This window comes from Pelobates fuscus, chromosome 4 (assembly GCF_036172605.1).
Source record: "Pelobates fuscus isolate aPelFus1 chromosome 4, aPelFus1.pri, whole genome shotgun sequence".
NCBI lineage: Eukaryota > Metazoa > Chordata > Amphibia > Anura > Pelobatidae > Pelobates > Pelobates fuscus.
Genome location: NC_086320.1, coordinates 171,643,323 through 171,715,411, shown reverse-complemented (window position 1 = coordinate 171,715,411; position 72,089 = coordinate 171,643,323).

Genomic DNA, 72,089 nt, shown 5'->3' with positions numbered 1-72,089 from the left:
GGGAGTGGCGGCCGATCACTGAGGCCTTGAGAGGAGCAGGCCTGAAGTATGCCTGGGGCTTCCCTTTTAAGCTGCTGGTGTTCCGGGGAGACCGGGCACACGTTTTGTCACCGGGTGGCGACCCTCAACGTTTCCTGCGGAACCTTGGAGTGCAACCGCCCCCAGAGCTCCCTGATGTATCCCTGTACTTTGATGATCTCCCTCAGCTGCCGAACGACTGGAGTGCTGCTGGAGCCAAGGGCCATCGCTGACGACCGGAGGGTATTGTATGTTTCTCACACCGTACACGGTGGACCCCAGCCTTTTGGGACCGGCCCCGGAGGGATGTCTTTTTTGCATCCCACTTGGGGTGGTTGGGCCTGGGGGGGGTCTACATGGGCCGGGGTGGTTGTCACCTCCCAGTTGGGTCGGGGAGCGGGATATGGGGCTGGGGTCCTTGCAGAGCGTTTAAAGCTTTGGATGGGTCCGGATCCGAAGTGCTTCCCTTACACCCCTCCTGTTTTTATTTATTTCTATTAATCTGCTGGACTCCTTCTCACGACTACTTATTACCCCCAGTTGACTGTTCGTTCTTAGTTTTGGATTGCCACTTCTGTCACGGAACGGAGGGTTTTTGGCCACCCGGGAGCCCCTCACTTGGTTTGGGTGGGATCGGGGCAGGGTGTTTCCCAAGGCTCGGTTTTCTTCAGCGGACTTAGTGTGCTGGAACGTAGGCACAAGTCTACCTTGCAACCTGCTACAGCCCTGACTGTCCCTATATAATGCACCACCGGACTGGTGCAGTCCCAGCTATGTGTATTGTGAACGTCATGTCAATGTGTTGCTAAGTCGCCTATGTGATGTGTTCACTGTATCTCCCCCTTTGCACTCGCCTCCCCCCCTCTTTCCTCCCCCCCTCTTACCTTCCCCCCCTTCACTCCCCCCCTCTCCTCCTCTCCTCCCCCCCCTCTCCTCCTTTCCTCCCCCCCCTCTACCTCCCATGGGATTCTATGTATATATGCTTCAGAACAGTGTTCATGTACACTTCTCCTCCAACATAGCCATACATACCTCTGGAAACATAGATGACAGGAAAATAGAAGTGGTTAAAAAAAAAAAATAATTAAAAAAAAAATGTATATATATATATATAATACCTTGAAAATCCCACAAAAAAAACAAAAAAGGGGGAGAAAAAAAAAAGGGGGAGAAAAAAAAAAAAAGAAAAGGGGAAAAATAATAAAAAATAGAAGACAAAAGTTAAAAAGGGACAAACCATGGGGTCTTCAAATCTACAAGTTTATCTCCGCTATTGCAAACCGCTCAAAGTCTTTATGTTAATAGTTTATCAGCATAAGAAAACGAAAAAAAAAAAAAAAAGTAAAACACAACATAAAATAAAAAAAAATAAAAAATAAAAAACATAAAGGGGTACTGATATGAGTAGGATGAGGAAATCTGTAGATAGACATCAAGAGGACTAGAACTAAATTTTGTATATGGCTTCTATCATTGCCTAGCGTTGTATATTGTTCTGGGTTTCGCGTAATTATAGAGTCTGGGGGACGTCATAAAATCCCTCCGACTTACAGTTTTTGTAAATTACTGATGCATATCTGTTTACTGCTTTCTGGATATCGGGCTAGACTCGGCCTATATTAATAACGTTGACATGAACTATAGTGGTGCCTTTGGCGTGTGGGGGTGGGGGGGGGGTGGGCGCCTTGCCCCCGTTTTTGTTTTTCAATCCTCCACTCTGCTGGGTTTCTCCTTTGGGGGTCGTGGCCGCCCATGGGATGATCTCGGCGCTGAGTGCCCTGTTTCCCCCCCCCCCCCCCCCGCATGGCAGTGGTACTTCATTCATTTGTAGACTGCGGTGTACGGTTGATTTCTCTGATTTACCAATGTTCTTGCGCTACATTCTCTGTCCCCATTGTCTGGCCTATATGTATATCTCTGTTTTGTGTTTATTTCAACTGGGTATACTGTTTTCAATTTTAAGTATTACTTGCGGTGTGATTCCTGTACATGTTGTTACGCTATGGATACTACAGGATTGGGGATGGTTTTAGGCTCCATCTCCGGGCTCGCAGTCGAGGGCTGACCCGACCTGACATAGCTAAGGTCCTGGACGGGTGGCGGGCTGACTCAGCTTCCTAGGCCCCACTTACGGGGGGTAGAACGGTGACGAGTCAAGGGACCCCAGTGGTGGATCTGCCGATTTTCCTAGACCTCTACCCGGATGGGGTCCTATCTAGGTCTATACAGATTCTAGGGGGCGCGAGGGAGCGGGAGCTCAGGGATTCTTGCTCCCTTATCGCATTGATCGTGGTGGGAGATGAGGGAACACGCTACCCACAGCACACTGGCTACTGGTGAGACCAGTGCTTCTCTGCATCCGACTGGATTTGGATGCCTTGGTTCTTCTTTTTCTTTCCTTCTTTTCTTCTTCTCTTTCTTTGTTCTCTCTTCAAGAGGTGCGGAGCTGGGGGGCGGGGGGGGCGGGGGGATCTCGGCGGGGTCGCATGATTCGGAATGTCCAGGTGCCCGGAAGCGGGGATGGCCTGACACATGATGACACTTAAAATCACTACATTGAACGTTAAGGGCCTCAACGCTCCTAGGAAGCGTTGACTCTTATTCAGGGAACTAAAGAGGCTACACACAGATATAGCATTTATACAGGAAACACACCTACCTAAACAGGCCAAGTTTGGTCTGAAGGACCATGTCTTCAAAGGATCCTATGAAGCTAGATCGTTTCGCAAACGCAACGGCGTGGCCATTCTTGTCAGAAACAGCTGCCCTTTTAGGAAAGTGGTCCAAGAGGCAGACCCGGAGGGTCGGTATATCATAGTCTCGGGCGTCTTGCACTCGCATACAATTCATCTCATTAATTTATATGCCCCGAACCAACCAGATCCGGCCTACTGGAAGACTATCCAAGAGAAGATAGCGGCATTGCCCTACGGTATGATTTATGTTGGAGGGGATTTCAATGCGACTCCGTGCCCGGCCGTGGACAGGAGCATGTGGGACGGAACCCCGAGATCCCACGGCAGAGGGGGCCAAGACCGACTGCTCAACCGTTTTTTGACGTACACTAGTTTGGTTGATTCCGGGAGACACGGAATACACGTACTACTCGGCGCCGCATGGCACGTATTCTAGGATCGATCTCTTCTTAACTAATGTAGTGGGAATGCCCAGGATACTCGACTCGAGAATCGGTAATATCTCATGGTTGGACCACGCAGATTTGACCATTACCTTGGGCAACCTCTGCGTGGCCTCTCCATGGAACTGGAGGTTAAACGCGTCCTTATTACAAGACCCCGCTTTGAGGGAGCAGATCCGGCAGGAAATTCTGGAATATTTTGAAGCAAACGATACCCCGGACGTTCATGTGAGCACGATCTGGGCAGCACATAAGGCTGTGATCAGGGGATCTCTCATCAAGTTGGCTACCAGACGAAAGAAACAGAAACATTCTAGATTGGAAACATTGCTGGGACGGCTGAGGACCCTTGAACTAAAACACCAAACGGCCCCTGACACAGAGACCTACGGGCGATTGGAGGTGGTTAGGAGGGATATTCGGACTTTACTGCTAGATGATGCAGCACGCTCCATGGTGTGGTGGAGGTGGACTTTTTACGAAAAATCCAATAAAATGGATTCACTCCTGGCCAGGACTCTGCGTCCCAGACAGGATCGTACACATATAACAGCAATAAGACACCCAGATGGCACGACCAAAATAAGGCCCGACGAGATTGCTCGGGTTTTTGAGAACTTTTATAAGCAATTATACAACCATACTCCAGATAAACAGACATATGATGAAACTGAAGAAAGGACCATACTCGAATATCTCAATAAGCTCGGGATGACTAAACTCAAGAGGGAAGCAGTGAGTACTCTTGCTGCTGATATCTCCGAGGAGGAAGTATATAAAGCCATTTCCGACTTGAAAGGCAACAAGGCACCGGGACCTGATGGTTTCGATGGCTCCTATTATAAAATTTTTAAGGAAGAACTAGCGCCTCCACTGACTAGGCTCTTTGCCGCTCTCAGGCAGGGGGATCAGCTGGATCCGACCATGGCCCTCGCTCCTATCGTTTTGATACCCAAACCAGACAAGGACCCCCTTGCACCTGAACATTACAGGCCTATCTCACTGATCAACCATGATCTTAAGATCTTAGCGAAAATACAAGCAGAAAGACTGAATCCGTTGCTGACCTCTCTGGTCCACGCCGACCAAGTGGGTTTCATTCAGGACAGACAGCTATTTGAAAATACTCGGAGGAACATCGACCTGATCTGGAAGCAAGCTACCTCAAAAATGCCGACGCTAGTGGTCGCTATCGACGCAGAAAAAGCTTTCGATAGGGTGCGGTGGCAATTATTGTTCATGGTGCTGAAACATCTGGGGTTCCCGGACGAATACATAACAACCACGAAGGCTATGTACCACGACGTACGGGCACAAGTACAGATTACAGGAGCCCCTATGACGCCATTTCGGCTATATAACGGAACCAGACAGGGTTGCCCACTCTCCCCCCTTCTATTCGTGCTGGCACTGGAACCTCTACTCCAAGCTATAAGGCAACATCCGAACATACGGGGTGTGCGGGTGGGAAGTAGTGAATTCACTGTATCGGCGTACGCCGACGATGTCCTCCTTACCATCACCAACCCCTTGGATTCCATGGCTGCTCTGCAAGATGTCATAAGAGAGTATGGCGCGACATCGGGTTATAAGGCTAACATGGAAAAGACCAGTGCAATGCCGATTCACATGCCAGATACCGACGTACACCGCATCCGAGAGACCTACGGACTTCGAGTGGAAAGGGATGCCTTGAAGTACTTGGGCATTCAACTTACGGCTGACCCACTACGCCTATACTCCGCTAATTATGACCCCATGCTTCGAACATTGACTGGAGATTTAGAGAAGTGGACGGACAAGCCAATTTCCTGGATCGGACGGATTAACTCGGTTAAAATGAACGTCCTCCCACGTATTCTGTTTTTTTTCCAAGCTTTACCTATTCGAGTTACAAAAACCCAATTGATACCGTTACAAAGATCAATCGGTGAGTTCATATGGCAGAATAGGAGACATAGGATATCTAGACAGGTCCTATACAGACGTAAGGATAGAGGGGGATTGGGCCTACCAAACCTCTATTTCTACTATTTAGCTGCCCAGTTGACACAGGTAGCGATGTGGCACTCTTCGCCGGAAGAGAGGCGGTGGGTGGAGATAGAATCCAAGATGACGGGGTGGGACGTCCCCCATTTTACCATGTGGGTCCCGAAGGAACACAGGCCTCCGATACGGGCACTTTGCCTGTCCATTCAAAATTCACTCCTCATTTGGGACGAGAACGATCGCAAATACGGACTGGCATCATCCCCCTCCCCCTTAACCCCGATACTCCGGAATAGGGAATTTCCACCGGGAATGGCTCCTAGAGAATTTCGGAATCTGGAAAGAATAGGTTTGCAGCGGATTCATCAACTTTACCATAATGGGCAGATAGTCCAATTTGCAGACCTTCAGCGAGAATCCCACTTAACACCAACGGACTTTTTTCGCTATCTTCAGATTCGGGACTTTGCTAGAAAGCCCCACATAAAGGGAGCTGCGCAAGCAGGGTTGACTTTCTATGAGAAAATATGCCGAGCAGGAACCGTCCCCAAGGGTATGATAACACACTTGTACGCTCACCTTAGCACGGAGAACAAAGAATGGGGCCGATTGGCCTACGCTGCCCAGTGGGAGGCGGATCTGGGAGAAGTTTTGGAAGGAGTAGACTGGCAGGAAATATGGGAAGCTAACAAAAGTTCATCCGTTTGCGTCACCCTCCAAGAACAAACACGGAAGACCATGTTCCGCTGGTATACCACTCCTGTCAAACTCTATAAGATGCGCAAACTGGATACGGATGATTGCTGGAGGGGATGTGGTACCAGGGGTACGTATCTCCACATGTGGTGGGAATGCCCGAAACTACGTAGCTTCTGGAAGGCAGTTGAAGGCCTATTGACGCAGACCTTTAACAAGCCCCTATTATTAGACCCATGGGTATACTTACTGAACAGATCCCTTGATGGTTGGACCAAAAGGGAGCAGACTCTTGTCCACAAAATAACCCTTGGGGCTAGACGTACTATTGCCACAGCTTGGCTCTCTCCTGAAGGTCCGGAGATTTCGGGAGTGATATCTAGGATCCGAGACTGCCAATTGATGGATGATCTGACAGCACAAGTGAAGGGGACGACGGAGAAATTCATAAAACTTTGGGAGCCCTGGGATAATAGTTTAGCAGGATCTACGTAGACAGACCATATACATCAGTATGATGGGGTTTGGGGGGCCCTTGGGCTTTTTCCGTCCCGCGCTGGCCCAGGCTGGTCGTCCCGCTCTTGCCGCGTCCCGGTTCCGGCGCCTCACCCCTTTTTTCTCTTCTCTCTACCTGGACTTTTTCCTCTTCTTCTTCTTCTTCGACCACCCTTATTTCTCGGTCCTCGAGCGATGGGGGTTGGTCTCTCTTCTTAACATAGGTCTTATTCTCTCTTATTCCTTATTTTGCCTGCCTTACCAACATCTCCTCAGGTGCGATCGATGTGATAAGGGAGGGTGGAGACCTGGTATTATCCGGTTACCCTTTCCTACTAAGTCCCTTAGGGGACGACCTAGAATTGCCTGAGACTTATAAACAACCTTCATTGAGAGCCAGTTGACTTAGATGACCTGAACGGGGAAGCCAGGGGTGGTTTTGCATTTGCTATCAGTTCGCTTCTCGAAGCACCACCGTTAGCTACTACTCACCTGACACGTAGCTGTATGTACTTGTGCCTCCTGTCGGATCGACAACCGGGGACTTAAACCAAAACATATTAGAATGATACCGAATCCCCGATGGGAGGCGGGTGGAATGGAATTTAGGGATAGGCGTGTCTTGTAGACAGATGTCGATTAAGAATGCTTCTTGTTAAGAATGCTCTTTTACGCTCAGGCTTCTGCGCGGGCCACACGGTCGTATTGTTCCTGTTTTGACAATTACGGGCAAGAGTAGGGAATTTAAATACTGATGCCATATAAAAAACACAAAATCCTCGATGGGGGGCAAGTTGTATAGCATTTACAAGGTGGCTTGTAATATGGGCCTATTTTCATTATTACGTTTACAAAACTGTTCTTTTGTACTTTGGCTTCTGCGCAAGCCTTCAAATTGCCTAATTCTTGCCTTACCTATCGTGTGCAAAAATAAAGAATTAAAAAAAAAAGAAATACACCTAGATGGACACTCGATAGGTGTCCTGGGGCATAACCCCTATTTGGAGATAGAGAGAGAAAATTACTCAGACCGTCTGGATGAGATACCCCGGTGTCTGAAGTAAGTACTGGATTGAGATTGAGATCTTCCAAAATAATTAAATGATATGAATGTAAAAAGTCATATAGCAAACATAACCGAATTGGTGGTCAAATGCCCGAATTGGGTAGAAAATCTAGCCCTAATGGCACACCTCAAATTATCCAAGTCAATGGAGTGCACCTAGGTTAGTCACAATAGTAGCTACAGCAAATAGACTTTAATCATGGTAGCAGGGGCGTATTAGCCGCGAGGCAAACAAGGCATTTGCCTTGGGCAGCATTTTTCAGGGGGCGGCAAAAAAAGCCGCCCCCAAATGCCCAGGGCAAGTGCCTTGTTAGCCTTGCGGCTAACAGACATGCTGGGCTGCTGGGCAGTGCGGGTGGGTGGGCGGGCGGCAAGCGAGCACTTCCTCTGAGCGGTCTGCTCCGCTCCCTCGCGCGCTGCAGAGTGAGGCTGGGAGCCGGAATATGATGTTATATTCCGGCTCCGCCTCCCAGCATCACTCTGCGGCGAGCGAGGGAGCTGAGCAGACCGCTCAGAGGAAGTGCTCCCTCGCCGCCCGCCCACCCACCTGCACTGCCCAGCAGCCACTGGACCACCAGGGAGACAGATACCCCCCCAGCATTCCCAAAGGTAAGGAGGCTGGGGGGGTTAAATTTAAAAAAAAATTGTATTAAATATGTGAGTGAGTGAGTGTGTTTGTATGTCTGTGTATGTCTGTTAGTGTGTCTGTGTGTGTCTGTTAGTGTGTGTGTGTTAGTGTGTGTGTGTGTGTATGTCTGTTAGTGTGTCTGTTAGTGTGTGTGTGTGTGTGTGTGTGTGTCAGTGTGTGTGTATGTCTGTTAGTGTGTGTGTATGTCTGTTAGTGTGTGTGTATGTCTGTTAGTGTGTGTGTATGTCTGTATGTGTGTGTCTGTTAGTGTGTGTGTGTATGTCTGTAAGTAAGTGTGTGTGTGTCTGTTAGTGTGTGGGTCTGTTAGTGTGTGTGTGTATGTCAGTGTGTGTGTGTGTTAGTGTGTGTGTGTATGTTAGTGTGTTTGTCTGTTAGACTGTGTGTGTCTGTTAGACTGTGTGTGTCTGTTAGACTGTGTGTGTGTCTGTTAGTGTGAGTGTGTGTGTGTGTGTGTGTATATGCTAGTGAGTGTGTGTGTCTGTTAGTCAGTGTGTCTGTTAGTGTGTGTGTTAGTGTGTGTGTTTCTGTTACCTAGTGTATGCGTATTTGTCAGTGAATGTGTGTGTATTTAGAAGACGGGACGGGGGAAGGGTTGGGTGGGGGTGGCGCGGGCGGGGGGGGGGAGGGTTGGGTGAGGGTGGCGTGGGCGGGAGGGGGGCGCCTGAGTTTTGTCCTGCCTAGGGCAGCACAAAACCAGGATACACCACTGCATGGTAGGTCAATTCTGATAGCTACAGACTATAGATAGACTTAGCTAAAGTAGCTAAGTAAAGTGTTGACTAGGATCACTGGTCCTTAGGTAGGGAGTACTCTTGATTAAGACTGCTCTAGAGGCTACAAGTGACACTTGTAAAAATATATCAAGATGAAGCCAAAATAGATTAAAGTAGTCTAACAGATAATACACAAGACAGACCTGCAATCATCTCCATATCAGAGGATTAGATAACTGCAATGAGATCTAAGGGTAATACTTAAGACTCACAGTATATCTGCTATATATGTATATATATATATATATACATATATATATATATATATATATATATATATATATATATATATATATATATATATATGGATATACTGTGAGTCTTAAGTATTACCCTTAGATCTCATTACAGTTATCTAATCCTCTGATATGGAGATGATTGCAGGTCTGTCTTGTGTATTATCTGTTAGACTACTTTAATCTATTTTGGCTTCATCTTGATATATTTGTACAAGTGTCACTTGTGGCCTCTAGAGCAGTCTTAATCAAGAGTACTCCCTACCTAAGGACCAGTGATCCTAGTCAACACTTTACTTAGCTACTTTAGATAAGTCTATCTATAGTCTGTAGCTATTAGAATTGACCTACCATGATTAAAGTCTATTTGCTGTAGCTACTATTGTGACTAACCTAGGTGCACTCCATTGACTTGGATACTTTGAGGTGTGCCATTAGGGCTAGATTTTCTACCCAATTCGGGCATTTGACCACCAATTCGGTTATGCTTGCTATATGACTTTTTACATTCATATCATTTAATTATTTTGGAAGATCTCAATCTCAATCCAGTACTTACTTCAGACACCGGGGTATCCCATCCAGACGGTCTGAGTAATTTTCTCTCTCTGTGCCCACAGAAATACAGAGAATACATGCATAGAAATAGACTTTATGCATTTGTACATTCAGCTACATTTTCAAATTCACAGATCAGAAGGGTGAAATGGTAATTGCACATAGGTAGAGTAATTGGGAACAAACCCAGTTTAAGATGTATAGAAAAGCAAAGCTAAATTTAACCCAACTCTAGCCCTTTGCTAGTGCTGTATTTAATATTGACAAGGTCCAATTATTTAAAAAACAAAGCAAAAACACTGTAAAAAAACACATTTTTAAAAAACCTTAAATACAACTTTATACCATGATTGGTTGGCTTCCAGGCATTGAACATTTATAATAAGATTTTTCCCTCCTTAAGCTCTTAGTATGAGCAGAGTCCTCAAGCTTGTCTGGATGGATGTTGATATTTTTTTTTCCTTTTATGATGCAGTTTTTATTGTTTTAACTGATTTTGTTGTGAAGCTGAAATTCTTTGTTTTTTCAAGTTGTGTTTATCTCTGATGGGATTTTTTGTGTGGCTATATTTGGTAGCTCTTCCCCATGTAAATGACACACATGCACCCGGACATCAACCTGATCTTAAAGAAAATGTGATTCATCATACGAAGCAACCTTCCTCTATTGATGTATGGTCCAGCTCTAATGCTCACGTCCCCATTGAAGGAATCTTCGGTGGTGAACAGGGGTCATCATGGGCTCTCTGAGTGGTCTTTGGCTACGCAGCCCCATATGCACCAAACTACAATACAAAACGTTCTATTATGGCCAGCATTACGTTTTCAGCAATTTGAGTTACATTACCTCTTCTATGTGAGTGGACCAGACAGGCTAGCCTTCACTCCTGATGTGTATCAATGAGCTGTGTACACCCATGAACCTATCACTGGTTCACTAGTTGTCCTTCTTTGTGCCCTTTTTGGTAGGCATTTACCCCATTGCATACCAGGAACAACCAAGAAGACTTGACATGTTGTAGGTGCTCTAACCCAATCATCTAGCCATCATTATTTGGCTAGTCATTCAAGTCACTCAAATCTTTTTCCTTGCCCATTTCTATGCTTCCAACACATGAAATTGGCAGTTCAGTTGCTGCCTAGTTATATCGCACCTCTCACCTTCATCGGTCAGTGGTTTTACTGTTGTGTCTGATCAGTGTACAGTTGCAAGAAAAAGTATGTGATCCCTTTGGAATGATATGGATTTCTGCACAAATTGGTCATAAAATGTGATCTGATCATCGTCTAAGTCACAACAATAGACAATCACAGTCGACTTAAACTAATAACACACAAAGAATGAAATGTTGCCATGTTTGTATTGAACACACCATGTAAACATTCACAGTGCAGGTGGAAAAAGTATGTGAACCCCTAGACTAATGACATCTCCAAGAGCTAATTGGAGTGAGATGTCAGCAAACTGGAGTCCAATCAATGAGATGAGATTGGAGGTGTTGGTTACAGCTGCCCTATAAAAAACACACACCAGTTCTGGGTTTGCTTTTCACAAGAAACATTGCCTGATGTGAATGATGCCTCGCACAAAAGAGCTCTCAGAAGACCTACAATTAAGAATTGTTGACTTGCATAAAGCTGGAAAGGGTTATAAAAGTATCTCAAAAAGCCTTGCTGTTCATCAGTCCATGGTAAGACAAATTGTCTATAAATGGAGAAAGTTCAGCACTGCTGCTACTCTCCCTAGGAGTGGCCGTCCTGTAAGGATGACTGCAAGAGCACAGCGCAGGCTGCTCAATGAGGTGAAGAAGAATCCTAGAGTGTCAGCTAAAGACTTACAAAAGTCACTGGCAAATGCCAAATGCTAACATCCCTGTTAGCAAATCTACAATACGTAAAACACTAAACAAGAATGGATTTCATGGGAGGATACCACAGAGGAAGCCACTGCTGTCCAAACAAAACATTGCTGCACGTTTACAGTTTGCACAAGAGCACCTGGATGTTCCACAGCAGTACTGGCAAAATATTCTGTGGACAGATGAAACCAAAGTTGGGTTGTTTGGAAGAAACACACAGCACTATGTGTGGCGAAAAAGAGGCACAGCACACCATCATCAAAACCTCATCCCAACTGTGAAGTATGATGGTGGGGGCATCATGGTTTGGGGCTGCTTTGCTGCGTCAGGGCCTGGACGGATTGCTATCATCGAAGGAAAAATGAATTCCCAAGTTTATCAAGACATTTTGCAGGAGAACTTAAGGCCATCTGTCTACCAGCTGTAGCTCAACAGAAGATGGGTGTTGCAACAGGACAATGACCCAAAGCATAGAAGTAAATCAACAACAGAATGGCTTAAACAGAAGAAAATACGCCTTCTGAAGTGGCCCAGTCAGAGTCCTGACCTCAACCCGATTGAGATGCTGTGGCATGACCTCAAGAAAACGATTCACACCAGACATCCCAAGAATATTGCTAAACTGAAACAGTTCTGTAAAGAGGAATGGTCAAGAATTACTCCTGACCGTTGTGCACGTATGATCTGCAACTACAGGAAACGTTTGGTTGAAGTTATTGCTGCCAAAGGAGGTTCAACCAGTTATTAAATCCAAGGGTTCACATACTTTTTCCACCTGCACTGTGAATCTTTACATGGTGTGTTCAATAAAAATATGGCAACATTTCATTCTTTGTGTGTTATTAGTTTAAGCAGACTGTGATTGTATATTGTTGTGACTTAGATGATGATCAGATCACATTTTATGACCAATTTGTGCAGAAATCCATATCATTCCAAAGGGTTCACATACTTTTTCCTGCAACTGTATATTGATACATAAAGAAGGTCATAGGATCAGCGCTGTGTGATCTAGAGGGAAATGAGCAGAAAGAGAGCTGCAACCTATCGGTATGAGGTTCCCTCCAATGTCCTCAGGAAAGAAATAGCAAAAAAAACAGTAATAGGTCGCGCTGTACAGAAAATATTACAATAGATAGATAAAAATATATAAAAATATATGTAATTGTCTTACATGTGATAAGGAGAACAAACAGAGAGTAAAAATAAAAATAAAAATATATAATAGTCCCAATATGTAGTGAGATTCTTGTGAGTTCCAATAGGCTAATGGCGACTTGATGGTGTAATCAATGAGAGGCTGGATCTTCTATGGCTTAAGGATTCTTGACTCAATGGCGGCCATGTGAATAAAAAACAGAAAGACTCCAATAGTGCAAACTGTGTTTGAGTAGATGGAATAACGTGTATATTAATGAGGTGTTACAGTCACCTATTCAAGAGCATGTACTTGCTCAAGTGTGATTAGCATTCAGTGGCGTTGGCCCCCCACTGTCGGGATATAGGTGTAGACAATTCCTCAATATGAAAGAGAAAATAGAAACCAAATATAGTGCTCACTGTATTCTTAAAAATGAGTCTAAAAAGTAGAAGGCGTACTCACATTTAAATGAGCAGGAAAATACTGCTCAATATGATGGCATAGGTGGTATAGTCCCCACCTAGGATTCTTTGGATGGTTGTCTGCTTCAAAGTGACGAATGACCAGGTTAAAAGAATATAAAATAATAAAATAGAATAAAAGGTATATGGCATATATATATTGATACATGCATTCATACATGTATTCATTCAAATGCTTTTCCATGCATACACTTGCACAATCATAAGCACACAATCAAGATCAAAAATGCAGAACCCACTGACAGGCCATAGAAATGGTATTTCCTAGCATGGTAATGCTGACCCACCTCCTTGTGGAACCCAATGACCACATGTCCGGCCAGGGGTTTAGGACAGGGAATATAAATATATAAGAAGTGAGAAATGATGGAGAAATTAAAGGGACACTATAGTCACCCAGACCACTTCAGCTCAATGAAGTGGTCTGGGTGCCAGGTCCCTCAGGTTTTAACCCTGCAGATGCAAACATAGCAGTTTCAGAGAAACTGCTATGTTTACATTTGGGGTTAAGCCAGCCTCTAGTGGCTGTCTTCCGGACAGCCATTAGAGGCGCATCTGTGACGCTGGAGGCATATTATGCCTCCATCGCGCAGAGCGTCCTTAGGAAAGCATTGAGAAATGCTTTCCTATGGACTGTTTGAATGCGCGAGTGGCACTTGCCGCGCATGCGCATTCGGCTCCGCTGATGTCGGCAGAGGGAGCTGACGTCGGCGGGGGAGGAGAGGTCATCAGTGTCGAGGGAGCCCGGCACTGGAATAAGGTAAGTGGCTAAAGGGGTTTTAACCCCTTCAGTGCCATGGGAGGAGGACCCTGAGGTTGGGGGCACCCTCAGGGCACTATAGTGTCAGGAAAACCACTTTGTTTTCTTGACACTATAGTGATCCTTTAACCCCTTAAGGACCAAACTTCTGGAATAAAAGGGAATCATGACATGTCACAAATGTCATGTGTCCTTAAGGGGTTAAATGCATGTAAAGAGAGTAAGAGAAAGGGGATGACATCTGTATTCTCTATTCTATCTGAAACACCAGATGGTGAATGTTTAATTGTGGCCATATGGGATTGAGAATCTGTTTTTTACTTTTGCCATGCACCATTTAACATGTATTGAATGGAATTTTAAGGTCTTTTCTTTTTCTATTTGAATAAAAATTTAGTTTGAAAGGCCAAACTTTTAGTTTTGTGAAATCTATTTCATAGGGGTAATTCCCTTTGTGTTTTTGTACACATTTTGTTTTGCCAAATTCTTCATGTGTATATTGAAAACGACAAATATGATTTTCATAGATAGACTTTAAAGCTTAAATGTATTTAAATACAAACTAAATGTATTTAAAAAATATAAATAACATCTTAAATGTTTGCAGTTATTAAATTGTCTATTCCTACTCAATGTATTAACCTATTTTGAATGCCAGATACCCTCTGGGACTTGCTGTGAAGTGGTGTTGCTTTTTACTGTAGGATACAGGGTAAGCATCTGAATTATGTGTGCCGTTTATGTCTGCCAGTGCATTGTATTTTAGTATATTCCCAGTGGTCTCATTAAAGAAACCCTTGCCAGCCAAATGGTTTCTTGCATATTAACATTCTAGTCACACATTTTTCATTGGCTACGTAAAGTTAGCAAGAATAACTGCCCCACTAGAGAGAACAATCATGCACTTGATTGCCTGAGGATGCAATCACTGCTGTATTTACAGCGAGGCTAACAAGGCATTTGCTTTGGGCGGCACTTTAAGGGGGGCGGAAAAAAACGCTGCCCCCTTAAGTGTCCTGGCACATTCCTTGTAAGCCTTTTTCATGAGGGACCCAAAAGCTAGCCGGCTGGCCACCTCAAAGTCCCACAAAGGCACGTGGCTGCCAATATTGCGGGAGGACGGCGAGGGAGAGCCGTCCCCTGAGTTCTTCCTGCTCAGCTCCCTTGCGTGCTCAGAGGTCTAGCTGGAGCCAGAATATGACGTCATTTTGGCTCCCAGCATCACTCAGCCATGCACGAGGGATCTAAGCAGGAAAATTACAGCTCCCTTGCTGCCTGCAGTCACCGGCCGCGCATCCACTCTGCTGCACATGAGCCCATCAGTTTCCAGACAGCCAAGGAGACAGCAGCAGACAGCCCAGAAGAGAGCCCAGGAGGCAGCAGCAGCCAGACAGGCAGCCCCACTGGACCCAGGGAAAGAATACACTCCAGCTCTGCCAAAGGTAGGGAGGATGGGTGGATTTAAATTAATACAATAAAAATAAATCATTTGGGAGTGTGTGAGGCAATGTTTGTGAGTGTGAATCTGTCAGTATCAGGGTGTGTGTCAGTGAATGTGTGTGTTTGTGTGTGTGTGCCAGTTTGTGTCTGTCAGTGAAATGTGTGTGTGTCTGCCAGTGTATGTCTGTTAGCAAGTGTGTGTGTCTGTCAGTGAATGTGTGTGTGTCTGTAGGTGATGGATGTGTGTCTGTAAGTGTATGTCTGCGTTTCTGTCAGTAAATATGTGTGTCTGTCAGTGTATGTCTGTGAGTGTGTCTGTTAGTGTGGTGTCTGTCAGTGAATGTGTGTGTGTGTCTGTCAGGCTGTCTGTCAGTGAGTGTGTGTCTGTACGTGTGTGTCTGTCAGTCAAAGTGTGTGTTGGTCCTAAATAGGAAGAGGTGCGGCTTTGACAGAAAGGAGTGGGGCAAATTTAGATTATGGGGGTGCCCGAGTTTCATAATGCCTAGGGCATCACAAATGCAAAATACACCACTGGATGCAATAAATATGTATGTGATTTGATCGTTGTCCAAAATTCTTCTTTTGAATGATATTGCTCTTTATCTGGGTTACAAACAGATCTGTACAATGTGTGGACCTGCTGAAATATGGCAAAACAATTATAAGTCAACAGGAATTAAGGCTTTCCTTCAGTAAATATAGTGAAATGGTAGAGAGAAAAGCATTGTAATTGTTTTTTCCTTTAAGAGAATAATATATTGCTGTAAAAAAATGGTAACAAGGGTTATAGGGAAATATAAGTCTCGGGAATATAGCATTGGGGGAAATGGCTCTATTGCTGTATGAATATGGCTTTAAAGAAGGATGTTTTGCAGATAAGGGATCCCAATTACTATGTTTTGATAATGTTACTACCTTACTAATGTGCTAGTGCATTGTTATCCTACTGTGCTCCTGCTTGTGTCCCACAGCTGCTGGCTTCTTTTTTTAAAGGAACACTCAAGTACCATAACCACTGCCCTGGCACTGCCTCTCTCCCTCCTCCCCATCCCCCGATTTAAGGAGTTAAAACATTTAGCAATGTTTTATCTTCTAAACTGGGTCTACTAGGCCCCGCTCCACGAATATTCTATACCAGATGCTTTCTTCATTGAGCTGAGTCCAACTGTACAGGATTTAGCTCATTAAGTTGACCCTGCACTACTCAAGGCTTGGACAAGGAGACCTACCGGAAGGTAAGAAGTTCAAACTTTACTAAGCAGGTAACTCCAGGCACCATAAACACTACAACACACATATACCAGCAGATAAGCTAGCGCCCAAAAATTGAGGTGGTATGTAGGTTTACACCTATAAAATAATATACAACTTTTGGGCCTAGGCTAGGCGTGCAGACACATACATTAGGTTAGGCAGCGGAAGTCAAGAAATCATCCTGTTCTATACAAAATTATAAATGTATTACTTAATACTGTATCCTGTTATATGATAATTGTATATGTGTATCTATGCTCTATGGCTATTTAAGCACTATATACCAACATTCTTCATGATATACCATTGATAGGTTTGCTCTCTCCAATATTCTGCCTGTAATTGTTTTGAAAGAGTACTGATATTTGTTCTAAAGAGAGTAGCAACAGGGGGTTCTTGTCCTTAATCTGACAAATCTGTGCGTCGCCCACTTTAAATCTCAGTGTATCTATGCCCTGGAGAATATGTTTAGACTATTTATTAGAGTCTGGCATGGATACAAGGATGCTGAAAAGAAGAAAGCGTTATAGTTAAAAAAAATATATATATATATGGATTAGATTTCATATTGCAACATAATACTGAATCCATATACTTATATGCAATACGACAGTATACAGACAATATAACATTGAATAAATGTATGTATGTAAAGAGAGAGAGAGAAAGAGAGATATTACATTCTAAACCACATAGGAAGCCCAACCTCGTGTAATTCTTTTCTATATTACTCATCAAGCCATCCACAATTCTTATGCAACAATATACCTAGGGGTTAATTGTTGCATGTTAAGAGAAAGAGTACAGAAGTAAATTATGTTCAAAGTTACACTGAAGAGCTTAAAGGAAAATTTTAATCTACAGAATATCCAACACGATATCAAATATAAGAAAAAGAATAGAAAAAGCCCTCAGATAAGTCTCCCCTATTCACAATTTTGGATGGCGGGAGGGTAGGGGAAGAAATATATATAGGGTAGGGGAAGAAATATATTTCTTTATATATATATAAATATTGCCATTAGTTCTGATTGTAACTGAAAATAAATTTGACTAATTTTTTTGTCCCTCTAATAAATATCTGGTTCATTACTTCTCCCTCGCCATTTATATTTCCGTCCCTATAACTCACTCAATACCATGTTTCTGCCACTTCTATCCATTTGCGGCTATGCATGTGTTTTTTCCTCCTCAGACATATCTATCTATGCCCCCCGAGGCATTCCCATGCATCATAGATAATCAGAAGGTATTGTCCTCATTTCATGAGATACTGTCACATTGCACTCATTGAGTAATGCCAGACATATCTCTCACCACTATAACTACAGGTCTATGACAACAACATTTTGCAATTTAATATACTTTAATATACTTTATGCAGCATGAAATTTGTAGAACTACAACAGCAACCAGACATACAAAACCAATCATTAAAGTGGTGTTAATAAAAAAAATATACAGATAAATATTAACTGTATAGTGCCAGACACAGGCTATTCAAAAACTCCTGCCCTTTATACAATGTATTTGTCAATGGATCATGACACTAGCACTCTTTCTAAATTCTTAAAGGACCACTCTAGGCACCCAGACCACTTCAGCTTAATGAAGTGGTCTGGGTGCCAGGTCCTTCTAGGGTTAACCCATTTTTTCATAAACATAGCAGTTTCAGAGAAACTGCTATGTTTATGAATGGGTTAAGCCTTCCCCCTATGTCCTCTAGTGGCTGTCTCATTGACAGCCGCTAGAGGCGCTTGCGTGATTCTCACTGTGAAAATCACAGTGAGAGCACGCCAGCGTCCATAGGAAAGCATTGTGAATGCTTTCCTATGTGACCGGCTGAATGCGCGCGCAGCTCTTGCCGAGCGTGCGCATTCAGCCGACGGGGAGGAGAAGAGGAGGATCGGAGGAGGAGAGCAGGAGGAGATCTCTCCGCCCAGCGCTGGAAAAAGGTAAGTTTTTACCCCTTTCCCCTTTCCAGAGCCGGGCGGGAGGGGGTCCCTGAGGGTGGGGGCACCCTCAGGGCACTCTAGTGCCAGGAAAACGAGTATGCTTTCCTGGCACTAGAGTGGTCCTTTAATTTGTACATGTATTGGTGCATGGATTTTGATTTCTCTGAAACAGGCAGCAGACAGCGAGTCCAGAACATTCATGCAATGATGTGTGTGGTGTATGGACTGTTATTGGCAGCATTGTTTAATTCTATTCCAAGCTCATGTTCATCCACAAACCTTGAATGTATTTAAACTGGTTCATCAAGTTTTAATTCTGACGAGTCATTGAGCCACATAAACTCTTTAGCTTCAGTTGGCTCCCAGCCACTGGTCTGTGTTACTGATAACCTGCAAATGTGTAACATCAACAAACACATAAGAAACACAGTGTTTCTTAAAAGAAAACAAAAACATGCTATAAAAATCAAATTAAAACGAAGGGAATATAATCTTGCAGCAATGCTTATTAGATATGATGTTCACTTAGTGGATTTTTTTTTTTTTACTCTACTGTGGCGGGGCCTCTGCCTGTTAGTGATTTGCTGTATGTCATTCCCCGTAATTTTCCCCTATATTGTGTGTATTCGTGTGGTTTACCTACTCCCCGTTTGAGAGTCCACACACGAACGAGTTCTGTTCGCCTCCCGAACGGGGACCACCTCAATACCCCCATTTAGAATGTTTGTTTGGAATGCTGTCACCTCGTTAGAATGTTCACATCTAAGTCAACAAGGTGTGAAAACCACAAACTGCAAGGAAAGCCTCGGCATGTGCCGACCCTGGGTGGCGGCCCGTTCGTTAAACGAACGCCATTCAGGGGGAGAATTTGTGGATTCCTTCCCACCTCGTTTGGCCCCCAAACGAGGACCTCCCCAGCGCCCTTGGAGTGTTCACACCAATTAATTATAATGTTGGCAACTTGCAACAGAATAGTGAAACTGCAAGGGAAGTAATTAATGAGCACTTCCCTGGGTGGCCGCCGTACAGACGAACGCCGGCCAGGGGGTAGTGTACTGAGAGGAGACACTTCCCTTGCCTGGTTTCACCCAGGGACCCTGCGAACAGAGACGGTTGCTGTTCTGGGGGTCCCTGAGATTGCTGGGAACACTCTTTGGGAACAATGGCAGTTTAGCGGGCTTCCTGTTCCTGGGAGCCCCGAAGGCGGGAGTCTTTCCCGGCCTGGGACTCCCAGGTACAGAGGGTCATGGGACAAAGACCCCGTGACAAGGGAAGTGGGAAACCCTGTTCTTGGGTGGCAGGAACTGGGAGGGGGAGGACCCTGGGAGGGAACACCGAGTGGTGGGAACAAGGGACATAGGGACTGTGGTTCCGGTTCCGTATACAACCCCTGGGAAGGGGAGGACCCTGGGAGGGGACATATTCTGTATGAGTGATCTACCCCTTTCATGGGGAAAGTATAAAGCCAAGTTTGGCCAATAAAGTGGTTGTTGTACCCCTGGAACTGTGTGTTGTCCGGTTACTGGGGAAAATAAGTCTCTTACTTAATTAATAGCAGGGGTAACCTGCCGGGTTACCCAGGGCCCGCTACAACTGGTGGCAAGCGGCAGGATCTTACATCCCAGTCAACCAGACCCAGCCTTATTCACATTTGCTGAATATTAATTGTTCTCTTTCTTTCTGACATTTTTAATGCATATGATATTCTCTGCCTGACATAACCTTGTACCAATTTCTGAACATTATTGAAGCAATAGCATACATCCTTATGTTATTTACAGAAGTTGCTAAAGCATATTATAAGAAATATACTGAAAACGTTTTTTTTCCTCATTATAAATTCCACATGGCATATGTAACCTTATAACATCTAATTATAAAGATTAGAATTTAAAGGATCACTATAGTGTCAGGAAAACAAAGCGGTTTGCCTGACACTATAGTGCCCTGAGGGTGCCCCCACCCTCTGGGTCCCCCTCCCGTGGCGCTGAAGGAATTAAAACCCCTTCAGCAGCTTACCTTTATCCAGCCCCGGCTCCCTCGGTGCTGGTGACCTCTCCTCCCTGTCCGAAGTCAGCTCCCTCTGCCGAGGTCAGCGGAGCTGAATGCGCATGCGCGGCAAGTGCTGCGCGCATTCAAAGTGTCCATAGGAAAGCATTTCTTAATGCTTTCCTATGGACGCTCTGTGCGATGGAGGTATAATATGCCTCCAGCGTCGCAGATGTGCCTCTAGTGGCTGTCCGGAAGACAGCCACTAGAGGCTGACTTAACCCCAAATGTAAACAACTGCTATGCATACATCTGAAGGGTTAAAACCTGAGGGACCTGGCACCCAGACCACTTCATTGAGCTGAAGTAGTCTGGGTGACTATAGTGTCCCTTTAAATATCCCAGATTCCAAAGTGCATGAACTTTGATGCAGCAAGAGCTATTGGTAAAAGCCTGGCTATGTACATTGCCACAATGATTTGCATATGTTTGTATAGTTTGTGAAATTCATCTAGAATGCTCTGGGATTTGTATTTTGTATTTTTCCTAAAGATTTATATGTTTTCTCCTGTATGACACTCATATATTCTTGTTAGCCCCCAGCTCTGCCCAGCACTCACCTTATACTCCCACGCAGACTATCTCTCCTATCCCTCCTATCCAAGCCTCGATCGGACTTCACAGTACGAGGTATTCCTCTGGGGCATGGCACCTAGCTAGAGGCTGCATCTCACGATCCGGCCCAGCTGTTTACTCTAACTATCTGGTATCTGATCTTTGGTTTGACCTTCATTTATGAACTGAGTGACCTGACCATTCACTGGTCAGAGCTTGCCTTTGCCTAATCAGACCTCGCCTTAGATTAAGTATTTTTAATCCCTCACAATAATTTTAATGTAGAGTTGATAAATGGAATTCCTAGTTATAAAAAACAAGAATATGGCCAGTTCTTTTTGGAACATTGTCTAAGTGTTTTCTTTTTCTGAAGACCTGCTCTTTGGAATCAGCTGTGTTGACATAGGACCTGTGGGCAAAAGAGCTACATATTATAACCAAAAAGTGTTTTAAAGTTTACAGAAGGAGCAGGCAGATTGATTGATTTCTTTTTTTTTTTTTTAATTCTTTATTTTTGGTGTGCATAAAAGGTTTACAACGTTGCTTGTATGACCACATCAGTCGTCACAAGCGCAAATTTCAAATAGAAAACAGATATGTGGTATGTGAGGGACATGCACACATTTTTGTGTTATAAGCTCGCTTAACATCGTGACATCAACAAGTTGAACAATATATGAACAATAATAAAAGGTGGGTACATGCTTGAGAAGTGGGGTATTATCAGAATTGTGCCATAAGAGTTAGTGCTATAGTAGTGTGCTTAAGCTGTAGGATATTCGCACACTGTAATGGGGAGGAACTACGTTGGCCTTTCGTTTTAGCTGAGGTTACGTGGGCGCGCATAGTAAGTGCTTTAGAGTGAATGCTAGACAAGGTTACGTCATGGTGATGCAAATAGGTCTTAGATATTCTAGCGATGAAGAATATAGCAATACAAAAAAGAAAATTCAAGAAAAAATTATAAGAAACAAAGAGCATGATTTGAGCTGAAACGTAACCTCTATTTTGATATGCCTATTCATGTAGATAAGGAGTACACGTCCCTGTGGCGTGTTCCATAAGTAGCCGAGGTGAGACTGCGGCTTAAAAGTATGTACGTCTTTACGTTTTACAGAGGACAAAGATAGCTAAATGTTACTGTTGTCAGAATAGGAGTGTGTGTCGCCCGTTGCATTAGTGTGGCCTATGCTGCCGTGTGTGTGGAGCAGTGTTAATGATAACCCTGTTGTTGCGGTCAGCTTGCACCTAATGTTGGAGTGACTCGTGTGACGTCCCCTTACGAGAGGACCTATGTTCGGCTAGGCCGTTATACTGTCGGGGCAGGGTAATTATTCATGTAGTCTCGCCATAAGTATATGGATGGGTGGGCGTAAGAATGCGTCCCGTGTGTAAATCATATAGAAGGCTCTACAGTAAAAATAAAAAACAAAAGAAAACAATACATTCTAAGTAAATTCACATTTACAGTACTAAGATCATTATGTGACCTGAACGCTATTTCCAGTTGCTGGGCTATATATTCAAACATGCTATTCCATATGATAGACACAGTAAGCTGGTTTAAGGCTTGCTATCTAGTATTGTAGTTTACTAATAAACGACCTGTTGCTGAATGAAGGGTCTGCTGTGGCTAGAGCTTAGTCACAGCATCCTAACAAAAAAGCAGAGACTTAGTAATTAATATTAGGTACTCGTCTTGGGAAAAAAGTATTAGGGGTAAATAGGAGTCTAAACTTGAAGGGTGCGCCCAAAGTTCAGCTCCCATGCAGGATAGCGTCCGGGCAGTAGCAAAGTTCACATGGTGTGAGTGTGGGCCACGGCTGGATGCCAGATGATGAGGCAGTCCCCATGTACCTAGCCGATACCCGTTCTGGAGGCCGTGGTTGCAGATCTGGAGCGGGACGCTAGCGAGGTGCCGGTCCGCTGTGGCATCTTCGGTCCTGGCAGTGGTATGAGGTTGTTGCCGGCTAGGTGCGCGTTTGGTGTCTGAGTGCCTCTTCCCTTTGGGTCTATTTCAGCGGTGCTGGCTGTACGGCGGACGGAAGATGTCAGCGGGCGCATTGTCTGGCGGTGGTGCTTAATTGGTTGTTGCGGGCCATTGGGGCCCCACATGGCGGGCGGTTTGCTGGAGCCTCCTGATGGCGCCTTTGCTCGGCGTCTATGTGGCTGTTTCAGGCAAGTGGTGCCCCGACTTCGCTTCTTCCGCCGGGTCTCCTTCTTGGCTTGTGCCCACTCTCGCGGTGGCAGCGCTAAGCTTGGATGACCCGGCTGCGTGTTGATGAGTGTGCAGTGGCTCGTTGCCGGTGTTGCTGGTACCGGTGCGGGGTGCGAGCGCCCAGTTTCGATGCGGTCCCAAAAGCGCTGGCATACCGCATCAAATTTTGCCCTGAAAGCTCTTGCCCAGTCCTCGGTATCTTGCTGTCGAGGATTAGCGGCCCTGCTGTCGGCCATCTTAGGTAGGCCTCGTGGTGCCGCCCGGGCGGCGTGGTTCGGGTCTGCGTCCCAGGGGTGAGTGCTTGCCTTTTGCTGGTGGACCGGGATAACCCCCACCGGTCCGGGGGGGGGAACTGGGATCTGTCCACATTGAGTCCCACAGTCGTAGTGGGGGGAGAGCGGCCGTCTCTCCTGCACCCACCTGTCGAGTAGGCCTCCGACAGTCGTTCGGCACAAATTGCTGATTTCTGAGTTTGAGGGGTATCATTTTGTTCTGCCCAGTGTTCCCAATCGATTGCTGGCTCTGTCGGCCTGATCAGTCTCCGTTTGGGTCAGGAAAAGCAGGTTAATCAGCAACTCTGTGCAGGAGCCCATGAGGTTGTCGACCAGTTGGTTCTGCGGCCAGGCCCCGCCCCCAGATTGATTGATTTCTGCCTGAGCAGATTAGTGGGCAGAGGGAACGATTCCTGTCTGATTGGATTTAGTTGGCCAAGGAATCAAAATGGTTTGGGTTCCTTTTGCCAGAGGAGGAGGGACGGTCATTCATTGGCTGAGAGCATTAGCCGAATGCTCCCAGCGAATGTTTGAACCACTGTTCAAGCTTTATGGAGAGACTTAACATTAGCCAGCCCAGAGCTTTCATTCTCAGCTGGCTAATGAAAATTGCCGGAGGTGGAGTTATACCTCTATCAGCAATATTAAATATGTACATGTGTGCAGTATTTGTTATTGAAACTCTGCGCATTCTGGGTTATTACACCATGACCACTTCAATACTGACCCGGTCCTGGTGCTTTGAATAACTCTTTGAGTTTCTAACTGATACTAGTGGGTAGAGGTTGAATTTGTCTGGCATTTTAAAGGTAAATTGCAATATAATCACTACAATAAGTCATAGTGGGTATGGTTTTAGGAATATCCCTTTAACCAGATGTTAAAGGAATATCTACCTTGTTGTACATGTCTATGTGTGGGTATATGTATGAATCCGATTGTAGATTGTTTATCAGTGTGTGTATCTCTGTTATGCTAGAAGAAGTTCCCAGATGTTTTTGGACAAAGCCAAACTTGAGTAAGAAAAAAAATTCCGATGTCACCATAGCCTACCTTATAGGCTGTTATACATATGTTTTTAACCTCTTCAACTTATTTGTCTATCAATTACTTGATATTATATATCCCTCCTGCATTATAGAGATCCCCTGGACTGTAAGGAAGGGGAGGCATGACTGCTGCCACTCAGTAAGGGGTGTGGATTTATGGGATACAATTGTGGCAATATGGGGACAGTATAAGTATGTGTTCAAGGGGAGGGTACTCACCATTCCCAGAAAGAAAGGCTGGAATGGGATACAATTGTGGCAATATGGGGACAGTATAAGTATGTGTGCAAGGGTGTGGTGCAATCTCGGTAAAAATAAATTTAGTAGGCTGAGATTACCACGTGGCATGTGTACGTGCATATGCTGACGTATCGGTCGGTTGGTTGCACGTGGTAAGATACGATCAGCAGTGTACGGAGCATGTGCGAGAATACAGGATGTAGTATTCCCCTCCTCCATTGTGCTGGACAAGCCATGCGGTCAAGCAGGAAGTTAATTCTTATTTGTTTTGATTGGTTAAGAGAATGTGCGGGTGGAGCTTAATATGGGAGGAGTTATGTGCCTATATAAGGAGCCTGCACTATTGTCCGGGGCTCAGAACCTGTTGTATTTTGGTGACATTAGTCCCTCTGAGTCCCGATCGGTGAACCGAATAAAGAATCTCTTCCTTCCTGAAGAAACCTGTGTCCATCTCTCTGTGCTTGGCTTCCGTCAGTTTCTCCGGTATCATTTGGTGCATTGGCCGGGAAGCTCATCGTTCAACGGTAGCTGAGAAGCAGAGGCGTGAGACGGTCTATCTTTGCCCACTTTCTCTACGGCTGCACCCCTGAACTTCTGCGTGGACCTCCCTTCGTCTCGGCGCCACTGGTCTGTTGTCCAGGAGATCATCGGCCTCTACGTAGTAAGTGCTGGGGTGTCCCCGTCGATGAGTGTGAACTCAGGTTCAGGAACGAGGAGGTAAGACGACCGATGTTTTAGACGGCGGACCCACTAGGGGTATACCGATTGTGCGGTAGGCCCATAAGGGGTTAATCTGTGTATGGAATCTGCCCCCTCTGTCGGAGGGAAGGAGCGAAGGCGCACCGCTCAATCGAACGCTCTTTAGTAAGACCGTTTGATTTGGTTTGGAGTCAGGCGGGGTTCTGTGTAAATAGCCCTAGCCGGACACCGGTGTCTTGTCTAGACTAGCGTTCTAGGGTGTACAATTTGTTCGCTAGGTTGGAGGGATCGGGAGACTAAGCGGCGTCTGTGTAAATTCGGTCCGCTAGCTCTCAACCTATCTTGGCTAAGTGGGAAGGCGTGTAAATTTGGAACCCACTAGACTATTGATAGAGTAGAAAGACTAAAAGGGTTCTGTTGTAAATTCCGCCCTCTAGTTCGCTATATGTGGTGCTTGGGCAGTGTGGCTAACCAAAACGGATGTAGATAGTTTTAGGTAGTCCATCAAGGTACTGGCCAATAGATTAGTTGGGATTGTATATGTGATAAAGATTGTTTAGTAACGTGTATATCTTGTTAGATAGCGTGAGCTCTGCCTTCTAGCGAGAGTGTTAATAGTGTGTTGCTGTATTATAGTGCACGGTACCATAACCCTGTATATTTACTGACACTGTATATAAGTACTAATTATTGTCGTCTATTGCATGTCTAACACCATAACCACTAATAATTGTATTGTGACCTTAAATTGTACTTTGACCTATGCTAACCGTACCTATGCTAACTGCTGTTTGTAAAAGACGATGTTACTGGGGTGTGTTATAGATGGGTAATTCATATATAGAGAATTATAGCGTGGGTGACGGTATAGTTTCGCCAAAGGGCATAATATTGATTACTTAGTGACTGGTGTAACAGCTGTGTGTGTACGGGAATTCCCTGAGTGTTTTTATTGTGTTACTGTGTACGTTTCACTTGGTAACTGTACCAGGTGGTGCTGTTGCCGGAAGAAACGGGTGTGACTGTTGAATAGAGTGTGTGTATAGCATTCGTTGTCAACGACGCTCCATTGATAAGTATGGGCGCGTCGGAGTCGACGATTTTGGATCCCTTAGGATGTATGGTAAAGAATTTTAAAAATGGTATTCACAGTATGTGATTTTGGGGTTAAAATGTCTTCTGCCCGTTTGATCACTTTGTGCACTAGGGAATGGCCTACTTTGGTTGCGGCATGGCCGCCACGTGGCAGTTTGGATCCAAATCTGGTACAGCGTGTACATGTGGCTGTATCAGGTAGGCCTGAACTTTACGGACAGTTTCCATACATTGATTGTTGGAGGCAGGCCGTAAACGACTTGCCAAGATGGGTCTGAATATGCCACGAGGAGCAATGTCGCCTCATGGTGGCCAGGACTTGTTTGTCCACTAGGACCACGATTAAGCCCATTTTGGACACGCCCCCTGAGTCCGAAATCCCTATGCCGCCCCTTATTTCCCTATAGAGGAAGGTGATACAAGTACAGGAAGTTCCACACCCCCTCACCCATCTACTTCCTCCTCTAGCTCAGAATCTACCCCACGCCGTAATAAACCTCCCCTTCCGACACCAGCCCCCGTTAAGTCCATCTATTCCGATTTGGCGCCATTTCAAGCTTCCGGTCAGGCTTCCTCTAGCCCGGCCCGGAATATTTTATTCACCGGCCCTCCCCATGATGAAGCTTCTCTATCCCCATGTCTTATTACCCCCCGACCGGAACCTCTAACCGACGCCCCTCCACGAAGCCCTATACTAACCCGACAACTGACCGGTACCCAACAACCCAAACATTACCAGATGCCTCTTCGTTTGAATCCTGGGTCAGCCTATCTTAATGCTTTAGGTCAAATGGTGTATGCTGACCCAGTCTTCGTATATGTCCCGTTCACGAATACCGATCTCTTGAATTGGAAGACCCACAATTCCTCATATACTGAAAAGCCACAAGCCATGACCGACCTGTTCACCTCGATAGTCCAGACGCATAATCCAACTTGGGCTGATTGCCAGCAATTATTAATGACATTATTTAACAATGAGGAGAGGACTAGGATAAATCAAGCGGCTATTAAAGCACTGGAGGAAGAAGCCCGTACTTTAAACCAAGCAAATCCAGCAGCATGGGTCGCAACTTATTATCCTAATACCGATCCCGACTGGAATGTTAATGGCGCAGATATGGTTCGACTAAAAGCCTATAGAGACGCTATAATTGCTGGCATGAAAGCCGGAGGGAAGACAGCCATAAATATGTCGAAGACGGTTGAGGTGATTCAGAAAAGTGATGAAGCGCCTAGTGTCTTTTATGACCGATTATTGGAGGCATACCGCTTGTATACCCCCTTTAATCCGGAAGACACTGATAATTCCCGAATGGTAAACTCTGCCTTTGTCAGCCAAGCTTATGGAGATATTAAGCGCAAGCTACAGAAGTTAGAAGGGTTTGCAGGAATGTCCATCACCCAACTAATGGAGGTAGCAAATAAGGTGTACATGAATAGGGAATCAGAAAGTAAGAAAGAGGAAGAGCGCAAGATGCGTAAAAAAGCGGATATGCTAGCGGTAGCGATCGCAGGCGTAGATAGACTGGGCCCAGATAGAGGCGATAGTAGGTGGAAGAGGGAACCCCTGAGTAGGAATCAGTGCGCGTATTGTAGAGAAGAAGGGCATTGGAGAAGCGAGTGTCCAAAAAGAGAGCAATACGAGAGAGACCCACCCAGGGCAGGTTATGGAAACTTTAGAGGCAGAGCGAGAGGTAGAGGAGGTCCCGGAGGGAGTAATAGTGGTAACAGAGGAAGTGTAAGAGAAGATAGATACTATCCCGCAGCACAAAGGTCCCGCGATAGAGAAGATAGGGACTTTGTAGGATTGGCTCACACGGTCATGGAGAGCTATTGATACCGACCGGGCTCCATCCCCCTTGGTCGAGCAGAGCCTATGGTCGATGTAGCAATAGGGGGAAAAAGGAGTGCATTCATGATCGACACTGCTGCTGAACATTCGGTGGTGACTGATCTGGTTGCTCCTCCATCTGGAAGATCTATTACCATAATAGGAGCAACTGGAAGGAGTGCTGCAAAACCGGTTCTTAAAAGTCGACTCTGTACATTGGGAGGCCACGTAGTAAAACATCAATTCCTTTATATGCCTGAATGTCCAGTCCAATTGCTGGGACGTGATATGCTATCCAAATTACAAGCGCAGATTACGTTCCTACCAGATGGAACAACATCCTTAAAGTTTAATGGACCTTCAGGTATTATGACATCCGTACCAAAGGAAGAAGAGTGGCGACTTTATACAGCGTTGACTAGCCAAAACCCTAAGAGTGATGAATCCTTATTCAACATACCAGGAGTTTGGGCAGAGAACAACCCACCAGGACTGGCCCGCAATATTCCACCCATTCGAATCGAACTAAAGCTTGGGGTTTATCCAGTGAGCCTACGGCAATATCACATCCCCCAGAAGGCTAAGAAAAATATTCAATCTTATCTGGATAAGTTCATACGGTATGGTATCCTAAAATTCTGTACTTCCCCCTGGAACACCCCATTGCTGCCTGTTCAAAAGCCCGGTACAGATGACTATCGTCCTGTGCAGGACTTGAGAGCAGTCAATGATGCGGTTGTTAGTATACACCCAGTTGTGCCCAATCCGTATAACCTGCTTGCTTTAATTCCGGGCGGGGCTACTTATTTTACAGTCCTAGACCTTAAGGATGCCTTCTTTTGCCTTCGAATTGCCGCAGAAAGTCAATGTATCTTCGCTTTCCAATGGGAAAACGCTGTAACGGGCTCAAAACGCCAGATAACTTGGACAAGACTGCCCCAAGGGTTTAAAAACTCACCGACCCTATTTGGTTCAGCTCTAAGTCAAGATCTACTGGATTTCAAGTCCATCCCAGGAGAGTGTGTACTATTACAGTATGTAGACGACTTGTTGATAGCAGCAGTTACAAGAGAAATATGTCAGCAAGCAACACACGATCTACTACACATTCTCTGGAAGGCAGGATACAAGGTGTCTAGGAAGAAGGCCCAGTTGTGTCTGCCAACTGTCAAATATCTGGGATTCCATATCTCTGAAGGTCAAAGAATAATGGGGCCAGAGAGAAAAGAAGCTGTGTGCCAAATACCAACACCCAAGAATAGAAGACAAGTGCGAGAGTTCTTGGGGGCAGCAGGCTTCTGTAGGATATGGATTCCCATGCGATATTGGCAAAACCTCTGTATACAGCTATCAAGGGTACAGAACACGACCCCTTCCTATGGACTCAAGAACAGCAAACGGCATTTGAAGATGTGAAGAGGGCTTTGATGAGTGCCCCAGCATTAGGTCTACCTGATCACACACGACCATTCTACTTGTATGTACACGAGCAGAGAAGAATGGCTGTGGGAGTATTGACACAGTACTTGGGATCATGGCAAAGACCTGTTGCCTACATGTCTAAGCAACTGGACGCAGTGGCCAGCGGTCTTCCACCTTGTCTAAGAGCCGTAGCTGCAGCCGCACTGCTGGTAGCTGAAGCCGATAAACTCACTCTTGGTCAAGAACTTTATGTACGAGTTCCACATGCAGTACAGACGTTGTTGGATTACAAAGGAAATCATTGGTTTAGTAACAGCCGTATGACCAAGTATCAAGCAATGTTGTGTGAAAACCCAAGAGTGCATTTAGAGACTGTAAATACCTTAAATCCAGCTACCCTTCTGCCGCAACCTACTGAAAGTCAACATGATTGTTTGGAAGTGATGGATGAAGTATTTTCAAGTAGACCAGATCTTCGTGATTTTCCCATCCAGAACCCCGATGTCCAATATTATACAGACGGCAGTAGTTATGTGAAAGAAGGGATTCGCTATGCAGGATACGCAGTAACAACGATAGATAAGGTGATAGAAGCTCGGCCACTGTCAAAAGGAACATCACCACAAAAGGCAGAATTGATAGCACTGACACGAGCGTTACAATTGGCTGAAGGTTTAAGAGTGAACATCTACACGGACTCCAAGTATGCGTTTTTAACCACTCATGCCCACGGAGCTTTGTATAAAGAAAGAGGACTATTGAATTCAGAGGGCAAAGAAATCAAGTACGCAGCTGAAATACTACAACTATTGGAAGCAGTATGGGAACCGAAAGAAGTCGGTATTATACATTGTCGAGCGCATCTGAGAGGAGATGGTGATGTAACCAAAGGAAATCGGATGGCAGATAGTGCAGCTAAGCGCGCCGCTGAATCAGGAAGACAGGAATATGTGGAACATATAGCTGCTCTTATTCCAACTCCACTGTCTCAATGGACTCCAGTTTATACAGCTCAAGAAGAGGAGTGGTTAAAGACTGAACATGGAAAGTATTTGGAGAACAAATGGTATCAGTTAGAAGATGGAAGAATAGTCATTCCAGCATCACTAGCGGTAGAAATCGTCCAAAACTATCATAACGGGACGCATTCTGGAAGAGATAGTACAGAAGAATCTCTCAGAAAACATTTCTACATACCAAGATTGTCCAACTTAACTCAAGCCATTGTACGAAGATGTGTAACGTGTGCTAAAAATAATGCAAGGCAGGGACCAGTAAAGCCACCAGGAGTTCAGTATATGGGGGGACTCCCTATGTCCGATCTACAAATTGACTATACAGTAATGCCTAAATCTGGTGGACATCGCTACCTACTAGTAGTTGTGTGCACCTATTCAGGCTGGGTAGAAGCATGTCCTACTCGTACAGAGAAAGCAGGAGAAGTTGTGAGATTCCTGCTACGAGAAATAATACCCCGATATGGATTACCCTGCTCTATAGGATCGGACAATGGTCCAGCTTTTGTTCATCAGTGCCTTCAACAACTGACTCATAAGCTTGGTATAAAGTGGAGACTTCATACGGCATATAGACCTCAGAGTTCTGGTAAAGTAGAGAGAATGAATAGAACTATTAAGAACCAGTTGGCAAAAATGTGTCAGGAAACCCAACTTAAGTGGAACGTCCTTTTGCCTATAGCTCTGTTGCGAATTCGCAGTACACCTACCAGAAGGATGGGTCTCTCTCCTTTTGAAATCATGTATGGGCGTCCACCTCCCATACTTGGTAACTTAAGGGGGGATTTGAGTCAGTTGGGAAAAGGAATTACCCGGCAGCAGGTTGTAGAGTTGGGTAAGACTATGGAGGAGGTACAGAAATGGGTACAAGATAGATTACCTGTGAATATTTATCCCCCAGTTCATAGTTACCACCCAGGAGACCAAGTGTGGATTAAAGAGTGGAATAATGTACCGTTAGGGCCCAAGTGGAGAGGTCCTTATGTTGTTCTTTTGTCTACCCCTACAGCGATAAAAGTGGGCGAAGTGACTCCGTGGATTCATCACTCCAGGGTTAAACCAGCAGCGGTGGATTCTTGGCAAGCTATATCAGATCCAGAGAATCCCTGCACGATCCGGTTAAAGCGCACGACTCAGTCGGAGTGACGAGGAAACTTGTGGATTACAAATTTTATTGTTTCAGAGATTGGTAAGTGAGTGTTGAGACGGCCATAATAAAGCCTGTCCGCTCACCAACGTGAAATTTAAAAGCCAGGAACGTCTCGAAGGGACCCCTGTGAAGACGAGCAGAACTCCATTCCCTGCAGCCCTTACATCCTGGAAGCTGAGGTGCCATCGCATGGACGAAGACTGAGGATGCAGCCGACGAAAGATGTATTTGTGATAATGTTTATTTATATGTATTTTTATATTCAGGAAGGTAGAGGTACCGACACTCCTAGCTGTGAGGTATGCATTAAGACTACAAGAACAGGTAACCATATTTCCCAGACCCTAATTTGGCATTCGCAATATGAGTGTAAAGGTGATGTGTCTAGGTGTAGATACTTAAATGTAGAGTATAGTGTATGCCATTTAGGGATAGGAGAACCTAAGTGCTTCAATCCAGAGTATCAACCCCGTACAATTTGGTTAACTCTCAGGAATGGAGATCCTCAGGGGACCCTAATAAATAAAACGGTGTTAGAATCCGTACATTCTTCGGGTGTTCTGCTATTTGATGCATGTAAAGCAATATCAAGTGGTAGAAAGCCGTGGAATGTATGTGGGGATCTTAGATGGGAGAGAACGTATGGGTCTAATGATAAATATATATGTCCCAGTAGTAAAAATAAGTATGTGAGTCCTAGATGCCCAAATAGGGATTATAATTTTTGCCCATATTGGTCTTGTGTGGGGTGGGCAACTTGGGGACAGACAGCAGACAAGGACATGATTGTGACTAAGTTGCCTACCAATCCATACTGTAAGTCTATGGAATGCAATCCAGTCCATATTCTTATAAATAATCCTGACCAATTCTTGGATAGATATGGTAATTTATTTGGGTTTCAAATATACGGGACGGGTTTAGACCCTGGGACAGTATTGTTTATAGGGATAGAGACCGATACGGTAACCTCCCAAACTCATCAGGTATTCCATTCGTTTTATGAAGAGATGAGTATAGATAATAAGATCCCCCATAATGCTAAAAACCTGTTCATAGATTTAGCTGAAAGTATTTCCGGTAGTCTTAATGTAACCAACTGCTATGTGTGTGGAGGTACTAACATGGGAGACCAATGGCCTTGGGAAGCAAAGGAGGTAATGTCCGGTTCTGAGGCAGTTGAACAATTAATATCTTCACAAGCCGATTATCAGATGAGTGTTAGAGGTAAATCTGAGTGGAGATTAAAGACCTCCATCATAGGTCATGTTTGCATAGCAAGGAAAGGAATGATGTTTAATACTTCTGTAGGAGAGTTAACTTGTCTAGGGCAAAAAGCTTATGATGATGATACAAAGAATACAACTTGGTGGTCGGCTTCAAATGTCTCAGAACCATCTAACCCGTTTGCAAGATATGCCAATTTAAAGGACGTATGGTGTGATTTATCTATCACATCTAGTAGGAAAGCCCCAGCAAATTTGTACTGGATCTGTGGTAAGAAGGCCTATTCGGAGTTGCCACAGGACTGGGAAGGGGCATGTGTGTTAGGTATGCTCAAACCATCCTTCTTCTTGTTACCTATTGAAACAGGTGAGACTTTGGGTGTTAAAGTGTATGATGTGAATCATAGAAAGAAAAGAGGACCCATAGAGATAGGTGCCTGGGAAGATGATGAATGGCCTCCCCAGCGTATTATAGATTATTATGGGCCAGCCACGTGGGCAGAGGATGGTACTTTCGGGTATAGAACCCCAATTTATATGCTCAACCGCATTATAAGATTACAGGCGGTGGTTGAGATAATTACTAATGAGACCTCACAAGCGCTCAATCTTCTAGCGAAGCATAATACCAGGATGAGGACAGCAGTGTACGAAAATAGATTAGCCTTGGATTACCTATTGGCAGTAGAGGGAGGTGTATGTGGGAAGTTTAACCTAAGCAATTGCTGTCTTCAAATAGATGACGAAGGGCAAGCAATAGCTGAGCTTACTAGCCATATGGTTAAACTAGCGCATGTGCCTACTCAGGTATGGAAAGGGTACAATCCAATTAGTTGGTTTGGTAACTGGTATGAGCAGTTTGGAGGGCTTAAGGCATTGGTAGGCGGAGTCATACTGATTTTAATGTTGTGTCTACTCCTGCCATGTCTTATTCCCTTAGTAGTTAGGTCTGTGCAAAGCCTGATAGAAAATATAGCAGAAAGGAAGGCTGCAGCACAGATAATGGCTATATATAAATATAAGGTTCTAGATCAGGGAGAACCAATGCAGGAAGAGGAGTGTTGAGGGATTCACATCATAGGAAAAGTCTGGTCTGGTTCATGGTAACCTGAGGTGTATGCAAACCAAGGTTAAGTGATGCCTCAAGTAATTGTGAAATATCAAGAGGCATCAAAGGGGGGAATGTGGTGGAATCTCGGTAAAAATAAATTTAGTAGGCCGAGATTACCACGTGGCATGTGTACGTGCATATGCTGACGTATCGGTCGGTTGGTTGCACGTGGTAAGATACGATCAGTAGTGTACGGAGCATGTGCGAGAATACAGGATGTAGTATTCCCCTCCTCCATTGTGCTGGACAAGCCATGCAGTCAAGCAGGAAGTTAATTCTTATTTGTTTTGATTGGTTAAGAGAATGTGCGGGTGGAGCTTAATATGGGAGGAGTTATGTGCCTATATAAGGAGCCTGCACTATTGTCCGGGGCTCAGAACCTGTTGTATTTTGGTGACATTAGTCCCTCTGAGTCCCGATCGGTGAACCGAATAAAGAATCTCTTCCTTCCTGAAGAAACCTGTGTCCATCTCTCTGTGCTTGGCTTCCGTCAGTTTCTCCGGTATCAAGGGGAGGGTACTCACCATTCCCAGAAAGAAAGGCTGGAACAGGTTTTCCCTTCCCTCCCTCCCTTCAGGCTGATTATTTATGTGGTGCTGTGTTTTGCGGTGTTGTTGTTTCTCTTTTCTTTTTTGTCACAGCTATGGCGGAGGTCCTGGCCAGCGCAAGTAATGAAAGACAAGGCTTTGGGGAGTCGCAGCTGCCAGGCTGATGGCAGAAGGCAGACTGTACGGACTCTTGGAATTATCCGGTGTATCTGTCTGTTGGGTAGTCACCCCAACAGCCGACAGGTGGTGATATAAAGCTGGCTGAGTTGATATGTTGGAATAATAAAGCTGTGGCCATTGCACTTATCCAATACTCAGGTGTCTTGTCGTTATTGGGGGGCAACGGGAATGTAAGTGGTCTGCAGTCATGTAAAGCATGTTAAAATATGTTAATGCATTGCCAATGCTAATAATAATATTTAAAGACCATGTCATGGTTTGTAAACCTGGTGGGACAAGAGGAAATCCTCTTTACTGTCATGGATTGCTAGATGGAAAGTCAGAATAAAAGTGTCAGCTCAGGTTTTACGGAGTGGCTTCCTGCTCCAATCTCTGGAAACTGGAAAATGTATTCTCCACTATTATTCCAGCACTGCTTTTCTTATCTACAATGTGCACTTTCCTGGTATATTGTTTCAAATTCCCAGTTCAATGACCAAGCAGGGATTTGGAATTATGAGCCTGAAAATGGATCTTTGCCTAGTGAGCTTAAAATCCTTGCACAGGTTCTATTGTGCAAGTCATGGCAGATGTATGACCTGACATTGAAATCCTGCCGGTCTAGACACTGAACCACATATGCGTGCAAGAACAAGTGACACTCATAGAGGAAGGCAAACCCAAGATAAGCCTGCTCAGCAAGCCTACTGGAACCATGGGGAGGAGGAATTTACATGTGTGTCCCCTTTTTCTCTATGTCTATGTACATAACAAAGTGTATATCCCTGAATATATCATTTATTGCTGTTGTATTGCGGGATGCTGGGATCCATAATATGCCACTTCAGTATAAAACATCTTAAGATTTGTGATCTGTCATGGCACCACAGCGCAAATTAATGCAAGAAATGGGCTTTTTCAGACTTCCATTTCTATTGAAGCCCATGGATCAGCGCAGTCAGGGGAATGGGCCTTGACAGAGCCAAGGAGTAGGCAGGTGGAGCTATAGATTCGGGGGTGGGGTTTAGGGTGGAGCATGCTAAAGGGTGTGGAAAAGTGCGAGTATATTAAGCGGCCATTTTAGCAAACGGCCATTTTAATTCAGAATCCGCACTTACCTGTTAATTGTCCCTCCCACCCTCCCTAGGTTTTTTATAGCAGGTCCCGTTTTGTCACAGCGGCGGGATAGGGCTAGGGTAATTGGGATGGAAGTGGATTAGCAAGTGGCTAGGCTAAGCTTAAGTTGAATTAGGCCAGAGTTGGAAGTGGTCTGTTGGTTCGAGCTCATCGGTGGCTCCGAACCTGGTGGTGTAGGGGTGTCTCGGTACACCCCTACAGTTAATAAAGTTATAATTATGGGGCCTCTTTGGTAGGCCGTGTGTTATATTTATGTGTTATTTATATTGTTATATATTGTTTATGGTATGGGGTCATTGTCTGGGTTAATGCTGTACGGATGGGGGTGGGGGTAAATTAATTTATTTGGCAATGACCCCAATTTGTTATCTTGTTTATTGAAAAATTTAAATAAAGCTGTGGACTTTTATTTTCCAACAGAAAATTGGTGTCTGTGTTTATTGGTGGGTTATGGGGAAGAAAATGCCACAAGCCGAATAACGACTGTGCGCATGTCATGTGTTTTACATAAAATGAAAAAGTTGACAGTGCATGTTATTCCTGGTGATGTCATGCACCACAGAAGTACAAGGTTTTCTGTGTGGGAGTGAGGGGAGACAAGGCTCTAAGTCACATGGCTTGTAGCTTACCCCTAGCACACAATTTAAAATATCTGTGTTATATTTAAAATATAACAAGCTGAAATACTGCACATCCAAACTTCTTTGAAAAGCAGAAGTGGTCATAGAGGTTAGAGTAACCCTTTGACTTGGTTTAGAATCTCCAAAGCCTAATTTTATTTGAACCTTTTGCCATTTAAGTTACATGCAGCTGCTCTACGCCACATACTTCACATCAATTTAATTCAACTAATAGTTTCAGTCAATAATAAAAGATTTGTTCAATTATTGCTTTAAATGATCTGTGTATCAATCTAATGATGTAATGAAACATGCAGTAGAGAAACCATAGTTTTTCCAGTATCAAAGTTCACTAACTGTTGACAAGCACAATAAGATTAAAGGGACATAACTCATCTCTCACATAAATCATTGTAGATAAAGAGAATGCAAAATGAATGCATCCAGAGTCCAGGTCAAGCCATACAAATATCTCACACACAGAAGGTTAATAGACGTGGGGAGAAGAAGCAATATTTGAGTGAAATATAACTCATAATTTCTCGTCATCTGTATGTTATTGCTTCTAGATATGACATATTTTAGCCTATTGCTGTTTTAGCACATAGGATACCAGTATCAATAATAGGAGGTATAGATTCACTTGAATTACAAGCACCTCTGACATGAGGCACAATGCTTTGATATGTGATCCTTGAATCAACCCTAAGGGAATAACTCGGGGAAACAAATACATTATTGTACAAAGTCACAAATAATAAAGTCTGTAATTGATATATGTAGTGATTCCTTACATACACACATGTACAAATATTTTAATCTTTTTGAGTATATAGTATACAATTCTGTTAACCACACTTCAGGCACAGTCATTAATACAAAGTGTGGATTAGGTTACAGCTGATTAAAATGGACATTTTTGAAATTTTTCTTTAGTAGAAAATAAATTAATATATAAAGGCCTCTAAAATACAGTAGTACCTCGGTTTACGAATTTAATGCGTTCTCTGGGACGTTTCTTATTGTGAAACATTTGTAAACCAAAACGCAGTTTCCCATAGGAATGCATTGAAAACGTATTAATCCGTTCTGGAGGTCAGAAAAAAGTCAAAATGAGCTGGCATGGAAACCAACCCACAATGCAGAACACACAGTAAAAGGCATACAAACGACAAAGCTCAACTCACTACCTTTCCACAGCTTGAGAAATGTACCAAAAAAGTTCCAAAAAGTCCCAACACCACTGCAGAAGATTTCCAGAATGGCTCCAAAACCCGATGCAAAAGCCGCTCCAACACCTCAACACTCGACGCCACGTGCTACCCACAGGCTCCAGCATGCACGGGGGTGGCGCTATAAACCTCCCCGGTGCATTGCATCCTTGGGAAACTTGCTTTGTATTGCAAAAATAAATTGTAAACTGAGGCATTATTTTCAATGCATTTTGAAAATGTATGTTAACCGAGGCGTTTGTAAACCGAGGTACCACTGTACATTCAGTCTGACTTGTCCCTTCAGATAGTGTTTCTTTTTTGTTTTAAATGTTTTTTATTGTGCTCACAAAATAACGGCAAAAACCTCTCAAGGGTGAAGTTGAGTGCAATGTTGCCTGCGCAGAGGCATATTATTCAGAAGGATTAGTAATGTACATGGGCCTGCGCAGAGGCCAATTATCACTTTACATTATATCAGAAGCGAATAATGCTCAGTTATCATGTCCTAATGTATATTAAACGTGCATAAACTTTACAGGTATTTATAAATCTGAACTTAAATCAAACATGAGAAAGCAGCGTTTAAGCGCTGTGTTCCAACAGTTATAGCAGTATAAAGGCAATTTATAAAAATTTTCTGGCTCATTTCTCGGGCAAGGTTGTTGGTGTGGAATATCACATCATGAAAAAAAAAAAAATGAAAAGAAAAAAAATATATATATAAAAATATTTTTTATAAAAAAAAAAAGGGGGGAATAAAAAAAAAGAATGATTATCGACTAAGTCTTGACTGAGGTATGTATATTATGGCATTAACAGGCCTACCTTAAGTAAAGCAATCAATAGTCCAGGTCAATTCTTAGTGAGCACTTAAGTGAAGGAAAATAATAGTTGCATATGTGCCTGCGCAGAGGCTAAATACAGTTGTACCACACAATATCAGTCATCTGTATGTTCCATGCTTATAAATTCTGAGCCGCTGACCTGCGATGCACCTTGTCTAGTGATGTTATTGCTAATTTTATGCAGTGTAGAATGCACTACATGTATCGGGCAGGTCAACGTGAGAAGCCCTTGGGTGCCTTCGCTGAGGCTTGCGTGACCTCTCATGTACACAAGATGGGCGCAACATGTAAAGGGAGCGGATATGTGTGTTGCGGATTGACAGACTGAATGCCGGGAAAAACTAAAGTGTGGTGCTGCGCGTCTGGATAATTGCGCCTATGCATCCTTATAGTAAAAGCGCCTGTATAAATAATTGGGCTCCTGATTAAAAATGCTAAAACTTTAGCTCATGCAGGTATTACAGCATAGGTAGCGTGTACTTGACTAACGCACTATACTGGGCTGCTGTCAGGAGGCAATGAGGAGTCATCGCTGTCTGTTGTGTGGCAGCGCCCAGTATAGTGGTGCATAGTGGACGCATAGTTACACCGTATTATGTAAAGAGACTGGAAGGGAACGCAAAAATTAAAGGAAAGAAAAAAAATAATAATAGTTTGCTAGATTTGAGCTATTCTTTCAGATTGGGGCCTCTGGTTTTTGGTTACAGGTCTATACATGCATTCATATAGGTATCTTGCGGAGATTATGCATAAGTTCAGTCATTGAATTTTTAACAAGTATAACATCTATGTCAAACCGAAGAAGAACATCTAATTATGCGGAATATGCGATAAGTATAGAGGAATGCATAGATATGTAAACAAATAAAATAAAATAAAAAGAAATAAATAAAATAAAAACAGAATAAAATAAATAAAAATAATAAAAAAAACACGAAAAAAACATGCTATATATGGAATTCCTAATGGTTTCCTTCCTCTTTCCCTTTCCTTTTCTTCTTTGCTTTTTGATCAAGTCCACTGGTTACAGGGGGGCCGTAGGTAAGACACACACGTGCAGGGGAACCACCCGTAGCCGCTGCCGCGGGAGGCCCGCGGGGCGCCAGCCATCAGCCAGCATCTCTCCAGGCCCCGCCATATTACCAGCCGAGAGCTCAATAGCGCGGCGGGCACTCGGAGACCCACCAGTCCACAGGGCCCCCCCACCTAGGGTCTGCGTGTCAGTCGGCTCCTGCACCCCCACCTCGCCACCAGAGTCCCAGCTCAGCGGGGCGAAGGCCGACACTTGTCTCACCCAACACCGGCCTCTCAGGGCATGTGACGACTGTCCTCTCAGCTACCGGTCTGCCGGAGGTCGCAGTGTCCCAGACCCCCAGGGCTCACAGCGCTGGGGACAGCTGCCTCCAGGCCCCCCTCAAAACCCAGGGGCAACGGCTCCTCGTCCCCGGCATGGTGTAGTCCCAGAGCCGCCACCTCAGGCCAGCACATCTCCCGGGCATCGCAGCAGCGTCCCATCGGGCCCCACCACTTGCGTGCATCTCCACCAGAGCCCCACCTGTCCTGCGGGTGCCGGATCAATATGAGAGCTTCTCAAGGCAAGGCAGGCGATCCTTTCAGGGAGAGGCAGTGGAGCTCATGATGAACGCCAGGTTGGCTGTGTGAGCAAGTCTTCCGATTTCGGGTGTCATTTCCAGGCAGGCCACATCTAGGCAGCCTGTGCCTGTACAGGAGAGCAGCATTGTCTCCAGGCGGCGCTTCCCGCCTCGGAGTATGGCGCCTCCATGGGACCGGGTTCGCCCCCACCGGCCGGGGGGGGTGGTGGCGGAGCGGGGCCGCGTCTCTCGCCAATATGGTCCCCCATCGGGACCCCGTGGAGCTGGTGTGCTTGTGTATCTGGTCGGGTGATCAGTTGCCGGTTCATACTCAGCGGCTGTCCGTGCCTGTAGATGGTGTGTAGGCCGGGCTTAACAGCTCCAGTGCTCCCGGTATGTTTCTGGCCCCGGTCTGGTACCGAATAGAAGCTCGGGAAATTCCCAGTGTTAATGCGGTGAGTAATCCGGTTTTGGAGCAGTCTGCAAGGGAGTTTGTCGCCTTTTTCCGGGGCTCGGGCGAGGAGCCCCGGTGCTTTGCTTACATGCGGCTTGGCAGCCCAGCCCCGCCCCCCAGATAGTGTTTCTCTTTTGACTTCAGCAATAGAGCTGTACATGACATCATCACACATGGGCGAGAGGCTGTTGTACTTAGCCAATGGCTTACTATTGAGTGCACAATTTGTTTTATTTCAGAAAGCAGTGATTGATGCCTTCTGTGTCTAGCAGGCAGGCTTAACATAGGCCATAATGAAACTAAAGCTCCAATACCGTCTCCTCATGCTTGTCTCAGACAGCCCAAATAATGTTTTTTTCTAAAAAATATTTTGAGATTTTTCGATCCTGATGTTATGTGTCACAACTGTTAGCAAGAGCATTACAAGTATGCGCATGAATGCCAGCCTTTACACACTTTTCTGTGCAGGCCAACAGTTTGCATAAAGTGTATTTTTGACCTTTGAAAAATCTAAACTATGCTTCAGTTTAGTAGATTAGGTTATTTTTTGTACCTTCCATTACATGGGAGGAAAGAGGACAAGTATGTATTTGAGTGGAGATGGGGAAAAGTACTGGTATAGAGCTGAAAGGGGAGGGAACAATGGGGAAAGGTAAAATAGAGAATTAATTAAAGGGATCAGTAGGGAAAGGAGATATTGCTGACTGGGGAGGGATAGAATGGAAAGTCATAGGGACAGAAGATATGGCTGACTAAGGAGAGGGAGGAGGAATACAAACAGGATATATGGCTGACTAAGGAGAGGGAGGAGGAAACCAAACAGGATATATGGCTGATTGGGGAGGGAAACAAGTAACGTTTTTAAGAGATAACTGCCTGGAGGAGGGAAGAGGTTAAGATTTATATCTGTTAGTCTTTAGTCCTCAAAGCTTTCTCAACACTGCTTTCTCCCTCATAGTCTCTCTTTAAAGCGGAATTTTGGGGCAGAAAATGGCTGTGGCAAATGAAATTAATTTAGCTCCAAGACTATGCACTAATGCATATCAGGGGCATGTATGTATATAACAATTGTAATGCTGGTTATGGAGTACCACGTGTGTATATTTGTTAATGTGTGAACGCATGCTTGTGAGAGAATGTTTTTCTAGGAGAAACAAGTAGTACAATACGATGGAGACTGCAATAACAGATAGGGAACTCATCAAATCATGCTCAGGGAGTCTGCCAGCAAACAATTTCAGAGATAGCTCATGAGAAAAGTAGAAGATTACGGAAACGTGAAAGTGAGCATGGCCGCCTATAATGATATAATAATGCTAATAATAGGTTTTTTCATCAAAACTTTCAAATACTTGATTATTCCATGATTTTTATTTTACTAAGGATTAATTATTAACCAGAGCCATATCTTTATTGCATGTATCCTCTTTTCTGTATGCTTTCTCTATGCTGACTCCCATTTGAAAAGAACAGAACGTTTAACTGTGATTAAAAAAGGACCTGAGATGGAGGCGCCCATCTACAGGAAAAAGGGATGTAGATTTCTACATTTAATTTTATTTTTTACACCTTACAAATACACATTTGAGTATAGGGATACATAAGTATACTGTGAAAAATAAGCTGTGAAAAGACAACTCCCTTTTAAATGCTGAAAAAGGCATTTCGACAGGACATTCATATATAATCTTGCTGCATATCAGTAGGCATGGTGATGGAAGAAGTGACAAGGTAGCAGTGTAGTCATTCAGCAGGGTTATGGAAATTCTGTGTCTGACGTCAAAGTAGCCGTGTTTATCTGTTCACTAGTGATTGTTACCACATTCTATTTGTCGCAGTGTTACTTAATGGGGAAGCCAGTCATGAGATAGCATTCTCTTTACCTGCACATCTTCCCCAAACCGTGAAATATCACTGCTTCCCCAAGACACGCATGGCCTTAAGAGATAATGTCAACTAAAATGAGTAATAAAATCACTTTAAAATTTGTCATAGACTTTTTTTATTTTCACTTACTTTTTGGCCATTTAACTTATGCAGTAACATATGAATGCGTTATGTGCACTAATGAAAACGCTCGAGAAACCGTATGCTCGCATACGCCATTTCTTTTTTAGGTGCCAGAACTGGTACCCAAGGCAGCAAGAAGCAACGAAGTTACTGCAGCATTTACTGGGGTGAAGGAATAAAGAACTAGTCTATTCTGGAATTTATGTTTCCTCTTTAAGTAGAATGGGGCAGATTTTGCTACAGATTTTGCTATACTAATACCTATTTAATCTATGAATAGTATATCCTCAGCACCCCCTCCCAGCATTCATCAGTAAACCACTGATGCCAAACATAAAAAAATATTAACATTTTTGTCATGCAATGATGCAAAACACAGTGCAGTTATTTAGCTGAATGCATATTTATTGAAACATGATAGGCAAAGGCAGCCAAGCAGACAATGCACACCTGCAAAAAAACAACTGTATCAACTTTAGCTGCCTGAGAGTCAACTGAATACTTCTGAAAATATTGCCACTTACAGGAATCAGAAGAATCTGGAACTTTACTTTTGTCAGGCAACCTTCGGCACTTCAGATGTTTTGGACTATACCTCCCATGATGCTTTTCCAGCGTTATAAGTGTAAGAGCATTATGGGGGATGCAGTCCACAACATATGGAGTGCCGAAGGTTGCCTATCCCTTTAAACCATGTTCATTTCCACCTGATGCTAAGGCAATAATTGAATTGTGTTCCACATGCTGTAAATGCAAAGGAATGTCAGAATGCCAAAACATACAGCAGATATTTTGACATAGCCATTAGCTCTCTGACCGGGTATCCCAAGATTTCCACATGCAGCACCCACTGGTATAATTTTACACATACCACGATTTTCAAAGGCTCGCACTTATTTATGTTTCTTTGCATTGCTATCCCATGATTTTCACGTTCGCGCTTGCCATGCCAGCAGGGTAGTATGAACAAGATAATCATGGGATAGTAATGCAAAAAAACACAAATAAGTGCGAGCCCATAGAAATCGCAGGATGTGTAAAATTATTAAATTACACCAATAGTGCTGCACGCAGAAATCGTGGGATACCTGGTTGATTGATATAGTTTCTAATTTCCCGCTAGATGTCACATGTCTTCCCGTTTTGAAAGGAAAGAATGCGCCAAATGCGTCATGTGAGAAAAAATATTTTACTAAATTTGAGGGAAAAAAATTTAATGCGGTCAGAGGGTTAAAATGAGCAAGTTATGACTTTATTATTATTTTAAAAAATAATTTACAGGTATTTAACTTTTTTTGGAAACAAGGCTCCAATTGTTCAATAGTGTTTGTACGGTGTTTTTAATGATGTGGTAATATTCCGAACCTGTTAATCCCTGTAAAAATATGCTAGAGGTTTATTTTAGGACTTCCTTGTATAAAGCTGAAGGTGATTTAGGAATAAAGCAAAATCTCTTTAGGGAAAGCCCTATTTTTACTTCTTCCGCACAGCTGTGGAAACTGTCAGTGAAATCGCTGCTTGTTCCTGTATTTAACAAAACCTCCTCTGTTATTTGGAGCTTGCCATTTCCTCCTGCACTATGTGGTAAGTTGTAGTGCCTATTCATTAAGGTACCGCAAAAGACCTGAAAGAACATATTCAAGATTTGTATAGAATCCTCCCTGCATTAGTATTCTTACTGTTCCACATCTGAATAAAACTACAGAAGCATTTCAATGAGAATAATTGAGATATATGCTCCAAACTGTGTTTGGGAAAACAATTGTGGGATCACACATTTTCTTACTAATGTCCAGAGAATGTCTTGGCTTGTATAAGAATATGACTGTTATTTTACTTGAAATGTAGAAGCTCATTTTAATACGTCCTATTCCACAAAATAGTTCTCATTGAATATTCAGGATAGCATGATATAATCTAAATTAGCCATTGCTTCAAATAGAGGTCTTATGTTTAATGTGTGGCTATAGAAAGTCATTATGTGACCAGATCTAATCCATTTAATCATCTCACCTATGATGTGTACCATATATTTCATGGGTGTATTAAACCTATTGCAAATCTGTAGGATTTATCTTTAACAAGCAACTTCCAATAAACGGGATGAATGGTGATCTTGCAAAATAGGGCCCTAAGAATTTCTGTTTATCTCCTCTTCCTGTCTATCATGTACCATTTTCCAGGCTCAAACAGCACCCCGTAAGCTGCCACTGTGCATGATGAAGGCTTTCTCCAGGGAAATCGTCTTATGACATCTCACAAGGGAGAGATTTATCAAAGTGTGTTGGTAAATAATATGCACATTTTCTGGACTTTTTTCTTGCATCACTTATTGGCTGACATTTTTACACTGTTTATTAGTTCTGCATTATTTGCATTTGTGACTTTTCTATTTATTTTTTTCATGTAGCACAACGTTCTGGTTTCTTGACTTTGCCTGCTCTCCGAATTTTGCTGATTGCGCCCTGCCCTGACCTTTAGACTGCCTCACTTCTTTGCATACCTTTGCCCCTCCACCCCCCCACCCCTGTGCCATCACTGACCTGTTCTTAACCTCAGGATCTCTGTGGATTTTGCTTGTAAGGGAGAGATGTTACTGCACCTGAGTTCCAGGACTGAACACGACCCCAGTGGGTTGTTGCACTGAAGGATTGATAATGTATAGGTGTTTCTGTCTTGTAACTGAGCTAATAATTAATGTGAATAATTCTTCTAGTGTAATACCACAATACAACCTCCATTATTCTCTGGGTGGATAAATCTAGAGGAGTCATTTGCCAGATTTTTTCTTATCATGAGTGGGTTTCAAACTTATGTAATTTTAATTAGTAGCCTCTTAGACTTGATAACATGCTTAGTAGCTACAGCATTAAAACCACCTGACTAATATTGTGTAGGTCCCCCTTGTGCTGCCAAAACAGCTCTGATGCGTTGAGGCATGGACCCCACAAGATGTCTGAACATATCCTGTGGTATCTTAGCCGCAGATGCTTTAAGTCCTGCAAATTGTGAGGTGAGGGCTCCGTGGATTGGATTTATTTTTCCAGCACATCCCACAAATGCTTAATAGGATTGAGATTTTGGGAATTTGGAGGCAACAGCTTGAATTCTTTGTCATGTTCCTCAAACCATTCCTGAAAGTTTTTTGCAGTGTGGTAGGGTGCATTATCATGCTAAAAGAGGCCTCTGCCATCACGGAACACCATTGCTATGAATGGGATTGCAACAATCTCTAGGTAGGTGGTGTCAAAGTAACATCCACATGAATGCCAGGACCCAAGGTTTCCCAGTCAGCATCACCTTGATTCCATACTGCATCCTGCTGCAATCTCTTCCCCAGATAAACAACTCACACGCACCCAGGCATCCAACGTGACTTCTGATGCTTATGTCCCCATTGAAGGTGCGCTTGGTGATGGACAGGGGTCAGCATAGGCACGCAGCCCCATATGCAGAGCCAGACTGGGAAAAAAAATAGTCCCAGGCATTTTTCAATCACAGCGGCTCCATGAGAAGGGGGTGGGGCCAGATAGATGTGTTTTGTCATCACTGATGACAAGCACATCCCCTCTCAAAGTGAGCATGTTGGTTCAATGCGCAGAGCCCCGCTGAAGAGCTCTAGCATGAGAAAAAGGCCCTGCATTTGTTCTGCGTAGCACAAGCAAATGTAATCACATGCTTGCGCTGTGTTTGCTTTTAACTTGTCTCTGGTGTCTCCATAAGTGGGATACCAGAGGACAAGAGGGCCAGGAAAGCGTATGGTGCATGTGTCTGGAGCCTGCTTGTGGGATTACGTGTGCGTAGAGTGAGCTGATTGTGGTGTGGTATTGTGTAAATAGGTAAATTTCATTCGTGTTTGTGGTGTAATATGTGTGGCTCAGGGCTATAGAGAGTGTGTGTATAGGGGGCATAGTGTATAGGGGATGGAGCGAGTGTGTGCATACGTATATAGGTGGCGTAGTGTGTGTAGGGGCTGTAGACAGGGCCGGCGCGTCCATAAGGCCTTAGGGCGCACCGGCTCTGGGGGCGCCAGATTTCAGTGACCGGCAGGAGGGAAGCGCTTCCTCCTGCCAGGTCACCTTCTGGACCCCCGGCGGGCGGCAGCGTTCTAATGAGAGGCGGCGAGGGAGCTCTAACCTGTCTGCTCTGCTCCCTCGCGCGCCGTTTGCTGATTCTGCGGGAGCCGGAATATGACATCATATTCCGGCTCCCGGCATCAGCAGACAGCCCGCGAGGGAGCAGAGCAGACAGGTTAGAGCTCCCTCGCCGCCTCTCATTAGAACGCTGCCGCCCGCCGCACTGAAGCCCCACTGGACCCCAGGGACACATCCACACCAGCTCTCCAGGTAGGGAAGCTGGGTGGATATTATTAATAATTTGTGTGTGTCTGAAAGTGTATGTGTGAGTGTGTGTCTGTGTATGTGTTTGTGAGTGTGTGTCTGTGTGTGTGTGTGTGTATGTGTTTGCCTGTGAGTGTGTGTGTCTGTGTGTGTTTGTCTGTGAGTGTGTGTCTGTGTGTGTATGTGTTTGCCTGTGAGTGTGTGTGTCTGTGTATGTGTTTGTCTGTGAGTGTGAGTGTGTGTATGTGTCTGTGTATGTGTTTGTCTGTGAGTGTGTGTGTATGTGTGAGTGTGTGTATGTGTGAGTGTTTGTCTGAGTGTGTGTGTCTGTGTATGTGTTTGTGAGTGTGTGTCTGTCTGTGTGTGTATGTGTTTGCCTGTGAGTATGTGTGTCTGTGTGTGTTTGTCTGTGAGTGTGTTTCTGTGTGTGTATGTGTTTGCCTGTGAGTGTGTGTGTCTGTGTATGTGTTTGTCTGTGAGTGTGTGTATGTGTCTGTGTATGTGTTTGTCTGTGAGTTTGTGTCTGTGTATGTGTTTGTCTGTGAGTGTGTGTGTATGTGTGAGTGTGTGTATGTGTTTGTCTGTGAGTGTGTGTGTCTGTGTATGTGTGTGTGTGTGTATGTGTGAGTGTGTGTATGTGTCTGTGTGTGTGTGTATGTGTGTCTGTGTATGTGTTTGTCTGTGAGTGTGTGTCTGTGTATGTGTTTGTCTGTGAGTGTGTGTGTATGTGTGCGTGTGTGTGTGTGTGAGTGTGTGTCTGTGTGAGTGTGTGTATGTGTCTGTGTGAGTGTGTGTATGTGTGAGTGTGTGTATGTGTCTGTGTGTGTATGTGTTTTTCTGTGAGTGTGTGTCTGTAAGTGTGTGTGTGTGTTTATGCATTTGTGAGTGAGTGTGTGTGTGTGTCTGTGAATGATTGTATGAATGTGTGTGTCTGTCAGTGTATGAGTGTGTTTTGTCAGTGTGAGTGTGTCTGTCAGTGTGTGTTTGTGAGTGTCTGTCAAATCAGTGAGAGTATGTTTGTGATTGAGTGTGTCTGTCAATGAATGAGTGTGTGTCTGTCAGAGTCTGTGTCTGTCAGTGACGTCTGTGTGTTTGCCATTGAGTGTGTGTGGCTGTTAGTGTGTATACACCACTGAGTGTAGCGTGGCGGAGCGGAGCGCAGTACAGGAGCTTCTGTTTCCTGTACCCGGCCAGACTGACAGAAAGTGCTCACTGAGAGAGCACTTCCTGTCAGTCCAGCCAGGTACAGAAAACTGAAGCTCCTGTAGAGGATCTGCTCAGCAACACTACAAGACAGGTAGGAGACACACCAGGAAGGGGAGTGTGACCGCTAAGAGGGTGGGGGGTGCACCAAGGGACAGAGAGGGGAGGGGAGAGAAACACCAAGGGACAGGGAAAAGAGGGGGGAGGGGAGAGGAACACTAAGGGACAGGGAAGAGGGAGGGGCTGGTTAGGAGGCACATAGGTGAAGATGTTAATTTTAGAGGAGGGGGGGCGGAAAAATGCATCTTCGCCTATGTACCCAAAAATCCTTGCACCGACCCTGGTTGTAGAGAGTGAGTGTTTAGAGAATGTTGTATGTGTTTGCTTACAATGAATGTAGTGTGTGCATAGGGGATCCAGAGTTTGTATGTCAAGAATGTAGTGTGTGTAGGTGGTGCAGTGTGTGTGTAGGGGATCTAGTGTGTAAAGGACCAAGAGTGTGTAGGAGATTGTGTGTGTGTGTGTGTGTGTGTAGAGGATTCAGAGTGTATATAGGGTAAGGGATCTAGCTTGTATCTGGAGCGTAATGTGTGTAGTGGTGCAGTGTGAGGGGTGCTGTAGTACATATATATATATGTGTGAGAGCGTGCTGTGTGTTTAAGGGGTGTGTGTGAGTGAGGGTGCTGTGTGTGTCTGAGGTTGCTGTCTGTGTGTGAGGGTGATATGTGTGTCTGAAGGTGCTGTGTGTGTCTGAGGGTGCTGTGTGAGTGTGTGAGGGTGCTGTTAGTGTGAGTGTGCTGTGTGTGTGAGAGGGTGCTGTTAGTGTGAGTGTGTGTGTGTGTGAGGGTGCTGTTAGTGTGAGTGTGCTGTGTGTGTGTGAGGGTGCTGTTAGTGTAAGTGTGCTCTGTGTGTGTGAATCTGTTTATTTAAATATGTTTTGTTTTTTTATTAAAGATAACCATGTTCGCGGATGATGTCATACTCTCACTCACCGATCCAATCAACTCAATACCCGCCCTGCATAGCCTCTTGAAACAGTATAGTGACTGTTCTTATTACAAATTAAATAACACAAAGACGCAGGCAATGTGCCTCCACACACACCCACAACTGCTTAAGGACCTACAACAAACACACGCATTCGACTGGAGACAAGACAATCTTACCTTTTTAGGTATAAAGTTCACTAAACAACTGAACAAGCACTAGGCCTATACCGCGAGATCTATGAAAAAACCCTTACCCTAATAAAACAACAGATATTGAGTTGGAAGGGCAAATACATCTCCTGAATGGGGAGAATTTCGGCAGTGAAAATGCTCATCCTTCCTAAACTTCAATATTTATTCCGCACACTGCAGATAGCATTGCCAAACAAATTTTTCCAAGAGGCCCAACAGCTTCTCAACAGTTTCATATGGGCATCCAAAAAATCGAGAATTGCGGCCAAGACCATGTATCTCCCCTACAACCAAGGGGGCATGGGCCTGCCAGACCTCCTCACTTATTACAGACCAGCCATCCTAAGCCCTCTGATTATGGCACTACACCAACATACCACACACACTCCGTGGACAACACTAGAAGCAGACTACACTGAGGGCCACAATATAACGTCCCTAGCCTGGTTACTACCACAAGACAGAAAGAAATATAAACACATGTCGCCTGTAACAGCCACAAAACTAAAAGAATTGGACAGGACAGATATCGCAGATTATGCAAAGCCAACACCAGTCTATTGCCAGTATTACTGCTCCAATCCTTTACAGTACTGATACCCTCATTGAATTTTAGCTGCTGGCACAAGCAGGGCTTCACACACCTCTATCAACTGCTCGAACGAGGGGCACCAGTCTCATTCAAATCTTTACAAAACACCTATAAACTCCTGAATTCGGCGGAATTCTCCCACAGGCAGCTCAGCTCTTGGCTGGGGAAAAATAAAACAGCACTCCATTCAAAGGAGAATGAAATCAGTATGTCCATAGTAGAGAAACTCTGCCTACAAAACAAGAGACCACAGAAAATAATGCCTATGGTATATAACAGCATCTTTCCACCTCCCAAACCGCAAAGCTTCACATTTGTACAGGCGTGGGAAATAGACCTAGGTAAGGAACTAACAAATGAGCAGGGGACACAAATAATCTGGGCAAATAAAAAACTCACGTTGAGCACCTTTACATCTAGAGATAGCGCTGAAAATATTATACCAATGGTACTTAGTTCCCATACGCATGAAACACATAAACTCTAAACACACAGGAGCCTGCTCCCTGGGTACCATGCTCCACATTTGGTGGATATGCCCTGCCTTGGAGGAGGTATGGATAGATACACAAACACTGATAAAAGAGGTAACAGGCTCCACACTACCACGTGCCCCGGAAATCTTCCTCCTGCAATGCATACCAACCCACTTACCAAAAGTGATATTTTATATTTCATGTCACCTCAGTAGTGCTCACAGCCATTTGCAGAGCTTGGCTACAGCCGAAACCCCCGCAACTCAACTCCTGTATCACCATGATTGACAATTCCAAGCTGTATGAATTTATGGCCAGATCAAGTAGACCCCCACAAACGTTCTGGAAGGAAGCATGGGTAATGTGGGATAGGTATCAAAAGTCTAATCTACCGGACTTAGACTCCCAATCTAATCAATTGAGAACACACTAAAATCTTGGGACACACGTCATCTCTTGGAGACACTAAAGGGCAAATGTCAGGGAGTCAGACCAGGATTAAACACCCGAAGGGACAACGTGAAACCCTTCCCCCACTTATACCCCTAGTTATTACCACCAGGTTATATATTTGTGTATGTTATAAATATGATACCACATGGGTACACACAAAACCTCCAATATACACTGTTACCATGGCACAGAGGACATGAAGTAGCAAAGCACAACCAAGGTACAAGTTGGTCACACAACACATCCTACGTAAGGTATTCAATGTTATGGAAAACTAGGTTACATACTACACATTGTCTATATATTGTGAAAAATGCTAGGACCATGCATGCTGGATACTCCTAAATTAGATCTGGCAATACAACGTGAAAGGCCCACAGAGACGGAAGGCATAGCCTTTGCAATGTATTAAATGTGGCACGCTGGACTAATTTGAACTGTTCAAAGCGACCAATGCTGTCGAATTACCAAGAATATATATGTGAGATGTATCAAAAATGTAACGCAAGACAGCTGCTTTATCTCCTCGATGAAATGTGTAACTGTAAACAATTGTAAACTACTGTAACAGAAAAAAAATAAACCTGAAAATTGCAAATAAAAAACAAACCAACAAAAACTTTATATCCCCCTCTCCCTTCTTACCTTTAGCCTGGGAGAGGGGTGGGGAAACGGTGCTGCCATAGAGGGGGGCCGTGTTGCCATCCCTGGTGGTGAGAGTGAACTCTAGCCTGCAGGGCTAAGTTCACTCTTGTGAGATCTGAGCGTTGCCGCGGTAACCGTGGCAACACTCCGACGTCGCTAGAAGAACCCGGCGGAGCTGCTGGCTAGAGCTCCCCGGGTCTTCTGCTGCCTCCATCCCTCCCCAGCTGATCTTGATCTTGATCTTCCCACCAGCCCATGAAGGCACACAGCAGGGCCGGCGCTCAGATAGCGCCGGCTCTGCATGGGCCGAAAGGGGAGATCCTGTGATCTCCCCTGCCGGCCTCGGCCCATGGCCATCGAGGCCCACCGGGCATTTGCCCAGTATGCCCGATGGCCAGTCCGGGTCTGCCCATATGCAGCAAACTGCAATGTACTGTGTGTTCGCACAGCTTTCTATCATGGCCAGCAATTTGTGCTAAAGTAGCATGTCTGTGTGATCATACCAGATGGACTAGGCTTTGCTCCCCATGTGAGCCTTGGACACCCATTACCCTGATGCAGGTTTGCCGGTTTTCCTTCCTTTGCTCACTTTTGGTAGGTACTAACCACTGCCTTCAGGGAACACCCATATGATATGCCGTTTTTGAGATTCTCAGACCCAGTCATCAAGCCATCACTATTTGGCCCTTGGCAAAGTCACTCAGATCATTTAACTTGCCCAATTGTCCTGCTTCCAACACATTAAATTTAAGAACTAATTGTTCACTTCCTGTCTAACATATTACACCCCTTGATGGGTGCCATTATAACAATTTAATCAATGTTATTCACTTCACCTGTCAGTGATTTTAATGTTGTGATTTTTGTGTGTTTATATGCCTTATTATTATTTATACAGTATACATATAGGGATCTTTCACTTCTTCCCAGGTTTTTTATTATTCTGATATATATATATAAACAATTTTTCATCCCTGCACACAAGCTGGAATTTTCTAAATTGCCGGTTGCCAGCCAGGGCTTAAGCGTATCCAGATAGCATCAAACATTAGCTGCATTCATGGTCTGTGATAAAATCTTCAATTCTTTATTGGATTTATTCTAAAATTAGATCAACGTTTCAGTCCTTCTCGTGGACTTTCCTCAGGATCAAACATAAAAAAGATTAATATAATATAATAAAGATTAATATAATATAATAAAAAAGATAAATAATAAAATAATAATAATAATATACAGAATTTAAAAAACTTGGAAAGTGACAAATCTCTTGTCAGAAAATGTATACTGTATAAATAATAATAATAAGGCATACCGATCCTCAGCATGCCAAACACTAGAATAAAGACCTTAATTCACCATCACAAACATGAAATGTTTTGGTCCTTCAGGTCTAGAAAAAGCTCCCTTGAGAATGGAAGATCTATCTACCTGCTTATTGCAATGACTAGAGGCCTGTATAAATTATACTTCTTTGAAGCAGACCTTAATAGAAAACTAAATAATATATAATGAAATGGGGCTGATTAATTACTATTTCTATTTAGAAAGCGTCTAGTTAGAAATTAAATGTATGCCTTTTTAATTTTTTTAAAGTTATCTGTTCACAACTATTTGTTGCAGTTTAAATGTAGGAGCTATTACAGCTGTTATGTGGTTGCAAAATTGCACAATATGTCTATTTTGAAAGAATAAATCAGCACTTGAATTTAAAAGTATTTGCGTTTACACTTTATTTGTCGATGGAGTCTTCATGAGTGCAGTGATGACATGTTTGTCTATTATATTTGTTGTGAATATAATCTCTGCATTGTAAATTTTTTCTGCTTATTATATTTCCACAAGTTTAATGTAGTTGTCACATTTATACTATTCTTATATATATAGTGAATTTTATCTTTTTTTTCAATTCTTTATTTTTATATTCATTGTCATTGTCAAATAATAAAATGTACTTAGAAAAACCTATACAAAATATTCACTGATTTAAACATTATTAAATCAGCTATAATAGTAAGAACTTGGTTGGTTGACAGTAATTTCAAATCAAATTGAGAAAGGATGAGTTGGTCTCTCCATTCAAAGGTGAAGGGAACAAGCGATGTAGTGAGCACAAATTATACCCTCATCCCCTGGCTATTACATGTGTCAAGTGCCGGATTAACCCTGTCTCATATGTTTGCTATTGGGAAGGTAGGAAGTGGTATATTCATAGAATGTGACGGCAGATAAGAACCATTCGGCCCATCTAGTCTGCCCAATTTTCTAAATACTTTCACTAGTCCCTGGCCTTATCTTATAGTTAGGATAGCCTTATGCCTATCCCACGCATGCTTAAACTCCTTTACTGTATTAACCTCTACCACTTCAGCTTGAAGGCTATTCCATGCATCCACTACCCTCTCAGTAAAGTAATACTTCCTGATATTATTTTTAAACCTTTGCCCCTCTAATTTAAGACTATGTCCTCTTGTTGTGGTCGTTTTTCAGAAGGAGCAAGCATCCCTTAGGGCGACATGTGGCTCGGAGAAAACGTGGAAATTCCACTGGAAATTCCATGTGTGTGAGGATCATCTTTTCACCACCTAGAGAGATCACAGCCATCTGGAGGTGTTTATGTTTCATATATCAAACTAGATCTACACATATTTTTATGTTCTCAGCTACTTGTGTATATGGACTAAAATCCACCTTTGTCATTATTTTTAGATCTACATTGGACAGTAATGGCCAGGGTCACTAAGGTCTTTTTCTGATATTCAGATGATGCACACATTGGCAGCTATGATGTCAGGGGCTTGCTACTATCCCCAAAGTATTGCATTAAAGACCGTGCTGAGGTGAATTTTATCTTAATAAAAGTATTAGTTGAAACTTGGACAAACTACAAAAATTTCACATATTGAGTTTCTGTGCAGTGAACATGCAAGAGTGTGATGTGATGATCCATGTAAGATATCTCAAACAATTGTTATTTTAATCTGAGTTAGAAACAAATCATAATAAAAAGATGCCTACATAAAACAATAAACCATGAATCGCCACACAAATGTTTTACTGTGTGTTACTATGCTCTTGCTATCGATGTTGAGGCACTGCAAGTTAAACTGTATATTTATGCACAGAAAAAAAATAATAATAAAAAACAAAAAAGTTACAGAAATCAGTTTCAATACCAGAACTATGTGTCTGCCGTTAAGGTGTCATCTAATGAGAAGACTGTGTGTCCTCATATCAGCACTGTGCATGTCTGATAAAAAAAAAAATTCCGCAGACCACCAGCACTGTGTGCCTTCTGAAAATGTTTCCCCCAGACCCACAGCACCGTGTGTGTCTGTTGAAGCATGATGCAAGTTAGTTATTACTTTAAGGTAAAAAAATTATGATAAATAACTTGAATGGGAGGAATTTTAAATATAAGTTTACAATTGCTTGTCAAACTAAAAATGACAATGGTGTTATGATCTGTCTCAAATAATTTCCATGATTTTAGATAATTACAGCATCTCAGGGTGCCTTTAACCCCTTAAGGACCAAACTTCTGGAATAAAAGGGAATCATGACGTGTCACACACGTCATGTGTCCTTAAGGGGGTAAAGTAATAGAGAGCAGACTGAAATGATTTGAAATAACTGAAAATTGTTTTCATGGCAACATGATAGACATAAAGTTGAAGACAGGGTGTCTAAAAAAGACTAGATCTGTCAGTTTCTGTACTATCGCCTCTAGTTAGAAAGGTTCTTGTTCGATTTATTTTTAACAACTCTACAGATGCACTTTTTAATGATTTGCAGTCCCTGAAGGTTTGTATATGTCGAATACTACTCCTCATGTTAGGCTATGCAAGCGCTGAGGCTATGTGTACATCAAAGAGAATTACATCTCATTTTCAAAGTATTCGAAGCATTAGAAAACGATAGAAAAATAGGTAGATAGATAGATAGAGAGATATAGAGAGAGAGAGATAGAAAGAGAGAGAAAGATAGAAAGACAGACAGACAGATACATACATACATAAATAGAAAAATATATAGTTATATTAGAGAATATTGTAAAAATAAAAACATATTATAGAAGTTAACTATTTTATATAAATATTGGGTAATGTGCTATGCTTAATTATATATATATATATATCATATATATATATATATATATATATATATATATATATATATATATATATATCATCAAAGGAACTAAAGCTATTGTCTATTGTCTAGTTGACTGATTGCAGAATTCCTTATCTTCTGAACACAGAAGTCTTAAAGTGATAATTGGCAGGAATTTAAATGGATTTCAAAATTTAGGCCAAAGTAGCTGAATTGGAAAAACTCTCCAAGTCTATTCGGTTTCCAGGTTGACTATTTTGGCCTCACATTGAATTCACATTGATATCCCAGCAATCCTTACTTTGGTTAATAACAAACCGTTGATATTGTTTATTAAATAATTATAATGAGTTACTTTTGAAATCCCATGTATCACTAATTGCATGTTTATAATAACATAATATTTTTTCACTTTTGGCTATTATAATTTATACTCAGTTTATTTGTACATAAAGAAAAATGTTCCCCCCAAAATTAAAGTATATCAAATCTAAAAGTGTATGTACACTGAAAACAGAGATAGTTGTGTTTGTTAATTAAGATCAGGAATAGTCAAACATTTGAAATAACTTTTTTTCCTCAGTATATATTATGGAGGAACCCATGGCAAGAGATATATGCCAATAATTGCTGCAACAAGCTTGCAGAACAATTGCAGAACAATTATCATTAGATCATTCAAGACAAGGTGCTAACTTTTGTGAGTGAGAAAGTATTTGAACAGTTATCACAGGATCATTTTTAGGAATTCATTAGGAAGAACATTGTTATTAGCAAAAATCAGCACGGATTTATGACACATAGGTCAAGTCAAACTAACTTGATTGCATTCTACGAAGAACTAAGTAGAAGTTTCACACCATAGATTAGTGTTCAAACTCAAAGAAACTGGTCTAGACGAAAATTCTTGTTCTTGGCTTAAAGACAGAGTACAGAGATTTATTATTAATGGTGAATTTCCAAGCTGGTCAAAAGTGGTAAGTGGTGTCCCTCAGGGTTCTAGTCTGGGACCGCTTCTATTCAATATATTTATCAATTATCTTGAATTAGGCATTGAAAGGCATGTTTCAGTGTTTGCAGATGACACACAGCTCTGTAAAGTAATACAGTCTGAGCAGGATACAGCTTTGCTGCAGACGGACCTAGATAGATCGGGGGACTGGGCACTCAAATGGCAGATGAAATTTAATGTAGATAAATACAAAGGTACGTCTTTTGGGGTAAAGAATGCACAAGCGACTTGCACCCTAAATGGTAGTAAATTTGGGATAAAAATGCACGAGAAGGATTTGGGCATGGTTTTAGACAACAAACTAGGTAACAATGTGCAATGTCAATTAACGTATAAAATAGCGCATTCATTCTTAGGACAAAAATATAATGTTGCCTCTTTATAAATCATTGGTAAGACCACATCTTGAATGTGCTGTGCAATGTTGGGCACCTGTTCTAAAGAAGGATATTATGGCACTAGAAAAAGTGCAAAGGCGGGCTACAAACTTAATAAAAGGAATAGAACATTTTAGTTATGAAGAAAGATTAAAAAATGTAAATCTGTTTAGTTTGCAGCACCTCAAAGGGGTTATGATAGCATTATACAAATATATTCAGGTCCAAAACAAACTATTATCTGAATATTTATTCATAGAGGACTTACATGAGGCCATGCATTTAGAAAGGAGGAAGAAAGTCGATTAAGTCCAAGGCAAAGGAAAGGGTTTTAACAGTAAGAACAATAAGGATGTGGAATTCTCTGCCTGAAGAGGTAGTATTATTGTGCAGATGTTTAAACAGCAACTGAATACATACTTAAAAACTTACAATTCAGGGATATAATTTCTAATTAGTGGGGTAATAGCTTTTTGATCCAAGGCGAGATCTGACTGTCATTCTGGAGTCAAGAAGATTTTTTTTCCTAATTTATTGCAAAATTGGAAAATACTTCAAACTGGGGTTTATGCTTTCTTTTTGATCAATGACAAAAACAGATGTGAAGGCTGAACTTAATGGACGCATGTTTTTTTTCAACTCTGTAACTATGTAATAATCAAAGTGGTAATATCAGAACCATTACCCTTGGTCCCTCCTTATACTTATATTCTCCTGACAGTTTTACAAATAAACTGCAAGTTGAAGATGAACCTATGGTGCATTTTGGTGCATTATTTATACAAATGCCTACTATACAGAAATATGAACACCACACGCACTCTTACATGATATATTATGAGCTTTATGGAGGTGCCAGTTTTTAACTTTTATTTTAAGTTTGTGTTATTAGTTTTTATTTAATTTTACATACACATTGTATTTTTGCTGCTTTTAAAAAAAAATCTCACGTGCCACTGTAATAAAATTCCATAATCTGTATTCAGCAACATCTCCTGAGTATTACCCCATACATATAACTTTACAAAGTTTATGCAAACGTGAGTACAAAATTAGTTACTTGCAGATTGCAGTTTAAAATAAAACAACAGAAAACAATGAGAGAAGTGTTTCCAACCACTAACCCATTAGACTCGACATCATAACCTAAATGCTTAATACATAGAATTACAGTGAATCTAACCATGGACACTAACCCTAGCCGTTACAGTACCCCTACCCATTAACAGTAGTTCTAACTCTAAACCACGAACACTAACTAACCATAACAAACCCTAACCCTAGAAGCCCAAATCCTCACCATTATACCTGGCGCTAAACAAAATTCTTACCCAAAAGCTAAAATCTAGATGTAATCCTAATCCTAATTCTAATCCTAATTCTAACTTTAACCCTAACAATAAATGTGTTGCTGATGTCAGCAGAGGGATTCTCTTGTTGATGTCAGCAAAGAGGTTTCCTTGCTGACAACAGCTGAGGGATTACAGTGCACTGTATACGTCCAGCATGAGATATATTATTTCCCTCTCTGCTGCTAAATCAGATTGTGACAAGTTGTCACAATATTAATTAAATCCCCCGTGCTGTTGTGATCACACACAGTGAACAGCCTTGGGCAGCCTACATAGCCCAGTGCTGATTACCCTCTGCAGCCAGTGATTGTGCTGCAGAGTGCTTGAAGAAAGACCCGATCAGGATCTCCTTTGGTTCTGCAGGTCTCTCACCCTGTTTGAATTAATAAAAAAAATTAAAGGGCTGTGTGTAATGCTTACTGAATGAGTTAGGGCCCTGTGTTGCATAATACAGAAGTTGAAAAATACTGTCATCCAAATGTCCTCATTGATACCAGATTATTTTTGTTAATTTGGATTGAGGGCATTCAAACTTTTTTTGAATAACTATACTAGAAACCTTGCCCCATAACCACACAATAAACTTTGGCAGTTAAAATACTTGGAGCAACGTCAACAAAAGGTAACCACAATAAACATGAATATGCTGTCACAACTACTATACTTTTTCCATACCCTACCGATTCAAGTTCCAACCAGTTTTTTTGGCATACTGAGAGAATAATACGTTCCTTTGTTTGTCGAGTAAGTCTCCTCGCTTGTCTTTCTCACAGATGTTCCTCTTAAAGAGCAGGGGAGGTTTTGTTGCTTCCTTTTATGGGGTTGACTATGTGTCCATGGCATTTCCAAGGAACAAAATACTCTCTTACCACCAATCCTTCACTACTCTTAACCAATGTGAGACAACCCAGATATTGAAGCAGGTGGAGGGCACACATCACAGATACTGTTCCCAGAGATTTCTATACCACTGACAATATATGTTGTTGGCTCTTACACACAGATTAGATCTCGAGAGAATTTGATGGGGGCTAGAAGGATATCCCTTCCAGTTATATTTGCATACTGCCAGATTAGAGAGGTTTATCGTGCATATTGTTTGGCTCTTGACCTTATTGGTTTTGAAGAGAAGTGATCTGCTGAGGTCCCCTGGAAGAGAGCAAGCTCAGCACTCTATCTTCTGCTTTTACAAAATAGGCACACACTTCTATACCAATAAATGGGAATAAATCTGGATCAATCTTTGCAAAAATTCAGGGAACCTTCAATATATTATCTCTGTGGTTCCAGACTTCCTGTTTTCTTGGATAGTTGCAGGCTATGTGTGAGTGATGAAGGAATGCTTCTGCATGTTTAGTGGATGTCCTGCATGTTCAATGATTGTGCCATTTTAGGTGGAGGTCCAGAGATTAATTGCCCTTTTAAAGGATGACCCATCTCCCTTAAAGCCTGGAGCCATGCTGTTGCATAAAACCAATATCTCTATTAACTAACAAACAATCACTCACAATCAGATCACTAAATGCAGCAAAAAGGTTCATACATAGATAATGGATAAAGAACAGGACACCATCTTTGGGTGCCTGGGTAAAAGCCTCAGACGCAATGAGGAGTCTAGAGGGTTTACGCACAACTGCTACAAAATCGAACACTTATTACATGAACCCCTGGTTTAATTGGCTGTGATTAATGGACTCCCCCGGTCTTTCTGGACCATTTGAATGCAGACCATAAAAAAAAAAAAAAAAAAGTTAATATTAGTAAGAAGCACTAATTTGTATGTTAAATTGTAAATAGCTAGCAGGGGAATTGCTAGGTAGCAAAAAGACCAGGGGCTTCAACCCAAAGGTAAATTTTGTAGCGCCTCCCACATATATTAAATTAAGCCCCTCCCACAACTCTGCCCATGCCCAATCTTAAAGGGACACTCCATGGCCCAAATACAAAATAAATACAAATCACTGTTATCTATTAAAGTTTACATGTTTTGTCAAATAGGATACACTCTTAAAACCCCCCAAATATTCATCAAGCAAAAGTGCTTAAGAGTTCTGAGGAGTCGTTTTGAAAGGACACACCAAGCACACATATGGCACTTCAGCTTACAACTGTGACAGTTTATAAATGTGCCAATTTCAATAGAATTTCTCACTTTTATATTTGGGGAGAGAAACAGTTCCCTTGCTATCAATCATACATTAGCTCCACAGAGCTAACAGAAGTGGCAGTCATGCCGTGCTGTCGTGATACCGTACTCCTGAATTCTACCCTTCTCAGTGAGCTATGTTGCAGGTCATTGTGACGCATTGGAAAGCTGAAAGAGTGTGCACTTCAGAACAGAGGCTACTCAACAAGAAGCCTTTGATTAAAGTATTTCTCTAAATAGATTGAAAGTCTGTGTTAGGGGAAAAGGCTTGCAGAGGTGGCAGACACAAGATCTGCTGATTTTGCAAGCTGTTTTTACATATACCTATTATTAAATTGTTAAAAAAAAAAAAAAAACTAAATTCTTAGCTGTGATGGATGGCCTGATCTCCTGATTTGTTTTGTGCAAGCCATAAGTCTTGCTATTTTGGTGCCACGTCATGGTCCTTGTGCCAAACGTACTTCACTACATGTCAATCATGACATATGTTCTTTACCCTAAACCCCTTATGCCACATATTCCTTCTCCCAGGCTCCGAATAACTATTAAAAAGTTAGACGTGAAGACAATCAGGCCTCTAGTTAGGATTAGCCCCTCTAGCAATGCAAGATTGCGGTAATTTTAACGCTACTGTGACTTATGCTATGGTACAAAACTCAAATTGGAAAAATAGCCTGTCATTGCATCATGTTGGCAATGTAAAGTTCAATAAAGAACAAAGATTGATAAAACTGCCTCTATTGAATGTTTTAATTGAGCTGTATTTAATGGCTAACAAATGATCATTAAGCAGTTTAAAAGTATCAGTCAAATTGTTTAATGTTATATTTAAATTTTAAAGTAATTTACTATAATTCTCTTCATACGGAAAAATGAAGCCAAGCAGATGTCTAGGGAGCCAGGGGAAATGGTTCAGTTCTTAGCTGATTAATCTTAAATTGGCTTTCACTTAGGGACTTATTTTTGCACTGTCGTTGCTATGCCGTTTAATATAATTTAAATTGCCCGATTTTCTGGAGCAATAACCTTGTCTGGTTGAGAATGTTTAAACTTTCTTCTACAGCTTAAAGTCAGCATATATGATAAGGTCTATCCTATGTATATATTGGGTTTCTTTCCAAAACCATTTTATGGAGAATTGTACATTTTTGTAATTCAGGAATGTTTGCAGGTTGGCTATTTTGATCTTAAAGGACCACTCTAGTGCCAGGAAAACATACTAGTTTTCCTGGCACTAGAGTGCCCTGAGGGTGCCCCCACCCTCAGGGACCCACTCCCGCCGGGCTCTGGGGGGAGGAAGGGGTTAAACTTACCTCTTTCTCCAGCGCCGGGCGGGGAGCTTTCCTCCTCCTCTCCTTCTTCCTTGCGACGTCATTGGCTGAATGCGCATGCGCGGCAGGAGCCGCGCTCGCATTCAGCCGGTCGCATAGGAAAGCATTTACAATGCTTTCCTATGGACGCTTGCGTGCTCTCACTGTGATTTTCACAGTGAGAAGCACGCAAGCGCCTCTAGCGGCTGTCAATGAGACAGCCACTAGAGGCTTTGGAGGCTGGATTAACCCTCAGTATAAACATAGCATGTTTATAAAAAAAAGGGTTAATCCTAGCTGGACCAGGCACCCAGACCACTTCATTAAGCTGAAGTGGTCTGGGTGCCTAGAGTGGTCCTTTAAGCTCACACATCCTTTGCCAAATCTCTACAATTTCTGTGTTTGCAAATATCCACTATTAGAGTAATTGTAGTAGTTATTTAACAACATTTGGAGGCTACTGAGATTTAGATTAACCTTGAAATTGTATATTCTCAGTAGCCTAACATTTGCTTCTAAAAATAATTTTCAGAAAGTTTTTCAGAAGCAAATGCTTATTCATCAGTGCAGTTGACTGTGATCTAAACTACTTTATGTTATATAAATATGGAGCAAAGTAATTTATCTGTAGGATTCTTAGTAATGATTATATTGTTTTGTATTAGTACTACAAAGAAACGCATTTCCTTCCTCACTTGAATTCCTCTTCTGATTTAGGGGAAATGCGAATTGTTATTTCCTTATAGGAAGTTAAATTAATTGAAAGGTCACATTACTGGACGTTACACTTTCCATATGAGTATCCTTCCATTTATAAAGTGACAACATTTCTCTTCTGTTCTTTAAACATCAGTTCCTGGGTACTTATAAATCACATTTTATAGTAAGGAAATTCTGCACATTGTTTCCCTTCCAGCTTTTTAAGCAATTATTACCAGAGACAATGTAATCTAGGTTGAAGAAGGACTCAAGTCTATTGAATTCATCCATTTAACACATCTTTTTATCCTGTTGATCCAAAATAGGGCAAAAAAAATAAATGATTTGATGGCTATTTATGTCCTAAAAGGGGGAAAATGAGAAATAATTCCTTCTTCACCTCCTTTTTCCCAGTTCAGGCATTAGCAACTCCCCACATATTGCTCATAAATGAATCCTTTGTTGCAATGTTTGAGACAGCATGGGCCAATTATGTTGACAATAGTCTAGAACACACGAATAACTCCATGCTGTTCTGGCAGAAATGAAAGGTGGTTATGAGGTTATGAGTGGGCAGGGCCTGGCCATTTTGGCGAAGAGTCATGTTTTTCACAAGCTCCTGCACAATCCGAGCGATACACGCAAACTACAGACTTACCCAGCGAGACAAGTGACAGGTTCCGACTACCCACTTGCCACCCACACTAGAGGGATAATGCGTCACGATCAAAGCCCGCAGGTACAGCGTTTGACGTTGCGGCCTGGTGGAACTGGCTCAGCACAAGCAAGCACCGTTACTCCCTCCCATTCGGTCTTGCGGGGGTTATCCTGGACTACTCAAGCGAGGCTACCACAAGCATGCTGAAATGAGGGTTACATGGGCAGAAAGAGCAACTGGAGACTCACCCAAGATGGCGGACACAGAATGTGTTCAAGGTTCCAACAACACTACCCACAATATCCTGACTCAACCGAACAAACTCTTCAATGCTTTCTGGAGGAAGCTAGAGCACAAGTTATACCAACCTGCCCCACAACAACCTATTACTCTCTTGCGGCAGAAATTACCTGTCTACCCCCATCAAGTGGACCGGCGTCATGGCTGCCGACCAGCGTGTGTTCTCAGTCATCAATTACTGATGGTATTTAAGAGACCAACCGCCCGGGAAAATTATAAGCAACTGAGGAAGCCTATTTGAGAGGCGAAACGCGCCTTGCAACCCACATGTGGACTTTATACTACTTTTATTTATGTGTTTTACCGTGTTACCATTAAAGGATTTTTACACCTCTACCACCGTCTATGTGGATCTATTAAGTGGACCAGAGGATGCAACAGCAGCAGGTGAACAGAAAGGGAGTGGGATCCCATTTGTTGGAACAGTTTGGTGAATGCCTTTTATATTCTAGCATTACTGTCCCCCAGTGCACAAAGCAGGTTCCATAAAGATATGGTTGGATGCGTTTAGTGTGGACGAACATGATGGGACCGCACATAGAGAGTAATACTGCTCTTCCCTTGTGAGTACAAGACTAAAGATTGTTATTTTATCGACATACCTGTATCTTACGATATTGCACTAGATTTTTGTTATTCCCTTTGTTTTTTAACAGTGTACATCACTATCTATTTCTACACCATCTAATATTGTCTACCCAAGAACCAACTATACTCTGCCTACTGTGTATGTATGTATAATTTGTATGAGTGTGGGCAGAGAGGTTACCACAAAGGTGTTTAGAATGTGTTGAAGAACTATTAGGGCTACACACCAGGATTTTGTATTTTGTTCTTGTCATATTTGTTTTCTGCTATTGACTACTCTTATGTAATGTCTTATACCGCTCTTACTACTGCTCTTGGGGCATTGCAAGATTGTCTTACATTTTTTCACATGCACAGAAAAATAAAGATTGACAAAAATAATTGCAAACCCTTAAATTCAAGAATTTAAAAAAAAAAAGTGAATCACAACTAGCCCATACAAAAAAATTATTTTATGTGTGGGGAAATAATATCATGTTCAGACTGGGCGCTATCACAGTACCACCTCCACAAAAACCGCCCACCTGGTGGGCTGCAGCCAGCATATGGGTAAACCTGGCATTAAAAGCATGCAGCAGCCTAGCAGCATGCACGTCAGAGGCAGGAAGCCAGGAACGCTCCTCCGGTCCATAACCCTTCCAGTGAATCAAAAACTGCAACACCTCATGTAACAACCTGAGTCGACTACGGATTGGATCTTATATTTGACCTGATCATCGACAGATACAGGAGAAGGACAAAACGTGTGGTTAGTGTAACGATTACACACCAAAAGCTAGAGCAACGACATGTGAAATACATTAGGGATACCCAAGGCCAGAGGGAGTGCCAAGGCATAAGACACAGGGTTAATTTTCCTAGAAATCACATATGGGCCAATGAATCTGGGAGCCAATTTCATAGTTTGTATAATCTGATGATAGGAGTACACAGACAGATGGTATAATCTTAATATTGGAGTAAACAGCCAGACCTATCCCCCACTAGATAACTAGGTGCCATAGATTGGTGTTTGTCGTCATGGTATTTATGACGAGAGGAAGCCAAAATCAATACTTGCTGTGTAAGTTTCCACCATTCCTTAAGATCACTAAGGTGGTGATCAAGAACCGGTAATCCTGTTTCACGAAACTGAGTAGAAATAAAAAGCAAGAGGATGTCTATCAGAAGTAATGAAGAAGGGGCTATTCTATGAAGAGTCATGCGTAGTGTTATTGCGAGCGAATTCAGCACAAGGAAGAAGGTCATACCAATTATCTTGATTATGCAATATAAAACATCTCAAGAAACCTTCCAGAGACTGATTAGCCCTCTCTGCAGTCCCATTAGTCTGGGGGTGATATGATGAGGAGAAGGACAACAAAACTCCCAGTTCAGAACAAAACTTCCTCCAGAATATAGATATAAACTGTGTTCCTCTATCAGACACTATTTATAGAAACATAGACACATATAGAATGTGACAACAGATAAAACCATTCAACCCATCTAGTCTGCCCAATTTTCTAAATACTTTCAGTCCCTCGCTTTATGCCTATCCCACACATGCTTAAATTCTTTTACTGTGTTAACCTCTACCACTTCATCTGGAAGGCTATTCCATGCATCTACTACCCTCTCATTAATGTAATACCGCCTGATATTATTTTTGAACCTTTAACCCTCTAATTTAAGACTATGTCCTTTTGTTGTGGTAGTTCTTCTTTAAATATAGTCTCCTTCTTTACAGTGTTGATTCCCTTAATGTATTTAAATGACAAAGGATATACCCGACCTCTGAGTGGCATAGTAGACCTGTGGTATATGGCACAGTTATAGGGCCTGTGTGATGGTAACATCTCAGCATTGGTTTCATTAAAAACCCTTCTGACTTTGATATATTGTGGGGGAACGACTGTGGACAAAGGTTTGGTTGTAGGTATGTTAATATAACCTAAAGGTTTTATAGAGAAGAGACATTTATCTTTGCAGCTAGATCCCCAAGTACATATTTCACCTTTAACCCAATCCAATACCGGAATATACTGCACCAACCAGGGAAACCCAAGAAGGATAGGGCAAGAAGGGGTAGAAATGACTTGGAGAGCTATTTCCTCTCTATGTAAAATCCCTATAGACAAGGATAAGGGTCTCATGGGGTATAATGGATGTCTGGAGAGGTTTACCATCTATGGTCTCAACAGCCAAAGTTGTGGATCTCTCCCTCAGACGGATAAGAAGGTCACTAACAAACTTCTTATCTATGAAGTTCTCAGCTGCTCCTGAATCGACAAGAGCTGTACAAGAAATGTCATGAGTACCACAAGGGTGATTTCATTACATCTAAGGCTGATCCTCTAACGGTGCTTAGGTGCAGAGATTTTCTGGATGTATAAGGCAGTTTAGGCGTAAATGTCCCTTTTTCCCACAATCTAAACATAATCCCTCAGACCTACGATACTGTTTCTCAGCTTCTGATAGCTTCATCACTCCCAGTTGCATGGACTTGGACTCGATAGCAACTGCAGGAGCAAATGGAGTCATACGAGGGGCCGGAGAAACAGAAGAACGCATAGTTCTTGTTTTGGTCTTTACTCTCTCCCCGAAATGATTATCTACAGTCAGGTCCATAAATATTGGGACATCGACACAATTCTAATCTTTTTGGCTCTATACACCACCACAATGGATTGGAAATGAAATGAACAAGATGTGCTTTAACTGCAGACTTTCAGCTTTAATTTGAGGGTACACTATTGGAACAGTAGCAGAAGGAAAGCAAAAAATGGAGAAAGCCACCGAATGCATTTTGACTTATTGCTTTCCTGAAAAGCAATTAAATAGCTTTTATTTCACTATTTTGAAGGCTATGAGAGAATGCAAAAAAGCTAAATCTCTAATCATTGCACCAGATCTGACATTTTAATGCTAATCAACTTCCCAGCATGTATATACAGACACACTGTAACATTAATATTATCCCATGTAGGACCAGGACACTCAAAGGTAAATTAAATAAGTAATGCATGTTGGGGATTTTGTAATACCAATGCTTAATTAGAGAAAGCTGGATGCATTCGGTTTATCTTGGTCGCCAAGTAATCAATGTCTGATTCCTGTGCTTTATATTGGTTTGCATGTGGATTTGACTGATTTTCTAAAGACTTCCAAACTAATAATTCCCTGTAAAATTAATTAAAATTAGAATAAGCTTTAATTAGGCTACAAAAGGCAAGGAGGAAGGGAACAATTGAAAATAAATGGAAAGATGTGTGAGGAGGCTTCCAAACACACCCAGCCTCCTTCCCAAGCCACACAGCACTAAGACACCACACAGCACAGCCTCCCCTACATGTACAACACTCAGTCTCACTCAAATTTCCCTTCACACACAACACACAGCCACACTGAGACTCCCCTCCACACACAAAATTCAACCACCACACACAAAACACTCAACCACTACACACTCTCTCACACAGAACACTCAACCACCCCGAAACACAACACTCAGTCTCCTCTACACACAAAACTCTCAGCCACCTCATAAGACAATTAGCAGCCCTCGTTCACAGAACAGAGTCCAGGGCTTTAGGAGGGGGCTCCAATTCATAATCTTAATCCAGCTCTGGATTTGGGTTTCCAGTGCTCACATTAATTGTTCTTGCACCCAAACCCTCACCCCTCTCCCCATGCATCACATCTGTGTGAAAGGTTAGACAAATGTATATGGATAGCACTATACCCACTGCAATACTCAGTAGTGATTTAGGAGCTTAGACATGCCCTTTAATGAGAACACACAAGAGACTGGCGTTTTAGAATCATGAACAAGACTAGCAACTGCATCCAGCTCCTAAATCCTCTGCCAATATTCATTATTTTCTTTCAGTAAATTTGAGTGACTGAGACTTAATTACCATTATTAGATTCAGAGCTTACTGTATAAACCCTAACATGCACATTGTGACTAATGGAAAACAATAAAACATTTGTTTATGTAGAAAACACTATTCATCTATACATTATTAAGTGAATGATGCTTGCAATAAGAATCACATTATTAAGATGAGATGTGCATAGGATGATGGATTTTTTTTTACATAAGCTATACCATCCATTAAATAATGCAAATACACACAAAATTAATTTCTTTGGGGTGAAGTAGTTATGGTGCTTGTACTAGTGAGTAGTGATTGAAAATTGCTCTGTTTAAGTATATGTATGTGTATAGCTCCCTAACTGAAAACAATTAACTTGAATATTAATGTAACAGAAAATAACATTTAAAATGTTTTTAATGCCATAATAAGATTGTTATACAGTCAGGTCCATTAATATTGGGACATCGACACAATTCTAATCTTTTTGGCTCTGTACACCACAACAATGAATTTGAAATGAAATTAACAAGATGTGCTTTAACTGCTATCTTTCAGCTTTAATTTGAGGGTACTTACATCCAAATCAGGTGAACGGTGTAGGAATCACAACAGTTTGTATATGTGCCTCCCACTTTTCAAGGGACCAAAAGTAATGGGACAATTGGCTGCTCAGCTGTTCCATGGCCATGTGTGTGTTATTCCCTCATTATCCTATTTACAAGAAGCAGGTAAAAGGTCCAGAGTTCATTTCAAGTGTGCTATTTGCATTTGGAATCTGTTGCTGTCAACTCTCAATATGAGATCCAAAGAGCTGTCACTATCAGTGAAGCCATCATTAGGCTGAAAAAACAAAACAAACCCATCAGAGAGATAGCAAACATTAGGTGTGGCCAAATCAACTGTTTGGAACATCCTTAAAAAGAAAGAACACACCGATGAGCTCAGCAACACCAAAAGACCCAGAAGACCACGGAAAACAACTGTGGTGGATGACCGAAGAATTCTTTCCCTGGTGAAGAAAACACCCTTCACAACAGTTGGCCAGATCAAGAACACTCTCCAGAAGGTAGGTGCATGTGTGTCAAAGTCAGCAATCAAGAGAAGACTTCACCAGAGTGAATACAGAGGGTTTACCACAAGATGTAAACCATTGGTGAGCCTCAAAAACAGGAAGGCCAGATTAGAGTTTGCCAAACAACATCTAAAAAAGCTTTCACAGTTCTGGATCAACATCCTATGGACAGCTGAAACCAAGATCAACTTGTACCAGAGTGATGGGAAGAGAAGAGTATGGAGAAGGAAAGGAACTGCTCATGATCCAAAGCATACCACCTCATCAGTGAAGCATGGTGGTGGTAGTGTCATGGCGTGGGCATGTATAGCTGCCAATGGAACTGGTTCTCTTGTATTTATTGATGATGTGACTGCTGACAAAAGCAGCAGGATGAATTCTGAAGTGTTTCGGGCAATATTATCTGCTCATATTCAGCCAAATGCATCAGAACTCATTGGACGGCGCTTCACAGTGCAGATGGACAATGACCCAAAGCATACTGCAAAAGCAACCAAAGAGTTTTTTAAGGGAAAGAAGTGGAATGTTATGGAATGGCCAAGTCAATCACCTGACCTGAATCCGATTGAGCATGCATTTCACTTGATGAAGTCTTCTAATAACTCATGTAGGTCCCTAGCAGCTGTTTCATTAAGTAATGGTTCAGAGAGCCTTTCTGTAAGTGGTAACCAAAGAACTATTTGCCCAGTCCATCTCTATAGCATAGTCCACAATGGATCTATTGCCTTTGTTTCATTTCAAACCCATTGTGTTGGTGTATAGAGCCAAGAAGATTAGAATTGTGTCGATGTCCCAATATTTATGGGGAAACGAAAATAATAGATTAGAGTCTCCAAGAAAGGAGGCTCAAATCTGGTTTTAGACAAAGTCAAGGACAATAATAATTACATATATACTATAGGCAAATGGTAAATCAGCACGGAGTTGTATTTATTGGGGTGACCTAACCTAATTGATCACATATAGCCATGCCAAAAAAGTGCCAAAATAAATAAACACTTTATTATGTAAAAAAGAGGCACTATAGATGGAACAAATTGGTGAAACAAAAAGGGGACAATGATAGTGTCTATATACAAAGATAAAGTATAGACCATAGGGCAGGTAAACATAGAATAGAATAGAAGTAATACCACATCAGTGAAGAAATTGACTGGTAAAAGAAAATCTGCTAAATGGTGCTAGTACACATATCATGGTCTGAAAAGGAAATAATAGGCTCATATAATGAAAGGACGCTGTAGAGTTTGATTAGAAAAGGGAGGCTCCAGGCAAAATACTGCAGTGCTACAATCCCTGTCAGCTCCTAAATAGAACACATTAAGGGGTGTATTATGCTGTCCTAATGAGACTCCAAAAACTCACTTTGCAAAATGAAAGAAGGGAACTGTCTGCTCTTGAAACGGACACCTTGAGAAATCCTATATACTGGTTGTATAGGAATCTTGTATATTAGAACAGGCTCCAAAGACAAATAGAACAAAGCTAGACAGCCCTATCAACTCCTGAGACAAACACCTTCAAGGGTGTTCTATACTGGCCCTAATGAACGGAGAAACTTCTCTCATCCCCCACAAATAAAAATAAATAAATAAACTCCGGCTTTGAGGAAAAAATAAATATAAGTGCTAAACACCTAGTGCTACCATCAGTGAAAAAGAACACAAAACAGGAAACCCGACGTGCGTTTCGGTGCGTGAAGTTGCACCTTCGTCAGGGGCTGAGGGGCATTGCGTGAGAAATTTTAACTCCTTCTGCACCACGAGGGGGGATTCGCTTTACGGAGGGGGAAGCTATGGTGCCAGGATAACAAGTTTGTTTTCCTGGCACTATATTTTCCCTTTAATATCTACTCAGTGCGCCTCTTTCCCTAAATATCTCTTTAGTGTAATTCAGAATTAAGTGAATAAACCTCTGAGGGAATGTAGTTGCATTCAGAAGGGGGCGTCAAAATTTATTCTTGCCTAGGGCCACAAGAATCCTTGCACTGGCCCTGTTCATAGATGCTTAGATATGCAATCACATACACATATGGACATAACACAGTCATATGCCAAAACACATAAGAATACAGTTACATACATAGACACAAAACACACATGCAGTCACATAATGTATACATCAATATCAAATAAATAGCACTGCACTCTGTGACAAACTCCCCTTTCCAATTGAGTTTACCATGTTTGCCAGCCTCCTGCCTACAGACTATGGACCCTGTAAAATGTGATGTAAAAGTCTCCATTCGTGTAATTGAACCATATGGTTCGGGAACCGAACAGCTGCACGAACCGGAGACCACCCTGGAGCTTGTTAAGCCTAATTGATACTTGTAGCAATTTCCACCGCAGTGTTCTAAGTGTTCTTCTGGGTGACTGCAATTCATATGGACGACCACGAGATGGAGGCCATCTTGTTCTCATGAAACCATGCAGTGGTGTTTGGTCGTCGAATTCATTGAACTATTTTCGGACACAGAAACTCCTGAACACCGCTGGACTTCCATGATTGCCTGCGTTCAGTTCAACAACACTTAGAAAGACACTGTTTGGTGGAAATGTTCCCACGAACAAGGGGAACAAGCTCCAGGGTAAGACTATTGACTATGTTCGGTAGTTTGTTAGTTTTTAAACTACCAAACTAGACTGACCGCAAACCCTGATTCTCTGGAACTGTTTTGGGCAT